This window comes from Phaseolus vulgaris, chromosome 6 (genome assembly GCF_051622355.1).
Source record: "Phaseolus vulgaris cultivar YP4 chromosome 6, ASM5162235v1, whole genome shotgun sequence".
NCBI lineage: Eukaryota > Viridiplantae > Streptophyta > Magnoliopsida > Fabales > Fabaceae > Phaseolus > Phaseolus vulgaris.
The window spans coordinates 15,045,149-15,115,799 of record NC_143503.1 but is presented as its reverse complement, the minus strand read 5'-3'; the positions used below and the strand labels follow the sequence as shown (position 1 = coordinate 15,115,799).

Below are 70,651 nucleotides of genomic sequence, written 5' to 3'. Positions count from 1 at the left end.
GGACAACATGGTGAGACCGGTGCGACAAAGAAGAAGGAAATTTAATGAAGAGAGGAGGCAGGCAATCAAGGACGAGACCCAGAAACTCCTCGCTGCAGGCCACATCAGGGAAGTCCAGTACCCTGAGTGGTTGGCGAATGTCGTGCTAGTAAAGAAGAGTAACGGGAAATGGCGCATGTGCGTCGATTTCACCGATCTGAACAAAGCTTGCCCAAAGGATTCGTATCCTTTACCAAGCATTGATGCCCTGGTCGATAGTGCTGCAGGGTGCAAGCTGCTGAGTTTCCTGGACGCCTTCTCGGGCTATAATCAGATCAAGATGCATCCCATGGATGAAGAAAAAACAGCCTTCATGACGGAGAGGTCGTGCTACTGCTATAAGGTGATGCCGTTTGGGCTGAAGAACGCGGGGGCCACGTACCAGAGGTTGATGGATCGCGTACTTGCACCGATGCTGGGAAGGAACGTGCAAGCCTACGTCGATGACATGGTCGTGACCTCGCAGGAGAAGAGCAAGCACGTAGCAGACTTGGAAGAATTGTTCACGACGATCGCCAAGTTTAAGTTGAAGCTCAACCCGGAGAAATGCATTTTCGGCGTGGAGGTTGGAAAGTTCTTGGGTTTTCTTTTGACTGAAAGGGGAATAGAGGCCAACCCGGACAAGTGTGCCGCCATCTTGGCGATGAGAAGCCCGGCTACAGTGAAAGAGGTCCAGCAGCTGACGGGTCGGATGGCGGCCCTATCTCGCTTCGTGTCAGCGAGCGGAGAAAAGGGACATCCCTATTTCCAATGCCTGCGGCGCAATAACAAGTTCGCTTGGACGAAAGAATGCGAGTAAGCTTTCGTCAAGCTGAAGGAATATCTGGCGAGCCCGCCGGTTCTGTGCAAACCACTGGCAGGAATCCCTCTTAGGTTGTATTTCGCTGTGACTGAGAGGGCGGTGAGTGCGGTGCTCGCCCAGGACCAGGATCAGGCTCAGAAGCCTATTTATTTTGTGAGCAAGGTGTTGCAGGGCCCAGAAACGAGATATCAGGCCCTTGAGAAGGCCGCGCTGGCTGTGGTGTTTTCGGCGAGGAGGTTGCGCCACTACTTCCACAGCTTCACAATTCTGGTGATGACTGACCTGCCCATCCAGAAGGTCTTGAAGAAACCTGACGTTGCAGGAAGAATGGTAAAGTGGGCAGTGGAGTTGTCAGAGTTTGACATTAAATATGAGCCTCGAGGCCCGATCAAGGGGCAAATCTTTGCAGATTTTATAGTCGAGCTCTCTTCAGAGGCGACGCGGGTTGAAGGAGACGACTTCCGTTGGGTACTCTCGGTGGATGGATCGTCAAACCAGCAGGGTAGCGGTGCTGGAGTCATATTGGAAGGACCCAACGGCGTGTTGATTGAACAATCTTTGAGGTTTGCCTTTAAAGCCAACAATAATCAAGCAGAGTATGAGGCGCTGATCGCCGGGATTTTGCTGGCCAAGGAAATGGGGGCTAGGGTGCTGATGGCTAAGAGTGACTCGCTGCTAGTCACAGGGCAAGTAACAGGCGAGTTCCAGGCTAAAGATCCACAAATGGCGGCTTACTTGGCGTATGTACAGGAATTGAAGAGTTCCTTTGCCTCTTTTGAAGTAGTGCATGTGCCCCGAGAGCAGAATGCCCGAGCTGACTTGCTTGCTAAGCTCGCCAGTTCAGGCAAGGGGGGTAGGCAGAGGACGGTGATTCAAGAAACTCTGAAGACGCCGAGGGCATTTGTAGCAGATCACCTGGTCCTTCAGATAAGCAAGTCGACGGAGAGGGCAGCGAGAAGCCATAAGTCTTTGACGCAAGAAACTCTGAGATCGCCAAGAATTAGAGCATGTCGAGAAGAGAAGGTGGACGTGATGCAGGTCTGCGCCACCCATGAGCCAGACACTTGGATAACACAGTACAAGCGGTGCTTGGCAGATGGTCTCCTCCCGCTGGATCCAACAGAAGCTAGGAAGGTAAAGAAAAATTCCAGCAAGTATACATTGATTGATGGCGATCTGTACAGATTTGGGTTCACTCACCCACTCCTGAAGTGCATACACGGCGAGAAGTGCACGAGAATTATGGCAGAGCTCCACGAAGGAATATGTGGAAGTCACGTCGGGGGTCGAGCTCTGGCCGCAAGGACTCTCCGTGCAGGCTACTATTGGCCATCCATGAGAGAAGATTGCAAGAAGTATGCCCAGTGCTGCAAACAATGCCAGCAGCACGCCGATTGGCACAAGGCATCTCCCGAGGAGTTGAAGTCGATCTATAGCCCTTGGCCGTTTCATACTTGGGGAATCGACATCCTGGGACCTTTTCCACTGGCGATCAGGCAGATGAAGTACTTGGTGGTGGCGATCGAGTATTTCACCAAGTGGATTGAAGCAGAACCAGTGGCCCAGATCACCGCGCACAAGATCGAAGGTTTTGTATGGAAGAACATCGTGTGCCGGTTTGGAGTGCCTAAGCGCCTGGTGTCAGATAATGGGATGCAGTTTGCAAGCCACCTGTTGAAGAAGCTTTGTGAAGGGGTGGGAATTCAGCAAGTGTTTGCATCCGTCGAGCACCCTCAAACAAATGGCCAGGTGGAATCGGCTAATCGGGTGTTGCTAAGAGGGTTGAAGAGAAGACTCGAGAGAGCCAAGGGAGGTTGGGCTGAGGAGGTACCTCGTATAGTTTGGGCGTACCACACCACCGAGCAGTCAGGAACCCACGAGACTCCGTTTAGTTTGGTCTACGGGTGTGACGCCATGATTCCAGTGGAGATCCAGGAGAGCTCGCCGAGATTCCAGAACTTTGTAGAGGAAGACTCGAATGAAGAGAGAAGGCTGAACCTGGATCTGCTGGATGAAGTCAGGGAGGAGGCAAGGCTGAAGGCTGAGGCGGTGAAGAGAAGGGTCGAGCGAAGGTACAATTCTAAGGTGATGCCAAGGCAGTTTAGAGAAGGCGATCTGGTGATGAGGAAGGCCCACCAGTACGAGATGGAGAATAAACTATCACCCAAGTGGACTGGACCGTTCAGAATAACCGAGGCACTCGGGAACGGAGCCTACCGCTTAGAGACGCTGGAAGGAGGGGCGATCCCTCGTACCTGGAACACCACACACCTGAAGTTGTACTATAGTTAAGAGCTTTGTAAGTAAAGACAAACACAAATGTTATATTGCAATGTCTCTGTTAAAACAGTTTCAAGGGGGCACTCTTTTTTCCCTAAGGAGGGTTTTTAACGAGGCCACCCAATAAAAGAAGAGTTTTCGAAGTATAAGGTGTTTCCAGATTGCATGTGTGCTATTTTCGAAAGTTTTGAAAAAAGACCTTGTCATTTGTACATGATTTGAGGCAAGAAAAGATATATCGCGTGCTTTCTAAAAAGTTTAAAGTCCTCATCGTCTTTCGACGATTGGAGGCACCAGTTAAGTTTTTGAGTCCTCATCGTCTTTCGGCGATCGGAGGCACCAGATGGAAGACCTCAACGCCCTCGCGCGTTTTGAGGCAAGTTAAAGACCTCCTCGCCGTTGAGCAAGTGCAGGCGAGAAAGAGAAAAGTCCTCCGTGTTTCTTGGAGCGAGAAGATGTAACTCCTGGGGCAATGTCGAGGCAAGTTAAAAAGACCTCCTCGCCGTTGAGCGAGTGCAGGCGAGAAAGAGAAAAAGTCCTCCGTGTTTCTGGGAGCGAGAAGATGTAACTCCTGGGGCAATGTCGAGGCAAGGTAAAGACCTCCTCGCCGTTGAGCGAGTGCAGGCGAGAAAGAGAAAAAGTCCTCCGTGTTTCTGGGAGCGAGAAGATGTAACTCCTGGGGCAATGTCGAGGCAAGGTAAAGACCTCCTCGCCGTTGAGCGAGTGCAGGCGAGAAAGAAGAGGTCCTCAGTGCATCCAGGGGGGAGGAGATGTACACCCTGGGCAAGTTGAGGCACCAGACAAAGTCCTTCTCGCCGTCGAGCGAGTTAAGGCCATTAAAAGTCCTTCTCGCCGATGAGCGAGTTCAGGCGAGTAAAAGTCCTTCTCGCTGATGAGCGAGTTCGGCGAGTTAAAAGACCTTCCCGCTTGTGTGCGAGTATAGGCAAGATAAAATCCTTCTCGTCTTGAACGAGTTCAGGTATGGCGAAGAGGGGGGAAGAAGCTTGAAAGGTGGCTAAGGTAGGTTCGAAGAGAACGCCTAGCCAGCCAGTCTTTAGCTCTGAAGTTCAGGGGGGTAAAAGAAGATCCCAAAGGGCATTTCTGCCCCAGATAAAGAAATGACTGCCAAAGCCTGAGGCTAAGAAAAGCTGGTGTTACCAAGAGGTCTTGGTGATCGCGTAAAGTTCAAACACGGCGAGAAGGTTGAAAGGCCTGTTTGATAAAGCAGGTCGAGTGGGACGTTGCTTGAACCAATGATTAAGTTACAGTTCGTTGCTTGGAAGCTTTTCTTATGATCAGGTTAGTGCTTCAAGAGTACACGTTGTTTAAAGCGATTATTGCTTAAGTATAAATTGGCTTGAGGCAGTTACGCCAAAGATTGTGTCTGCATAATCGCTAAGTTAAACTCGGCAAAGTTAAACATACAAAGAGGTTGGAAGCGCTCAAAAGGAGTCAGAAGGAAGAATATCCAAGTTTCGCTATTGAAATAAGTAGCTGTTCAAAACACATATGCAAGAGTTTTTACAAGGTAAATACAAGTGAATTTATAAAGAAGCAGATGGGGTGGAATCGGTTGAGCCTTCGGCGGGAACGACCTTTCCATCTACCACTTCGTTGTTTATCGACACCATGCTGAGGTCAAGATCAGGGAATAGGCATGCGAATTGTTCCCGAGCGGCATCAAATCCAGCAACCAGAATCTGAGCGGAGCTTAGTGATAAGTGTCTAATTTCAGTAATATTTCATATTAAAATATAGGCACTTATGAGGATTTATTGCTAATTTACATATAAAATAATCCCTAATTTATGAATTTATACCTTTTTACATTTTTTATGATCTTTATTTGAATAAGAGTATTTTATTCCCAAATTTGGTGTTAATTGCAGATTTCTAAGGAAGATTGGAGATTTGGATTAAAGATGAATGATTTGAGCTAAAAAGATAAAGATAGAAGGTCCCAGAATGGAAAAGATGCAAAGAAAGATTGGGCCTTTTTTTATGTTTTATCATTTAGCCCATTAGCGCGACACAATAAACAACCTAACCCTAGAAAACTAGGATAAATAGAGGGCTAGAGGCTCAACCTTAGTGTGCCAGATTGAGAGGAAAACACCATAGAGTGAATTGTAACCCAATTGGGAGAATGGAAGGTGATAGAAGTATGCGTGGCTAATTCTACCCTTTGGGATTGGGAGTAATCTGCTCAAACTCTTATGTATTGAGGTGATATTTTATATATTAATATTCAGTTCTTGATTGATTATTGGTATTGTTGTTTTACTTTTAATTCTCCGTGACAAATTGAGAATCTTAAATCTGACCGGGAGGTATTTTTAGGGTTCGGACCTAAACAACAATACTTAACATATTTGAGTGCTAGGAATAGACTTGAAATGTTAATTGCTATTAAACGTCTGAGCTTCGTTCTAAGTTGTTCTTATAAGTATGCGAGGGATCGATAGTTAGGGAACATTCTTAAGGATTTTATATGCGAGAAATCGGTATAAATGATTTTTATACGGGCATCAATTTCAATTAAAGAACTTAATATTAACATGCTAATCAAAATACATGAGAGTGAGAGAGATGAAACTTAATCCCAATTTTTCCAATTGAAGCAATTAATTCTTTGTTGTTTTCTTATTGATCAGTGCCAACATAATCACTTCACACTCTTTTTTATTGTTCTGTTGTTATATTTAGCGAATATTGTACTCGATGATTCACTGTTCTTTGTGGGATCGATATCCGTCCTTAGGGACAATTATTACTTCTGACAAACGCGGTGCACTTGCCGTAAAAAGTCATCAAGTTTTTGGCGCCGTTGCCGGGGACAGGTTTGATTTGTTGAGTATAATTTCCTAAATATTGTGAATATACTAACTATTTTTTTTTATGTGAATAATTTTTTTTTAGTTTTTATTTTTTTTAATTTGAATATTTTTGTAAATATTTTGTTTTTCTTTTTAGATGTGAATAATTTTGTTTTTTTGTTTTCTAGATTTTTTTATTATTTTGTAAAGATTTTGTTTTTTTCTCTAGTTTTGAATACGTACAAAGTTTTTTTTTAATGTGAATATGTTTTTTTGTTTTTTTTTAAAACTGTTATTTTTATGTTAATATTTTTTCTTTTAAGTTTTTTTTATTTGTTTACTTTATTTATTTTATTTGTATTTTGTTTTGTTATATTTTATTTTATTCTTTACTTTTTTGTTTTTATATTGTTTACGTAGTTTTTTTACTGTAATTATTTTATTTTGTTTTGATTATATTTTTATTTTATTTTGATTTGGATTTTGTTTTTGTTTGATCATATTTTATTTTTACGTTTAGCTTAAGTTGTTTATTTAGAGTTTACGTAGTTTTTATTTATTTATTATTTATTACTATTAGTTTCTGTTTTATTTTTGTTTCATTTTTTTTAATAGTTATTTATTTTATTTTATTTTTATTTTTAGTTTTATTATTTTCTTTGATTTCATTCTTAGTTTTTATTTTACGCAAGTTGTTTTTCTATCTATATATTCTGTTTTAGTTTTCTTAGTTAGTTATTTAATTTTGTTTATTTTGTATATTTTTAGTTTTTATATATTATTTTTGTTTTTATTTATTTTATTTTTCTTTTTGTTAAAAATTATAGTTTTATTATTTTATTTATTTTTTAGTTTTTATTTAAGTAAGTTTTTTGTTTTTTTTTTCTGTTTTTCATTTACTATTTATTTCTCTTTCTCTTGTTATTTTAAATTTTCTGTTTTCTTTATTTCATTTTTTTTTAAAAAAAAAAACTATTTACTTGTTATACTAATCTTTGCTTGAGTTGTCTTATGATATTAAGAAAACAAGTTTTTATACAATTGAGAAGACAACCCAGAAGAATAGAAGTTAAAAATAAAGAAAAAAGAAGCAAGGACAGAAGTTAGAAAAGACTGAGAGATGATGATGACGGTACCTATCACCAGTTGAGGGAGTTTAATAATGAAGTGGCTAGGAAATTCTGTCTAGCCAATAACTTCTATCAAATAAACCCAACTGGTAAACCATGGAGAATTTCAAGGGAAACCCAACCTATGTTATGTATTTTGACCTGGGGACAGGTTTTATTATTTAGGGGGCAGATTCAGCAAATGAAGCAAAGACTGTAGATAAAGATCTTAACAAAAAGCTGGATGATTTCTTAAGAAGAGAGGATTGAGCAAAAATATGGTTTTATCTTTCTAATTCTCTTTTCTTTTCAGTTATTTGAATTTTGTCTTATTTTATCTATTTTATTTTTCGGTTATTTTGTTTTCTGTTTATTTTCTTATTTGTTTAGTTTGTTTATATTGCTTATTTTGAATAAATTTCTTATTAGTTTGGTAATTTTAAGTCTTGAATTATCTTTCTTGACTAAATTTCTGTTTTAATTTGTTTGTTTTCTAGTTTATTTTTTTTTTCAAATAAAAAAGAACTAGAATATTAATTTTGAATTGTGGAAAAAAGAATTTGTGTTTAAATATTAAATAGTGAGATGAATTAGAAACATGTTAGAAAAGAAAATATGATTGAATCCCTATTCAAATGTAGTTAAAATATGATACATGAAAAGTTAACAGGATGATTGATTATGACAGATAATGACAAGACAAAAAGGAATGAGACCATTTAAACCAAGTGAGTGTGTGAACCTGAAACAGTTTTTGAGAGTTTTACTGATGAATTGACAGTTGTGGTTGCTTAATTTTTATTTTTGTTGCATCATAAAAGAGCATGAAGATGATTGAGGCATTTGTTTGTGTTAATTAGGAGCCAGGGCCAAAAAGCCAACCTTTATATTAGAATTCCATTTTTTTTATATCCCCTTTGGGCTAAGAATTTTTTTGTTAATATTGCACCTTAACCTTTATTGATATAATTTTTTACCCTTTAGCATGTCTAAGGAAGGAGAATATAAATGCAATACACATATAGAAAAGGGAATGGTTGGTTCTGATTTTGAAAGTTCAAAAAGTTGAAAATAGGAAGAATCTTTTCCTATTATTGAAAAAAAAAAGAGAAACAGAAGAAGAAAAAGAAATAAAAAAAAAGATCATGAAAATCATGAAAAGAAAGAAAATGAGGAAAAATGTGACATCGAAAGAAAGTGGTAATTAGATAACATATATGTTCTCTATAATTGAATTGTAGATATGTTCTTCTTCTTTAAGATGTGCATTTTGTTATCTAAGAAAAACCAATATTTTTTGGAAGCCCAGCCTCATTACAACCCTGGAAAAGACCTCAAGATTCATGTTTCTAATATGTTTGTGATTTGAAGATGAAATGAAAAGCAACTGTGATTTGTTATGATTCAGTGAAAATATAGAGAAACACTTACCCGTGAGCATATGAGAAGATATTCCTTGATGAATTGTCATTTATTTGTTTTGATTTGATCCTGGAAATTGATTGTGTCTATAATTTTCTATATTTGAATTTGGAAGCATCATAAGTTTCTAATTTGATCTGTTGTTTAGTGAATTAAGCTGTTTGATATTTAAATTTAAATATATTCATTTACTTTGCTTGAGGACAAGCAAGATTCTAAGTTGGGGAGAGTGATAAGTGTCTAATTTCAGTAATATTTCATATTAAAATATAGGCACTTATGAGGATTTATTGCTAATTTACATATAAAATAATCCCTAATTTATGAATTTATACCTTTTTACATTTTTTATGATCTTTATTTGAATAAGAGTATTTTATTCCCAAATTTGGTGTTAATTGCAGATTTCTAAGGAAGATTGGAGATTTGGATTAAAGATGAATGATTTGAGCTAAAAAGATAAAGATAGAAGGTCCCAGAATGGAAAAGATGCAAAGAAAGATTGGGCCTTTTTTTATGTTTTATCATTTAGCCCATTAGCGCGACACAATAAACAACCTAACCCTAGAAAACTAGGATAAATAGAGGGCTAGAGGCTCAACCTTAGTGTGCCAGATTGAGAGGAAAACACCATAGAGTGAATTGTAACCCAATTGGGAGAATGGAAGGTGATAGAAGTATGCGTGGCTAATTCTACCCTTTGGGATTGGGAGTAATCTGCTCAAACTCTTATGTATTGAGGTGATATTTTATATATTAATATTCAGTTCTTGATTGATTATTGGTATTGTTGTTTTACTTTTAATTCTCCGTGACAAATTGAGAATCTTAAATCTGACCGGGAGGTATTTTTAGGGTTCGGACCTAAACAACAATACTTAACATATTTGAGTGCTAGGAATAGACTTGAAATGTTAATTGCTATTAAACGTCTGAGCTTCGTTCTAAGTTGTTCTTATAAGTATGCGAGGGATCGATAGTTAGGGAACATTCTTAAGGATTTTATATGCGAGGAATCGGTATAAATGATTTTTATACGGGCATGAATTTCAATTAAAGAACTTAATATTAACATGCTAATCAAAATACATGAGAGTGAGAGAGATGAAACTTAATCCCAATTTTTCCAATTGAAGCAATTAATTCTTTGTTGTTTTCTTATTGATCAGTGCCAACATAATCACTTCACACTCTTTTTTATTGTTCTGTTGTTATATTTAGCGAATATTGTACTCGATGATTCACTGTTCTTTGTGGGATCGATATCCGTCCTTAGGGACAATTATTACTTCTGACAAACGCGGTGCACTTGCCGTAAAAAGTCATCACTTAGCTTAAGTTCTTCAATTTGCCTTTGAAATTCTTCAACCTGTTGCTTAAGCTCCTTGTTCTGCTGCTCCAGCTCTTCGACTTGTTTCCGCAGTTGTTTGTTAGTCTCTTGAGCGTGGAGAAGGTCGTCAGTAACCTTCTTGGATTCAGTTTGAGCTTGGGCCAACTCGGCAGCGATTTTCCCCTTCTCCTTGTTTGCCTCGGCGAGATCAGCCATGGCGTCGTCTCGTGCTTTCTCTACTTGCCCAAGTAGCTTCTCGCGGTCGATTGACCTTTGCTCCAGTTTTTGTACCTTATCGGCATTAGCTTGAATGTGAGCCTCCAGGTCGCTCGCCTTGGTGCGCAGAGGCACGATTTTGCTTTCAAGTTCAACTTTTTCTTGGGCAAGTTCATGGACTTTGCGGCGAAGGTCAGCAGCTTCCTTGCACGCTAGCCTAAGCTCGGTACTCAGGGCATCCTCTACTCGAGAATGTTCCATTTCCGCGAGTGTCAGGCTAAATGACACCTTCTCCACCTCGACCTTCATAGTGCTGTTTTCGGTCTTGAGGTTGTAGATATCATCCTGTAGCCGCCTGGTGGAGCTCTCCACAGCTCTCGTTATGATCGATGGGATATCCTCTGCAGTGGTTTTGAGTTTGGCGGTCAGAGGTTCCCACATCCTTGTGACTTCAAGGGAAAGGTTGGATGCCTGGAGAGGCGCCAGGGGGGCTTGTGGAGGGTTCTCGCCGCCACCTTCCTTAGCAGGGTTTTCAATGTTTGCTTCCTGGCGTGGCGACGCAACCGGGGATTCGGTGATTAGAATTGGGGAGGTGTGAGCAACCTCATCCCCGGTCGGAACGTTCTCTGCAGCTGAAGCATTTGAAGGAGGGCCCCTTCCAGCTGAGATATGGGGCGTAGAGGCACTTGGGGGGTCCTCCAGAAAGTTTGGCTCTTGAGCCTCGGCTGCTGGTGGCGCAGTGGCCAGTGGGGTTGCTTGGACTGGTGGTGAAGGGGCTCGTGGTGTTGGCGATGAGGGAGGAGGGGCAGGTGTTGATGGTGGTGTTGAAGCTGGAAGAGGGGGTGGGGCAGGTGGGGAAGGTGGTGCCACCCTTTTCCTCTTTGTAACGAGGCCATCCTCAGTGACCTCGTCGTCCTCTTCCTCATCCTCTTGGACAACTTGGGGGGCTTTTCGCTTTGGCCTTTTAAGGACCAGTTTCTTTCGTTGGGCGGGCTCCTTAGGCGGTGATCGCCCATGAATGATGGCCTTCTCGACCGCCGAGTTGGGCACCGTCTGGGAACCGGTCGCTAACCCGTGGTTGCGGGCGAGCGCCTTCAAGTCAGCGAGCATGTTCTTACCCAACATGGTATCTGCATGAAACGAAAGTGCATGAGTCAGCTCAAAGGGGAAAAAAGATTAGTGTACAAGGCAATGAAACAGCAAGAACAGGCATATGCAGAAAAGATAAAACCAAAGTCTTGTGCGTGTCGCACAAGACGCCCAGAAACAATATCAGAAGTAATGTCAAGATAAGAGTGTGGTGTCCTAACCTATTTGGAATTCCAACTGGTCCTCAAAGAACTCGAAGGAAATCAGGGTGGGGGTCAAGAATGTTATGTGGGCATCTGCCACCCTCTTCCAGAATAGGCAAAGGTCTCGATCCAAAGCTCCCATGCTATCAGGACTTCTGGGCCTCCTGAAGCAACTCTTGGACTCCTTTTTCCCCTTGTCCACCCAGTACAAGGGGAAACCGTCGAGAAGGGAAGTGTCTTTGTCATTTGCGCGAACCTGGATGAACTTCCCCTTCCAATCCTTGTACGACTGCTGGAAGATGGTGAAAATGGATCTCCCAGCAATGGCATTCAGGCTGACCCACAGGCGATCTCCTGGGTGCTTGGCCTCAAACAGGAATAAAAACACGTCCACCGACGCGGGCAGCCCCAGGTGGGCGCATGTTATCTCGAAAGCTCGGACAAACGCCCAGCTGTTGGGGTGAAGCTGGGCGGCAGCAATGTTGAGCTCGGTTAAGAGCTCCCTCTCAAATCGAGTAAGAGGGAACCTGAGTTTGACCTTCTTGAAGAAAGTGGTGTAGACAAAGCAGAAGGGCCCATCGGCGCTCACTTTGTCATCGGCGCACACTGGCAGAGCGGCGGGGCAAGGCAGCACCATCATTCTCTCATCATGCTCCTTGTGAAACGATTGGTGGACCTCGTCCCCATTGGTCAGTCGCAGAACCGCTCCCGCAGTGTTCACCGACGAGGTTTCCTTTAAGAGGGTTGGGTTAGCCCACGGGTATAAAGCCTTGAAGTCTGGCAGAGGGATGGGGGCTCCTCCAGCGTTTGGTGGAGTCGCCTGGGCCAGAGCAGTTTGAGAAGACGCAGGCCTCACAGCCTGCGAAGAGGTAGCACCACGAACTTGCGTTGAGTCGTGTGCTTGTGGAGGAGGGTTTGCGCTGATGGAGGGGGGTTCGGGGTGATCTTCGTGCGAGTCATGGTAGCAACTGCAAACGAAGAAGAAAGGAAAAACAATCAGGAGGGTTACAAAGGCTGACTCGATCATAGAAAGAAGGTGAAAGACGAACGAATGTGAGTTCGTTGCGACGATCGACAAAGCCCTAAGTTACGCAGAAGGAGAAATGGAAAAACAGCCCACAGCGTATGCACCAGACAGTTACAGGATGATGCAAATCGGTGAAAATGCAAGAAAACCCACCAGATGAAGGAAAGTAGTTACCTTTCGATGATCAGGAGAACGTTGAAGGGAGGTGGTGATCTGGAGCGTCGAGGAAGGTCGAGAGTTTACGCAGAAGGAAATAAGAGCGTATGCAAGTGTGAAGAAAGTGATGGAACAGTAGGAGCGTAAGGGGTTTAAGGGTTTTCGAAATAAGTTTGGAAGCGCTAACGACAGATGAAGGGAGCCGTTGATGAAGCCACGTGTCGAACGATGCGCGAAGGGTTTGGTGGAGCGTCAGAGCAGCAGAAAGTACTATCGCTTGGAATTTTGCGTCCATGCCACGTAGACCGGTGTTAACGAAGGCTTTTTCAGTCTTTTCGCTAGACCAGTCTTCGCTTAAGACTGGGGGGCTTGTGTACCGCCCTGGTGGTCGGGTGCGATGACGTGGCACCCTGCTACAGTGTAGGCGTGTTGACAAGGCGCCAGGTTGGCAGTTAGGAAGGAAGTCGGGAGGCACGTGTAGTCGCCGATTGTTAAGTTGGCGTGTTCCGATTTTCAGTTTACCAGAATAGGCGATCGCCAGGTTGAAGATGAAGTCGCCAGATGTAGACTCAGGCGACCAAGCAGTCGGAGATCGCCAGAACAAGCACATCGTCGAAGACGAAGGAGAAGCAGATTATGAAGGCGGCCGGCGAGACCACAGGGAAGGTGTATGAAGGCCCTAACTCGCCAGTTTCAGTAGAGATCGCACTCCTAAGTTAGCTATGCACTGGGCAGTACCATGCATAAGTAACTTAGCCCAAAATGAGAGTAGAAGCGGCGCCAAGTCAGGGAGCCTCCAGATGATGGCACGTGTACAGATGGATGCGAGCCACGTGTCCAGGTCTGTAACTGCCAGGAGAGAGAAAACCACCAGGTATATAAGAGTTCTTAACAGATTTTCTAAGGTACGCGCGTTCAGTTCATACACTTTACGCTTGCGAGTGACAGAGCTGTTTGTGAGAGAGAGTTTGCACGGTTCCAGTTCTTAGTATTTGGTGATACCGTCACTGACTTGAGCGTCGGAGTGCGATCGGCCACAGCGGCGCCGTATCGTTTCTTTGCAGGTTCTTGAGATAGATCCAGAGGAGGAGCGGAAAGTGAGAAGCGGCGCGCACGTCGATCCTTGACGAGGCATTCTCCAGCGCTCCGGTCAACAGGCAGGATCAAGTCTAATTTAGGATTTCAGTATTTTGTTACTTTTATTGATGATTATTCAAGATGTACTTGGGTATTTTTAATGAAAAACCGTTCTGAGTTGTTTTCTATATTTCAAATATTTTACAATGAAATTAAAAATCAATTTGGAATTTCCATCTGAATTTTGCGCAGTGATAATGGACGTGAGTATCTTTCTCATTCTTTTAAAAATTTTATGGCTTCTTATGGTATTCTTCATCAAACTTCATGTGCTTATACAACTCAACAAAATGGGGTAGCTGAGCGCAAGAATAGACATCTTGTTGAAACAACTCGTACTATTTTAATCCATGGTGATGTTCCTCAGTGTTTTTTGGGTGATGATGTTCTTAGTACATGTTATCTCATTAATCGCATGCCATCTTCTGTTTTAGATAACAAAATTCCTCATTCTATTTTATTTCCACATGACCCTCTCCACTCTTTACCTTCCAATGTTTTTGGGTCCACATGTTTTGTTCATAATTTTAGTCCTGGTCTTGATAAATTATCTCCTAAGTCACACAAATGTGTCTTTTTAGGGTTCACTAGATCACAAAAAGGATATAAGTGTTTCTCACCGTCTTTAAACCGTTATTTTATTTCATCAGATGTCACCTTTAGTGAATCTTCCCTTTACTTTAAGTCCTGTCTTTCTCCTTCAATTTCTTCATCTAATCAAGTTAATATTCCTCTTGTTGTGCCTAGTGCACCTAAAAATTCACCACCGCCACCAACTCTTCAGGTGTATAGTCGTCGTCAACCGTCTCATCGTCCATCAGCAGACTCTATTCCGGTGCCAGCACCTCATCCCCCTCCGGCTCCTATAGTTGAACCTCCGACTGTTGAACCTGATCTTCATATTGCTATCCATAAAGGTATACGTTCTACTCGTAATCCCTCTCCACATTATACTACTTTGAGTTACCATAGACTATCTCAACCCTTTTATACTTGCCTTTCGTCTATTTCTTCTGTATCCATTCCAAAATCTGTAGGTGATGCCTTAGCTCATCCTGGTTAGCGTCAGGCCATGCTTGATGAAATGAATGCGCTTCAGAATAATGGAACTTGGGAACTTGTTCCTTTACCATCTAGAAAATCTGTTATTGGTTGCAGGTGGATTTTTGCTATCAAAGTTGGTCCTGATGGTACTATTGATCGTCTCAAAGCTCGTCTTGTGGCTAAGGGTTATACCTAAATTTTTGGTTTAGACTATGGTGATACTTTTTCTCCATTAGCAAAGATGGCCTCTATTCGCTTATTCATAGCTATGGCTGCTCAACAATGGCCTCTTTATCAACTGGATGTTAAAAATGTTTTTCTTAATGGGGATTTGCAGGAAGAAATTTATATAGAGCAACATCCCGGTTTTGTTGCTCAGGGGGAGTCTTCTGGATTGGTATGTCGTTTTCGCAAATCCTTATATGGCCTCAAGCAGTCTCCTAGGGCTTGGTTTGGAAAATTTAGCAATGTTGTTCAACAATTTGGTATGACTCGCAGTGAAGGAGATCATTCTGTTTTTTATCGTCACTCGAGTGTTGGGTGTATCTATCTTGTAGTATATGTTGATGACATTGTTCTTACAGGCAGTGATCACCATGGCATCTCACAAGTAAAACAACACCTTTGTCAACACTTTCAGACCAAAGATCTTGGCAAACTCATATATTTCTTGGGGATTGAGGTAGCACAATCCAATACTGGTATTGTTATCTCTCAAAGAAAATATGCATTAGATATTTTGGAGGAAATTGGGTTGATGAATTCGAAATCTGTTGATACTCCCATGGATCCCAATGTCAAGCTTCTACCTAATCAGGGGGAGCCTCTTTCAGATCCTGAGAAGTACAGGAGATTAGTTGGAAAATTGAACTATCTCACTATTACTCGTCCTGATATTTCCTTTGCAGTCAGTGTGGTGAGTCAATTTCTTAATTCTCCATGTGAAGATCATTGGAATGCAGTCATTCGTATAGTGAAGTACATTAAAGGCTCTCCTGAAAAAGGTTTGTTATATGGTCATAATAACCATACTAGTCGTTTGTTATTCAGATGTTGATTGGGCAGGATCTCCATCTGATAGAAGATCAACTTCTGATTATTGTGTCTCCATTGGTGATAACTTGATCTCCTGGAAGAGCAAGAAACAAAGTGTTGTGGCAAGATCTAGTGCAGAAGCAGAATATAGAGCTATGGCCTCGACTACTTGTGAGCTTATTTGGCTTAAACAATTACTTAAAGAATTGCAATTTGGAGAGGTTACTCAAATGACACTTATACGTGATAATCAGGCTTAACTCAAATCCAGTTTTTCATGAAAGAACAAAACATATTGAGATTGATTGTTATTTCATTCAAGAAAAGATTATATCGGAAGATATCAAGACTGAGTTTGTTAATTCAAATAATCAATTAACAGATATTTTTACTAAACCCTTACGAGGGCCTAGGATTGATTACATTTGTAACAAGTTGGGTACATATGATCTATATGCACCAGCTTGAGGGGGAGTGTTAGATATTATTAGATATAATTAGATATTATTTGATATTATGAGATATTATAGATATTGTTAGATATCTCATATTTATGTAATGGGCTTAGCCCATATGTTTATTTTCCTATATAAACATAACCCTATGTGTTCAATATACACAAGGGATTTACCCTATTCTTTCTTTTCCTTTAATAAAAAGCATATAAAAGGGTCTCCTACATGAAAGTCCCTTTATGATTATTTTACCTGTATTGGTACTATTGCATTTCTAGGCTCTGAAAATGGCACAATCAAGCATATTTTTGTTTATTTAATTAACCTTAAACTTGAATCTTATGTAATCTTTAAGATGGTAAAATATATAAAAGGGAAGCACTCATGATAACAGAAGCACTCTGAGTATATTATTTCCTTTATTCGCAATTTCACCTTTATCTTTTTGAAAACATGTCACTCTTTATAGTACTGTTTGTTACTCATATTCTTTCCTTCGAGGGTATGCTATGAATTTTTCATGAGAGAAAACATATGGGCCACAAAAGCCACATGAATTTTGTACTATGTAATTCACTATCTTTCTTTATCTATACTGAATTTAGTTCATCACTATTTTGGCTTTGCATTTTAAATTGCAGTGCTTTTCCTCACTCTATAAATACACATTGTTGGCTTTCAAATATTTGTCTAAATACTTTGAACACCAACATGTCGTCTAAGCAAGTTTCCAGCAACACTGTTCATCAGGAGAAGCTCTTGCTTAACCCATTTGATGTCAATGACGATCAGATGTTGGAGAAAATCGACATGACTCATTTCCATTGTGTTGAGAAGTATGATGTTGGATCTCTTTATAGTATTGCTTCAAACGTTATCAACCACTCAATTGAAATTGCTGATTTGATCAAGGTAACTTCAACCACTTCACACTCTTCTATTTACAGTGCTGTGCACATCAAACACAATCATATATATTCTCATTGAATGCAAATGATTGTGCAAAGCATTTATTGATTCCAAGCTCAACTTATCTAGTGTATTGGAATGATCAATTTGTTATCTATGGATTGTATGTACAATTTTGGAGACAAAAAATCAGGATCTGAATTGCATTTTTTATCCCATTGTTGAGATATTTGTGTCTGTCCAACATCACTACATCTTGTAAAAGGGAGAAACTAAATCCAATGTTCCAATGTTCATTGCAAAGTATTTTTTAATAATGTCACACATGTCTACATATTCAACTAATCAGTAATGATTTGTATGTGACTTGCAAATGATTGTAAGTTCTTTTAAGTATTTTCAATTTTATGTACAGGAGAATGGCCAACAAATTGAACAAGTCAGAGAAGAAAAAGATCCATTAAACACTTTTCCTCGACTCCCTACCTTGAAGCGAATTTCTTGTCAGGTAAAGGCAGAATTAAATTTAAAATTTCTTTCAAAATAGTATGAAGTTACTTAACCATGAGTTAACTCTGATTTTTCAGAACAACTAATGATTTCTCTGAATTAAAAAGCATACATTTCTACAATACATAATAAATAAACTCATCAAAGTAGAAATACTCAAAATGAAGCATCAAATAATATATGGTAACAATTTTGGGTGTTGAAACTAGCACTTACAGAAAAAAACAGAACACAGTTTCTTGTTCAGATTGAAATTGATTAAGTTTATAAAAGAATGAGATTTAACACTTGGTAGCAGATGATTTGCACGGCTCGTGGAGAGCAATATGCTCATCAAACAACAATGTTGATCCTTAAACAGCTGAGAGATTATTCCTGGGATGCAAAAGCAGTGATAGCTCTTGCAGCTTTTGCCCTTGAGTATGGAAAGTTTTGGCAACTTGCCCCTATTCATCGAGACAAACTTGGAAAATCATTGGCAGAGTTGAATGGACTTCATAGCCTGATGGAAAACCTACAACAACTAGCTAACTTCAACAATTTGGTGAAGAAGGTGATGCAAGTAGTTAAATGCATCACTGATTGGAAGAAGCTCATTACTGGAGAGTATAACATAAAGGATGTGCCTTCTATAACCGACACTTTGCATGAGATTCCTGTTCTTGCCTACTGGACAATTAGTACCTTGGTCACTTGTACTAGCCACATTGATTTCTTGGGTGACAAGTAAGCTTCTTTTATTAACTCAAAATAATGTCATGCTATAAGACAGATCAACAACCAAATTTCATCTTGCCAAGCCAAATCAGTCACATAGATTGTATGATATCATTTGACACTATTAATTACAAAATAAAAAATCGAAATATTATATTTTGTGAGATTGAGAGCAAGCCATGATATAGAGTTGCGTCTTGATATTACAAATTGGTCGTGAGTTCGAATCCAGAACCAAGCTCTATGCAAGGTTCTTATTGTTAATGGTGAGATTTCTCTTTACAACTTCTTCCAAAATCCTTTTTAGTAACTCCCTTTATTATAGGATTAGAGAACATGAGCCACTTTCCAATCATTATTAAGAAGTGAACTTTAAGCCTAATTCAACCTTAGAAAATTAGCTTATAAGGTGAGGTTTGCATCCACTTATATACTATGAAAGATCTTTATCTCTAGTCGATATGGAATCTCTAACAATCATACCACTCCAAAATCTTCTTTGATACAAATCTCCATTCAATAAGGGAGAAAGACAAAAAGTGAAGTTAAGGGAACCAACAAAAAGAATGGCGTGTTAATTGTCGTGTTAATTATTGACATGAGAGGATCCAAATCTGCTATATGTATATTAAAATTTTGTATAATGACTCGTAATTGCAAATGCTTGGATTCAGGGGTTATAGATATGACTTATCCAAATTTGACTATAAGCTGGACTACATTCTCAAAAATTTCAAGGAGCATCAGGAGAAGTGCAACACACAGATAGGTTAAATGTGTTCAGTGCTTTTGCAAATCTTTTATATGAACATTAGAAGCATGTTTCCCTTAAATTCTCTGAACTATTAAAGGTGATAAATTGAACTACAATAGGGTATAGAGGTAAATGTTCTTTGTGTTGATCGCAGGGCGAATAGAAGATTACTCAAAGCGCAAGGATATTATATACAATTCCACTGAATCTGACTTTGTAAAACATTTGGAAGCTCTTATGATCCCTACTGATCCTCAGGATCCAAGACCTGTAGTGTATAATGTTCTTACTGCAAAAGAGGTATCAATTAAAGAAATGTCTTAAAATATTCTATCTTCACTGCTACTATTTTGTTATACTTTAGTATTAATCGAATGTATATAGAAACTAAAAAGATGATGTCTTTAAAAGTAAGAAATAAAAGTTAAAATAAAGATAATGAGTGATTAAACTCAGTGCAAACAAAGGGTTTAATCATTAAAGTATCACAGTTTTGAGTAAAATAACAAATTCATTGTGCATTATTATCTCCTTGACTTCTATACAGGTTGGAATTGGAGTGTTTAAGAACAAGCATGTCTTGTTGTTCATTTCGGGCATTGACAACATTGAATATGAGACTCAGGTTTTAATATCAATTGATGGTAAATTGAAGGAAGAGCCAAGAGAGGTAGAAGGTTACATGAAAGATGATTTCAGTATTTTGTGGATCCCCGTTGTGAGTGTTTGGGATGAAGAGCAAAGAAAAAAGGTAGAAAATATTACTGAGGTTGGGTGGTATGTGGTGAAGGAATTCAATTTCCAAACAGGTATTGATCTTATCAAAGAGGTATTCAACAACAAGGGTAACCCCATTATCTTGCTGATTAACCCCCGGGGTAAAGTGGAAAACTTTGATGCAAAACAAATTATTTCCATGTGGGGGATTGAGGGATTCCCTTTTAGAACCTCTGATCTCACCCGACTTACTCTGCAATGGAATTGGTTTTGGACTGAGATGATGAGCCTCAGTCCAACAATAAGGGAATTGGTAAGCTCTACAAACTAATGGTTGTTGTATTTGTTGCATGTATTAAGAAAGTGAATTTTAATCTTATAAAACTGGCTTATAAGGTGAGGTTTGCATCATACTATGAAATGTCTTTATCTCTAGTCGATGTTTGTTGAGCTGATCAGGCCACCTACTATCGAATCACCCATAAATATATAGTCTTACGCACGAGTTGACTGCCTCGGCGTGAGAGAATATGTTGGAGATCTCACACAGACCTGAGATATGAACTTCTTGTAGTATATAAGTGAATACAATCCTTACTTTATAAATAGGTTTTATAAAGTTGAGTTTGGCTTAAAATCCTCTTCTTAATAACATACATAATTCATTGATGGTTGTTTTCTCATTGTTGAATTATTCCAAATAATCTGCCACAATTGTAGCAGTGCAGTGCATCCAAACAAGTCATTTAAATTATTATATTACCTCTACATATAACACAAAATGGAATCATGTTATGATGCTTATTTACTAACTATATATTTAATTAACAGTTAAACTTCTATGGTAAATAATTTTATCTGTGTTTTTTATGTCCATAACTCAGAGCAATAGGGACTGTTACATCTTCATTTATGGAGGTAGCAACACCAAGTGGGTTGAAGATTTCACCACAGTTGTGGAGAAATTGAAAAATAATGGAACTTTCAACCTAGTGGAAACCACAATTGAGTCCTATAAACTGGGAAGCGAGAGCCCCAAGATCGTTCCACGCTTCTGGATCACCATTGACAACTTGCTTGCCAGCAGGAAACGAATAAAGAAGGGTGGTGAAGAAGTGAAAGACTCCACAACAAGAGAGATTCAGAAATTGTTGTTCCTCAAACAAGATCCAAATGGATGGGCCATTCTTACAAAAGGGTTTCACGTGAAGCTTCTAGGTCATGGTGAGGCTATGCTTAGAACTGTCATAGACTTTGAAGGTTGGAAAGAGAAATTGGACCATGAAGTGAGCTTTGATGTAGCTTTCAAGGACTACTATGAGAAATGCAAGGTAAGACTGTTCCTAAAAAATGTGAACATAGGGAGTTTGCTAATTACCCCACAGATATTCTAGCTCACTTACCATGTCCAAATAAGTGTGGACATGAAATGGAAGTAGCTTCTGTTAAATACCAATGTTTCCATGGTCATGAAACCAATGACATTGCCTAAGACAATATGCACGCATTAAACAACTCTCACATCCTCAGTGGCTTAAATTTGTTTTCATTTCATGCATTAGACTTCTTTAAGTTTGGTTTAAATTTGATTAGTACATAATGATTTTTATGCCTTTTGTCTTAGGTGGGTATTATTGAGTGAATTGTTTCGAAAGAGAATAAGGAAATGCTTGCGCCTGTATACGACCTTCTTACGTGGCAAATTTGATGACATGGCAAGGGCAATTTTGTCCTTTTCTTAAAAAAATAAAAATCAGTATATGTGTTTTTCCGAAAGCTTCTTTTCCTCATTTATCGACCGCTGTGGGTTTGGAGATTCTTGTGGGTTCGAAGATTCTTGCGCCTTCAATTCGGTGGTGGCTGTTGTTACCTAAGGGAGATTGCGCCTTCTGGCATTTGGTGGGCGTGCGATTTGGGGCTTCTTTGGAGGTTAGTTTTCGTTTAGGGTGTAGGATTGTAGTAGCTATGTAGGAGAGGTGCCCAGGTCCTTATGCCAATGAATTTTTTGAATTGTTCGTCAATTCATTCCGTTCCCCAATTTCACAATCATTGTTCTTTTCAATTTTAGTTTTCGTTGGCAACAATAGTTAATGTTTAGTACTTGTGTACATGGGTTGACCAAGAGTGACCGATTGTTGTGTTTCATCAGTGGTGTTAGGCTTATGTTTTTTGAATTTTGTGGAACTAGGATGATAGAACTTCATTTTTTAAACCTTAAGAATTGAAAGTTGATTTTGTTACATTTTTTTTTTAGTTTGGGAGAATGTTTGTGCTACTATTAAACTTAGATAAGATAGGGTTTGGTGCTGAATTTTGCCTCATCAGTAGGGTTTGACTGGAAATAGTCTTTATTGGAAATGCAAACACTTGATTCATTCATGGTGTTACTTGGAAAAAAAGTAGCTTAATGAAGTAGGCGTATGAAGAAAATCCTTGGTATTCTGTTCACATTTTGACACTGAAGATTGCTGTTAATTCTTCATTTAGTGAATTTTATCTGAACAATGACACCATCTTTCTAATTCAAGGGCATTTGGAATTGAAAAGGAAGAGGATGATTAAGGAGACTGTTGAATTTACATTTGGTGGTTGGATAATTCCTGAAATAAGATAATTCGACACAATGAACTTGGGTTTTTGTTATTTACTCTACCTATTGTTATGTAATTACCCACTGAATATTATCAATAACCAGGTAGCAGGTGAAATATAATTACCAGTGGCATGCTCTGCTAGAAGATATGAGCCTTGTCAGGTGTTGCATAGTATTGAGCCTGGTATGAGTTTTTCTTTGGCTTTTCATTCTTCAATTTATGAATTTAGCTTGTGTAGTTTCTATAACTTCCATTAAGAGCGTCTGGTATGAATTTCTCTATTAGTTTTTCTTTCTTGAATTTATGAATTCATGTTGTGTACTTTGTATAACTACTTTTAAGAGTAGCGCCTGGTATGACTTTCTTTAATTGTTGGGCTTTACAGCTAACACAAGCAATGAATGATTTGAGTAGTTTTGGACTTCATCACCAACCATATGGGTTGGAATGTGAACTGGTTTCTCTACTGTAATATTTGGAAGTGTTTCTTGTAATCTTTCGGTGTTGTGTCGAGCCTACGAGCGGGTCCCTTGGTTTTGAAAACTTTATATGTTCCTTTTTAATTTATTATGTGTGCATAGTGTACATAATGCAGGGGAAAGTTGAAAACATTTTTGTAGTCTTCCTTTGATGAAAACATTTTTGTTTTAACAACCTCTATTCATTACTTATAACCCATTGTGTTTATCTCTGAATACTCAAACAGATGTTGTACTTTATATATGTGCATTTTGTATATGTTATCTAGGTTTAGGGTTAAACTTAAAACACATTATTTCCTTGTAGTTTTGCTATTGTATACACTTAGGGTTTGAAATTGTTTACTTTGAGCCTTTATATTTCCTCGTCCATGATTGGTTCTAAATAAAACTACAAGAAACAAAATGTGTTTATTTGTGCTATCTCACTTGAAACTGGGAGATGGAAACAAAAAAATAAAACACATACATACAAAGAATAGCAGCAAATAGATAAATTATCTGAGCTTCGAATAACTATATATATATATATATTTACCTATAATTTCGGAGTTTGTCTTTGGTTATTCCTTTTACTATCCACAATTTCTGAACTCATCTTTAATCTGTAATAAACTAGCAGCACATAAATTCAAACATTTAGTGCAACTCTATATTCTTCTGTTTTTTTATATCCGTGCATAGTATTTTCTGCACCTATAAATAGAAACAACAGTGATCAGATTTATGGAATTCTTGGTGTTTCTGTGGATGTTATCTGTTGCCAGGAAGTTCATGAGATCCTAGAAATAATGCTGATTGCTGAAATGAACTGCTTTCATGTTTTTTGTACAACATTATCATTATTATCATCATATCAGTACAAGATAAATTAATTGAAAAAAAAAAAATTGTACCTAGGAAATTGTGGAACTCTCATATGATTAGGTTCCCTAATATATACAAGGGAAAGTAAAATAGCATATACTATTCGATGCATGTAAAGTATGGTAAAAATAAAACAAATAGAGAAGAAATAAATCCTGTTTCTTTAGGTGGATAAATAGTGAGGGCAGACAACACCTAGGCAGAAGTTATATATATAAAAAATCAATGTTTCTTTAGGTGGATAAATACATGTTTTTTTTTCTCAGGAGGGAGATGCAGGTGAAGTCGATGATTTGGTTATGCAGCACAAGGTCTGATTCAACAAAATCATAATTTGTGCACAACGCACACTGATTTTTGTTTTTGATGATTTTTTTTCTTCCATTTCATATGTAGGTGTTTCGACATTATTGTAGGACAACTTTTCTGGGTGTAGTGAATAAGAGGTTAACTGATGAACAAAAGAGTTTAATTCAATCAACCCCATTTGCATGGGTAACGTTGTTGGGTGACAAGGTAAAAATGAGTCGAACCCTACTTAGGGAGTTGTGTTCTAGGTGGGTGGAGAGAAGACAAAGTTTTCTCATAAGGTGTGAAGTTGTCCCATTGTCCTTGGTAGATGTTTGTTTAGGTTTGGGGTTGAGAGTTGTGGGAGAAAAAATAGACTTGCACAAAGCAGCAGACGAAAGTCATACTAAGACTTTATTTGAAAGTAATAATGTCAATGTCAAGATGATTTTTGATGAAATTATGAAGTTTGACAATGATGGTTGCATTGAGGACTTTTGTAGATTGTACATATTGTTAGGGCTTTCAGAGTTTTTACTACCAAATAGAATGGGTATTGTTCATTCTGGGTTGTTTAGCGTTTTGGATGATTTAGGGAAACTAAAAAAGTTTAATTGGGGTTTAGTAGTTTATGAGTACTTAGTAAATAGTTTGTGTTCAGCTTCAATGTCTATTACGAACGAATCAAGTCCATCACAAATCCACATTGTTGGATGTGTATACTTATTACAGGTACTTTGAAATATTTATGTTTATATAATTTAGTTCATATGCGTAATTTATTTCATATTTTATTGAGCATGATTGAGATTTTTAATATTCATGGTATATAGATATGGGCATTTGAGCATTTGTTCTCATACAAGACAAAAGTGCATCCCAGAAGAATAAAATTTCCTAGAATTTTGAATTGGATGGACTTTACATTGGGGGACCATGAAATTGCATATGCGTTGGAAAATAATTTGGTAAGGCATAATTTTAATTCAAATATGTAGGAAAATATTGTTGTTGATGATGTAATAATGCCTTGATTTATGTTTTCACTGTTATTTACATAATTAGGTTATTGTTCATTTGCCTGTGTCCAAGGAAGAGTTTGAGAATGTAATTGTAAAAGAAGCCTTTGAAGAAGGTCGACGTGCATGTAACATCCCCAAACCAACAAAAGATGATGTTGGTAAAATGCTTAAAGAAACTGCAGAAATGGTTCATCAAGCTAAGGAACAGGATTATTTGATTACCAATGTTGAGAATGTTGTGAAGCAATTAAAGCTATGCAAAAGTGAAATGCACAAGTCTGTTCCAGAAGATTGTCCCTCACTTGTACTTGAACCCTTGTCAGTGGATTATAAATATAGGGAAATGAAAGACTTGAATGATATTGATGCAAGACAACATGAACAAGAAGATGGGGGAAATGAAAAAGATGAAGAAAAGGTGCCAAATGAAGAAAGTAACATGATATCACGCATGAAACGTGAACCCAGAATTCGGGTCAAGGCTCGTATTTTGAAATCACCTTGGATGATGTATTCCAAGAAAAGAAGGAAGCGTTCGTAGTTGTATATGACTGATTGTGTTATTAATTTTAGTATGCTTTTGGGACATTGTACTATTACACATTAAATATTTTATGTTTTAACTGATATTCATAATTTGAACAAGTACACAATTTAGCAACATTACTGTCTTAGTCATTACAGATTGATTGTCTATTAATATTTATTTTGATGTTAATGTAAAATTGTATATTTATTTACATGTCATATGTTTATGTTGTTTTATTGGCTATGACAAAGTAATTGTATGCATCATTTTTAATTATGACAGTGGTCATAAAATGTGGTGATCCCTGTGTACATAAGTGGTGATCACAATATAACTTTGTGACCCATTAACGAATTGTGGAATTTTTTAACTGGGTATTTTGGAGAACTAAGATGAATTGATGGACATGTTAGAGGTGAGCGGATGGTCCTAAGGTTATTTTTGCATTCTCAGTTGGTCACGAGTGATATGGTGGTCATTGGGATTTCTTCCATAATAAGTGGGGATGGGGGAACCAATAAGTGGTGATATGAGTAATAGTTTTTGCACACACCACATAATGTTTCTGAATTTCACTTAATTTGGTCCAGGCTTTACCTTTTTAACTACGACAGTAGTCACAGTATGTGGTGATCCCTGTGTACATAAGAGGTGATCCCAGTATAACTTTCTACCCCATGCATGAATTGTGGAATTTTTTAATTGGGTATTTTGGAGAACCAGGATGAATTGATGGACATGTTGGAGGTGGGTGGATGGTTAACCTATGATAGTTGTTAAGGGAATTTGTTGTAAGAGTTAATAAAATAGCAAACGTCAAAATTCAAGCTTTAACTAACATAATTAATAAGCATCATGTTCATACAATGACTTTAAAAGTTACTAATACATTTTCATGTCATACAATGGAAAGCAGTCGTGGTCATAAACAACCTCTTCAGCTTTTGTTTTCGCGATTTTCTTCCTCATTCAAAAATCTTAAATACTTTGCATCTGATAATACACAAGGCAATGAAAATATAAATAACAATTGTGACATTATATACATAATGGCACATATGTAAACTTATCATGGTCTACATGTACCTAGAATGGGTGGAACGCGTATGACTGGCTTGGAAGCACGAATTAGTTCTTCAGTTGGTGGACATATGTCAAATTTGGAAACCTAATTATTGTCAATATGTTACTACAACAATGTAAGAAATTGTAAATTTATGTCATTTTAGTGAAATACCTTAACAATATTATTGACCATTATTTGAAGATAGAAGGCTCTTCGATCTGGAGAAAAAATCTTGACCTAAAAGCAGAAATGTTAGAAAATTAAAATACAATAAAATTGTGTTAAACAACATATGATTTAGATGACATACTTTTTTCAAGACTAATACTGATCCTACAACGATGTCAGCTCCAAATTTTGCATCAATTAACACTTTTTGGTGAACACTTGCGCTTGCTATCCCTTTTGGATCCTGTAATGCATATGTTTTGAACACAATTTTAGTCTGAAATGCATCAGTTTTACATGAAGAACAATAGTACATAACATACCTTTAAACTTATGGACATGCATCCTATTACGTTTCGGTGGCAAGATTTGACGACACAAGTCAACAATGGCAATATAGTTGATTGTTTGATGTCACTCAAGTATGAGAGTTGGCCACAATCATGTCCATCAATTACTCCTTCAAGGTAATCACGTAAAAATATAAGTATGGTTATAAGTGTAACACAAAATTTGCAAAGAAGATGAACATTACCATGAAATTGAAGAAATTGTTCTGCCCACCTCCATGGATTGGAGGTAAAATCACGCCGATGACTTTCGTCACCTATGCAATTTATAAATTCTTGTGTGTTCACAGGGCCTTCAGAGTTGCGGTTTAGAATAACAACTTGCACATGACCTGTAGGTCCAGGTATTACATTTGTGTTGGAATTGCATTGTCGTATAAATGATGCAATATCAGTTGTATCAATATCAAGACCCTCCCATTCTTCCATTACAAATTGTTTTCTCCAAGAATAATGAATGTTGTATGAAGTTGATGTTAGAAGATAGAAAAGTAGGAATTGCTTAAAATCTATGAACATGACACATGGTCATTAGTATCTATTGTCATCAATTCATATTAAATTATTATTATGGCAAATGAACTTTTTACGTAAAGTACTTTTGAATTCATATTACATTATTATTTTATTATTCTTTCATTATCAGTGAAGTTTTCCGTGAAGTGTTTATTAAATTTAATTTAATTATTATTATTTTATTAATAATGTATGATTTCTTTTCTTGAACTGTATTTGATTTCATATTATATTATTACTATTTTATTAACAATAATAAATGAAAGTTTGATGTGTAAAGTGTAATTACTATTAAATTAATATTAATTTATTTGTATCTGAATAATCTTTCCACCGAAGGTATTACCATTGGCTATGTGCACTTTTTTACTTTATGATTTGATTGATTGAAAAGGCAAAGACAAGTAAGGAAAAAAGTTTCTTTGGAATCACTACTGTACAATAACTACGTTACTATGACTCCATTAATTCCTTGAAGTGCTTCCATTTACTCCATTAACACTTTCTTTCAATACAAACCTACAAGAAGGTGCTTTTCAACCTTTGCATTCAATGTGAACCTCATTTTCAAATGCTGTATTCAATGGATTTGGATACTTCTTCACCTACACATTCAATACCTCCATCCAAAGTCATGGTTTTTCATATTTTTTTCCATTTATTACAGTTTTGATATGTGAGTAATACCTCATCCTTGTTTTATTATACGATGTGGGATAATGTTGTTTTATTTAGTAAAGAATGTAGTATATTAATACTTACATAGAAGAATGTTTTAAAGATTGTAGACTTTGAACAAAATGGAGAATATTTGTTTGTCTTCTTACTTGTTTTATTTTACTTTGAATAGCATACAAGGTGGAAAATTATTCTTTAATTTATTTTACAATGTAGTATATTAATACTTGCATCCAATAATGTATTTAACAATGCAGAACATTAACGAAATGGAGAATATTTGCCTTGATGAGATATCCTTGTTTGAAGAATGAGAGACTTCTAACACAGTTAATTGCAAAGGAATTAATAATGATGATGACTTGGTTCCTATAGTGGGCATGTGTTTTGATAGTGTTGATAGTGTTAAAAATTTTTATCGACAATATGTCATTTCAAAGGGTTTTGGCATCAGAACACGAAGTTCTAAGAAAGGACCGGACAAAGAGCTAAGGTACTTTAGGTTGATGTGTGCATGAGTCGGAAAATATGTGTCGCCTATTCCGACGGAAGTTAATATCCAACCAACTCAAACAATTGAATGTCCAGCTCGAATAATTGTTGGGATAAAAAATGGAAAGTGGTATATTATGTTTGTGCACGAAGAACATTCGCATGACCTTAGTCCAACAAAGTCACGATTGTTTCAGGGTAATAGAAGAATCAATTTACACACAAAGAGGGTGCTTGATATGAATGACGATGTTGGGTTACGAATTAATAAGAGTTTTTATTCGTTTGTTTCAGCAGCTGGTGATAATCTAGAATTTGTTGAACGAGATGTGCGAAACTATGTCGGGAAACAAAGGAGGGTTTTAGGAAAGGAAGGACATGGGAAAGCATTGTTAACTCATTTCTCTCATATGAGGGAGCTTAATCAGCACTTTTTCTTTGACATTGATTTTGACATTAATAACCGCATCCGTCACATTTTTTGGGCAGATGCACGAAGTCAGGCAACGTGGGAAAGCTTTGGGGATGTTCTATGTTTTGATACTACATATTTGACTAATAAATATGACATGTCATTTGCACCATTTGTGGGTGTTAATCATCATGGCCAATCTATTTTGTTGGGTTGTGGACTACTATCTTCAGAAGACACAAATGCTTTTGTTTGGCTATTTCAAACTTGGTTGCGATGTATGTCAAATAGGCCACCTAAAGGCATTGTGACTGACCAATGCAAGGCAATGCAGAATGCAATTGAATTTGTGTTTCCTAATGTAAGTCACAGGTGGTGCTTATGGCACATCATGAAGAAAATACCTAAGAAGCTACAAGGCTATGGTCAATATAAACAAATCAAACATGCAATGAAGACCATAGTGTATGAGTCCACCAATGTTGATGAATTTTTGTCGTCCTGGGAAAATTTCATTACTGCATATGATTTGAGTAACAATGTTTGGTTGACTACCCTATTCGAAGAACGACAACGTTGGGTGCCATGTTTTCTTAAGAATTTCTTTTGGGCAGGGATGTCAACAACACAAAGGAGTGAGAGCATGAACGCCTTTTTTCATGGCTATATCAATTCAATGACCACACTCCAACAATTTGTACATCAATATGACAATGCACTACAAAAAAAAGCACAATTAGAATGTCAAGCAGACTTTGCTTCATTGAACACCGTTATTCCTTCCACGTCCTAGTCTAGCATCGAAAGACAATTCTAAATGGAGTACACACATGCCAAATTCAATGAAGTGCAAGTAGAATTTAGATTGAAAATGAATTGTGTTTCTCATAATGTGTTTGTTGAGGGACAAAGTTCTCGGTTCGATGTTGTTGAAGAGTCCTTTTGTAATGAAAGAACTAAACACATGAACTTTGAAGTGTGTTTTAACCGGGATAACCTTGATATTTCCTGCACATGCTTGTTATTTGAGTTTAGGGGAATTTTGTGTCGACACTGCTTGGTTGTTCTTGCACAGGAAAAAGTGGCACAAGTACCAATGAAATATGTGTTGAGCAGATGGAGTAAAAATCTTCGTCGAAAACACACCTACATAAGAGCTTCATCTGGGATGAAAGACAATGATCCAAAAATTCATAGATATGACGGGTTGTGCAAGAAATTTTATGATATAGCTGAACTTGCAAGTGCCTCAATAAGTGCAACAAAACAATTACATAAGCGTCTTGATGATTTTCTGGCCAAAGACATGGATAATCAACAAACTTATACAATTGTGACCCAACCAGTGTTGTCTGGCATTCCTCCACCACCGATGTCACCTAATCGTATCACTTTGAATATGAACAGGGAAGTTCGTAGCCTCATTGTTGTTAAAAGAAAGGGACGTCCACGATCTACACGAAAGAAGTCATGGACTGAGAGAGGTCGAGTAAAAACTTCATCTAGTACACACCAAGTTGCCATTATGCGTAATTCGGTTAGTGCAATGCCAAACTTTGTCCACATTTGAATCTAAATTCTGAGTTGAAGTATCACATTTATGAATGCAATGGAATATCACATATATGAAACATATTATAGCCCAACTATTTTGGAATTAAATTTTTTCATTTCTCTTATAGGAGAGGCATGAACAAAGAAATTGTGTAGATGTTCCTTCTCGGGTGTGTGTTGAAAGTGAAGTGAATGTGAACACATGCATTGGGATAACACATGCAAGTGAAGGGGTTTCTGTAAGTTATTGTTGTTGTTATAAGTGTGAAAGTTTGTTTAATGTTTTCGCTTCCTTCTTTCAATTGTTTGCAATTGTAGGTTCCAATCGGAGCTTCAATAGGATTCCTTTCGCTTTTGACATCATTGGATAATAGTGTAAATAATTCACAGCATTCAAGTGCAGCAGAATTGAATAGGTTTGTACATTAAAAATTGTTCTTGTGTTATGTGGAACCTAGTACAATTATTTTACACTTAACTTACACTTCTAAGCATGTTGGTTTCCTTGTATGCCATAATTTAAATTGACATCACAACGTTACAAGTTCAAACTTTTGGAATGATATTAACAAAGGATTTGACATTGTGACCAATCTGTCATGCATTTTTATTTAGTTTGCAATTGTGGTGTCTTATTGTGTATCCCACCTTTTGAAATGGGATGTCAATGCTTACAACAATCTTGTTTGATATGAACTTTGTCAATGATAATATTTGTAAGAAAATTGTTATATTCGTGAATGGGGCAGAAAGTTATATTGTGATCACCACTTATGTAGACAAGGATCACCACATACTGTGAGCACTATGACAGTTAAAAAAGTATAGCCTGGACCAAAATTAAGTGAAATTCAGAAACAGTAGGTCTTTTGTACATAAACTGTTACTCATATCACCACTTATTGGTACCATCATCCCCACTTATTATGGAAGAAAACTCAATGACCACCACATCACCCGTGACCAACTGGGAATGCAAAAATAACCTTGGGACCATCCACCCACCTCCAACATGTCCATCAATTCATCTTGGTTCTCCAAAATACCCAGTTAATCCACAATTCATGAATGGGGCAGAAAGTTATACTAGGATCACCACTTATGTACACAGGGATCACCACATACTGTGACCACTGTCAGTTAAAAAAACTAAAGCCTGAACAAAATGATGTCAAATGCAAATACATTATCAGGTGTGTGCAGAAACTATTACTCATATCACCACTTATTTGTGCACTCATTCCCACTTATTATGGGAGAAAACCCAATGACCACGACATCACTTATCACCAACTACAAATACAAAATTAACCTTACAACCATCCACCTAAAACTTATGTTTATATATGTGTGTACACACTATTTTAATAAACCAAGGGCAACGTTCACAATATAAAATAAGTAGTCCATGAATCATAATGTACTTGTACATTTATCACAATAGTATGACGGTTAAATTAAAATAAAAGATGCATACTATTTTTTCTATTAATATTTATTTTGATGTTAATGTAAAAATTCTAAAAATTTATTTACATGTCATATGTTTATGTTCTTTTATTGGCTACGACAAAGGAATTGTATGCATCATTACATTTATACTAATAGGTTATTTCATTAATATCTACAAAACTAATGGCCTATTGTCAGTTCTTAGTTGGTCAAGGCTTGAAATGTTTACTGTGATAGTGGTATTCGTATGTGGTGATGGCTGTCTAAATAAGTGGTGATGAAAGTATAACTTTGTGCCCAGTTCACGAATTATGCATATTTTCAACTGACTTTTTATAAGAATGAGGATGGATATAAGGACATATTGGTGGTGGGTTTAGGGTTTCCCAGGGTAATTTTTCCATTCCAAGTTGATGAGGGTCATGTGGTGTAGTGGTGATGCCTGTCTAAATAAGTGGTGATTAAAGTATAACTTTCTGCCCAGTGGACAAATTATGCATGTTTTCAACTGACTTTTTGTAAGAATGAGGATGAATTGAGGGACATATTGGTGGTGGATTTCCCAGGGTAATTTTTGCATTCCCAGTTCATGAGGGTGATGTGGTGTGGTGGTCATTGGGTTATCTCACACAAAAAGTAGGGATGAGGGCATGGATAAGTGGTGATATGTGTAATACTTTCTGCACACAACACATAGTCTTTTGGGATTTAACTTGGTTGGTGAAGGATTCAATTTTTTACTATCACAGTGGTATTGGTAAGTGGTGATGCCTATCCAAATAAGTGGTGATTAAAGTATAACTTTTTGCCAAGTGGACGAATTATGCAATTGTGCCCAGTGGTCCTGCCTTCACGTTTTAAATGCCAAAGATTATACAGACACACACTTATATAACATCATTTTCGTGCAAATATTGTTGAACCAAGTGGTGTTCAATGTTTTTGAAGAATCGAAACCCTTTGAAGGATGATGAAGCCTCTGCTTTGCTTGATGTTGTTGTGCTGGTTTAAGCTTTGTTCTGGGGTAGTTTTTTGTTGTAATCAACCCTTAGATTAAATCTCAAAGCAATTAGCATCTCAATTTTAACAAAGCAAAATGTTTTTAAAACTAAGTTGAAACAACCGATTGTTTTGTCGAAACAATCGATTGTTTACACTTAGGTGTTTTGAGAAAGTTTAAAAACTGTTTTTGAATGGTGTATTTTGTTAAGTAACAAAACAACCGATTGATTCGAGGAAACAATCGATTGTTTGTTTTAAAACCATAACAGAAAAACTGTTTTCTTTGACTGAGCTTTAAATGCTTTAACTGAATACGCTCCAGTCATTAAATGCTTTGACCAATCTATTTTAAATGCAATTAAGAGTTTGTTAAGATTTGATAACAAACTATATTCTTTGTATAAATTCTGAAAAACTGTTTTTGATGAGTTAAGAAGAATCTTGAAACAAAGTTTTTCATCTAAGAGTTTTTCAAAGTATTTTGAGATTGCTAAAGAGTTGAGAGATTGATCAAGGTGTTGAATAAGATTCTACTTGTATTGATTTCAGATTTCCATCTGTAACAAGTGTAATCTTTGTAAACTGCTGAACAATTCGTTTGTGTGTGTTGCTGAGATTGGCTGTGTGTTCTTGAGGTGTTCAAGATCAGCAATCTTAGTGTTGGCCAAGGAGAGTGTGTTTCTTGAGGTTTTCAAGGTCATTCTCTTGGTTGTGGTGTAAGTGATCAAGGTGTGGTTGCTTAGTGGATATCCTCAGGGTTTCTGAGAAGACTGGATGTAGCTCTTGTTTGGAGTGAACCAGTATAAACAACTGTGTACAATCTTTCTATCCCTAACTCTTTAATTTCAGTTTGTTTGTTGTTTGCTGGTATAAACAACCGATTGTTTCGAAGAAACAACCGATTGTTTTTCCTAGTATTACAGTTTTGCTTGCTGTTTTGGCTAACTGAATTGCTGAATCAATTGGTTTCTGAAATAAGTTCATTCTAGCTTTGAAAAGTTTGCGAAAACCTCTTTTAAACAATTCACCACCCCTCTAGTTTAAAGCCATCTTTTCTAACAAATATTATGATTGACAAACTTCATATCAAAGAACATTGCTACAAGCATTGACATCCCTTTTCAAAAGGTGGGATACAGAAAAGGAGACCACAATTGCAATCAAAATAAAAGTGCATATGGGATAGGTCACAATGTGGAATGAAATACACTTCAAGAAAGAAAATAAAATATTATTAATAAAATAATAATAATTTAATATAAATGAAAAAAAGGCGACAAAAAAGTTCACTCTTAATGAACCAATAATAAACCAACGGCAACTTCAAGAATATAAAATAAGTACTCCATTAATGATCATGTACTTGTACATTTAATACAACGATATCACATTCAATTTAAAATAAAAGATGCACAAATTTCTTCAACTACAACTGTAACCTCTGTTACATGGTACATGTAACTTTAGAATTGCAAAGTTTCTAAAAAAATTCATATGAATAACTTATCATGAATGTTGACCATTCAAGTTGAAATCCGTCAAAATATTATCTCGATATAATTTCGAGAATCAAAAAGCCACTTGCACACCATTTATTGTCCCAAAACATGGAGATCCTCCTAAAATGTACATGTTTAATTCAGTATACCACAATGTCAATGTAAAAAATGAAATTGTGAAATCTATAAAATTAGTAACTACCGTAGTGTAATTTGGCATTGTCTTGCCATCAAAGTCATCTCTTCTATTCCATATATCCATATATTTGATTACTATAACCCCCACAATCATGCTTGCATACATAATACAAGAACACATGAATTAATACGATATACATATCAATCAACATAACAAGTACGGTTGTTTTATATATTTATGTGTTTGGTTGTGAAGGAAGATGTTCTTGTACAAGTTGAATAGGAGGACTGGTTGTTTGAGCAACATTGTTAACATAAAGAAACAACTGTTGAAGTTGATTGACCTACACATATGAACATTATCACAATCCTTCACATTCAACACAAATCAAACACAATTATCAATTCATTCATTCTTAAACATACTCCAAGTACATACCATTGCTTTGTCAATATCTTTACGTTCACTAATACATCCAGGAAGGGAATCCAAAACATATAGTTCCATAGTATCGCGATTAAGAACGTAGCACTGCCAATGCTATCTGTGAACAATGGGGAAAAACACCTACATGTGTGAATATAATTTAAATTTAACGTAACATGAAATTTTTTTTCATTAACATGTAATTAAGGATAAATAAATAAACCACTCACAAATTCACACTATGATAGCCCTTATAATTCAAAGAAACCCTTTTTATAAAACGACATGTAGTCCTTCTTTTGCCAAATTGTGGGACTCATGGTCATTTCTTTGATCACGTGATTCTATAACAAACAATAAGTACCGTTAACATCAACTTCATAAATAAAAAAACAAACAACAATAAATACACACAGTTGACTTACCGCAAAGAAAGAATTAAAGCAAAAGCGGTCAACCCCTCCAGTTCTATGATATTCATCAAGCATGAAGAAACCAGTTGCAAATAACATAACCTAAAAATACATTGCAACTATTTCAATTTGCAAACTATAATTCAATACAAATCAAAGGTTATACAAAGAAATGTACCATGTCGTTAACTCTTGACCTGGGACTTAATGAATGCAAGTCAGCCCCAGTCAATATCAGGTTTTTGATGTCAACAACAACACTGCAACAAGACAAAAAATAAATTGTCAAAGTAACTGACTTAAATAAGTTAATTAAGTAATGATAAGTATCACCAGTTCACTATATATTCACTTACCGGTTTAAGTACAGTCCTTACAATGAACACATTATTGTATATATCTTCATTCCATCAAGGGGTACGTCTTCAGCAACACTGGCTTTGTCTTCAGCACGAGCACTAGGTTGGTCTTTAGCAAAAGGAAGTATTACTGACCAATGATTTACTTTGTGCACTTATTCTTGCAGAATTCTAATTTCCTTCTGCAGATCACATAGCCTCTTGTCATTGGCTATAATTTTCTTTTGGGAAACTTCATGTTGTTGAAGAATTGTTTCCCATTCACTAAAAGAAGGGTCAGTACATTCATGTTTTTCATGTGAACTAACCCGTACAGCTTCAATAACAATATCCAGCCTTCGTTCTTCTTCAGTCAAGGGCCATTCTCATGAAATCTGAAATACAAAATTATTTATTATGATAAACAAATTAAGGCAAAACTATCAACCACAAAGTTAACAATATAATCTACCTCAGCTAATAAAAAAGCATCATGTATCTTTCTTGACCGAAGGTTTACGCACGACCATTGCAAAAATTGAGGAAAACGAAAATTTCCCGTTTTGCCAAGCCCAACATGTTCAACTGCCCACAACTATTGCACAAAAACATTAGTGAATAAAAACTTTCGTTTTAAGATTATGAACATTACATTATATCGTCCATTGTCCTGAATTGAACATACCTGCAATACAACAACACAACCAACTAAGTATATCTCACATGAATTCCTTTGTTGGTAATATACTTTGGAAGCTTGAGTTATACTGGAAACAACTGATTCATGAACTGCACCCCCAATTGTACATGTGGAGTGCATCTAAATTGTTTAAAAGTCTAAAAGGAAAGCTACAAAAATTCTTATAACTCCTAGGAAAATAAAAAACAACAAATGAAAGCAAAATGTATAACCTACAAAAATCATCAACATTTTCTCTAAGCCTAAATTTTTCATCAGTCATTTTCTTCATAATATTACATACATTAATGTCCTCTCCGTCAAACAACTGATTCACCAACCCTTCTGTATCATCCTGTAAATTTACAACTTCCCCTCAACACGCAATCCCAATCCCACACAGATATCCATAAGTGATAAAGGAACTAATTTTTCCCTAAACATAAAACTTTGTAGAGCTGCCAAATTGGCCGTTAGTAGAAGTTGCTTTAGGAAACATGCTGTAGAGCTGCCAAATGCAAATGCACCAATGAAAAGAAAATTTCCTAACTCACATCCCGTCATTTTGTCGAACATTTGGCGTGCACATCATGAGTACAAAGTTCAATCACAAACACAGACCCACACTCATTATAACAATATTACTAATAATGATATTTTATTATTTTGGCAAATTTCCTTCAGCAATTCCATCCACAACAATCTGAACGGAACATCATTAAAAAAAAATTACATTGCAAACATAACAAGTCCTTCCTCCAAACAAATATGTTAGATCTATATCAAGTATACAAATTCGCCAATGGATTCCGATTCCCTTTTTATATATCCATCAATCAAATGTGTTATTGTGCAAACACAACCTCACATCCTAAATTCAAACTTCTAACTAGTTAGTCATTAGTACCCAAACTTCAAACACATTCATAATTCGAATGTGTCAAACCTTCATCCAACAACTCCAATCTTTAGTTACAGATGCCAAGTTACTCACTGTATGAGTGTGTGAAAACAACAACCACAGTAAATTGCATGTTAGGAACCTTTTTCGAGTACCCATAATATCCTCTATCTTCCATTCTAGCTTGTCAAGAACTTCTCTGGGGACATTCAGAGAATCTTCCATCTTTGCACTGGAAATCATAGACTAATCTTCATCGGGTACTCAAATTTATTCAGGTAAAAGAAATTCATACTTGAGGTTCAAAATTTCAAATAAAGAGTTCATCCCCACCAGCATACCTTTCCAAACTTGAGGATCAAACTCTTGACTAAAGAGCTTATCTCTTTTTTTCATGTGTATAAGATCTCAAAGTTTTCCACTAATGCAGAGAGATTTATATAGTAGTTGAAATAATCATACTTAGTTTTCCAAAAAAACTCAAAAGCTCGAGATCAATTTAAACAACATATATGTTCTTCTATACACTCTCATAATATCCAATTTCGTTCTTCTTTTTTCTTCAACCTTTTTTAACCAAGAGGGAAGAAAAAAAAACCATCAAGTGTTTACTTTCTCCAAGCATAAACCACCAACGAAAAATCAAAAGGAACCACCAATTCATTCTCCTCCACCCTGGACCATTCCATGACAGAGGAACTCCCTCCAAAACACCCAACAGAAGAAGAAACCGACAGCGAAGAAGACAACCAACTCTTTCCATTCTTCCACTCCCCACTGGACCACACAACATCCACCTCCTTCCCATTCCCACTCCCACATCCTACCTCGTCATTCTCAAACTTAAACATGAAAACCACATGCCCCTCGTTTTTACCACCATCACTATTGCCATTCACATCACTATTTTTACCATACTTTACATGCATCGAATAGGATAACCCAAAACGAAACCCTAAAATCAAAATCCAAAACGGAACCCTAAATAACCCATAAAATTAAAATCCAAATAGGAATCCTACATAGCTACTATAATGCAATAAAATCCTAAACCCTAAACGAAAACTAACCTCCAAAGAAGCTTCCAAATCGCACGCACACCAAATGCCAACCCAGATTGAAGGCGCAATCTCCCTAGGTAACAACAGCCACCACCGAATTGAAGGCGCAACAATCTCCGAACCCAACAGCGCTAAGGAAAAGAAGCTTTCGGAAAAACGCATATACTGATTTTTATTTTTGTAGGAAAAGGAAAAAAATTGCCCTTGCCATGCCATCAAATTTGCCACGTGGAGAGGTTGTATACAAGCGTAACCAGCTATCAGTTGTTCACATATCACTGCTCTTAAATATAATTGTGTTCTTTTATTCAGTTAACTATTTGACTATTGATTCTAGACAAGATTTATATATTATCGAAACAAAAAATTCAATTAAAACAATTTTAAAACCTTTTCATCATATTTTAACCTTTTAAAAACAATTTTTATGGTTAAGGTATATTCTTGTGATTTCTTTGCGTGAAAGACTCACAAACACATGCAATATGCAATGAAAGTTATAACAATCAATACATCTTCAACATCATCTTCTTCAAACATAATCACCAAATAAGTTTTCAAATACTTGATATTACTCTTCAAGTCCAACATTTCGAAGCTAGCTTCTCTTAAAAACATTGCAAAAACCATGATTCTTCCTTCAAATTCCATTGCATCCAATCATCCTCCCCATGGAAGTTGCTTTTGTTCTTCATTTTCTACAAGGAACTTCATCAGGGTCATTGCCCATCAAAAAGTTACCACCCTTCAACTCATCTAACGTGGTAAACTAGTCCCTCCAATAACTTGTGTAAAAGGAGCATTTAGAATCCAACCCTAACCTATTAATTAATGGTTGTCTTGAGAGGATGGTTAACACCATGTCATTATTAGAGGACTCCGTCTTATGAACTATAGCTTCACCTAATGCTCCAGCTACTTTCAATATCCAGAAATGTCTTTAGAATTAACCTTCGTCTTTTTCAACTTTGTGACTTTATAACTCGGAAGATGATGCAACATTAATACCCTCATATGCTTTCTTTCAGAAGAATTTCTCTTGACTTAAGACTAGACTAACCTCTTCAAGCATAATGCAATCGTTCCCAATATTCAAAGAACTTACCAAGTTCTCATAGGATAAAAAGAGAAAGAAAGGATAACCAAATCATCGTCGCGTCTTCTTCTTCTACTTTGACGTTGATGTTTCAAAGATCCATCAATATTGAATTGAGTCCATCAAAATAAGCCTTGAGTGATCGTACCTTTCTTCGTATGCAACCTGAACAACCTCCTTTAGAATTGAAGCTTATTGCAAATAAACTTTGTTATGAACAACTTCTACAACTTTAGTCTACGTTGTTGGGGTTTTCTCATCTGCAATCTAATAAAGAACCTCATATAACAATGATATAAGGATCATAAAATTAGTCATTTTCCTTTATAAGCTTTAGAACCTTCCTCTTTGTGTGAATGATTTCGAAAAGCGGTGTCTACGCCCATTTCTCCTTAAGCAAGCCTTTGATCTTGACCCATAGTTTGAAATTGTTATTCTTGTTGAACTTTTCGATCTTGGATATGGTACTCCTCTCCTTAAAAAATTATTAAAAACACAAAACAAGATTGAATCCAGCTCTAATACTAGTATTGTGCACTTAGTGCTGAAATGAGCCCAAAAACAATGAAAGAAATAGAACAATATTGACTGTTAATCACACCAAAAGAAACTACAAACAAAAAAAATATAAAACAAGATAAATATGAATAATAATATCTTATTAATAAGTGTTACAAAAGGTACGTTGTTGTTCGTTCTTGGTTTCCTTTTTGCAGTATTAGTTTCCCCAAAATAAATCACTGAAAAAGTGATCAAGACAAGCAACATTTGAACTTTCACTAAGAGAATCCGTAAGATATTCACCACTCATTCACCCCAATTAAAAATTTGAAATCTCAGTTTAATATGTATTTTTATTTTATTATTGGTGATTTTAAATTATTTTTTAATCTCTTTTTCTTATTTTGCATCATGCGAAAGGAAAAGGATTTGGTATAGTCCACATGCCTTCTGCAGAATATGTGGAAGACAACAATGAAGCTCTCCTTAACTTGATTGACTCAATTGGACTTTTAAAGAAAACCTAAAAAAATTCTATTTCAAAATGGCTGAAATAAGATATGTGCAATACTATTTTGGAAGTTTCATTTTTTTTCATTGGGCTTAGTTGTATTTTATTCTTTCCTCTATATTTTTTTTTTTATAGAAGATAAACATTTACATCATATTTCAAAATATGCATATACCAGTTAGCATATTCTCATATTTTCTATGTTTAAAGTTTTGGTCCTGCTGCTTCCTATTATATTGATTAGATATTTGTTTTCTACTCTTTATACAGGAGTGAATGGAAGAATATATTAGTAATTTCCATAAGCTTTGTGCATTCCCCTAAGAAATTGGTAACTTGGAGAATTTGAAACTTCTGAGGCTAAGCTCTTGTATTGATTTGGAAGGGATGCATGCTTTCATATCTAAGACATATGAACATCTCAAACTGCATAAACATTCCTAATTTACCAGAGAAATTTGGTAATCTTTGTAATCTAAGAATTCTCTTTATGACAAGTCGTGCAAGGTGTGAATTGTCATCGCTCTTTCTTCTCTCAAAGTCACCACTCTTTTAGGTTTTGCCGTATTATTTGTGCTAATGTTTTTGCTACAAATGTCTACACCGTATCTTCACTACGTCGAGGAAAGATCTTTGCCTTTTTCTGTGCGCTTTGCAAAGGAACACTACATCTTCTAATGCGTCTTTTACCGAAAGTGTACTACATAGTTTCTAGGTTTTTCTTCTATGTTGGTCTTTGTTCAATGGTTCTCCATATTCGCGATAAGATCTTTCCTTATTAGCGTATGGAAATTTTTTGGTCGCATACGAGGTTTTTAACCCATTTTTGGTTCCATGAACTTTCATTTTTTTCAGTTTTTGTGGATCATAACATGTTTTGCAAGTCTTAATAAGGATTTTAATCATATTTCGAAGTGATTAACTTTAATTTTTCATGTTTTGTATTAGGGTTTTTAACTCCATTTGTGTATGATCTAGGTTCAGGACATGATTATAGGGTTTTCGTATTCTTATTGCTATTCCTAGTTCCTAATACATACATTCTTAATCGACCTTTTCATATTAGGGTTTAGGGTTTTCTTAAAGCTTTTGTTCTAAAATGTTATATTTAGGTTATGGTTGCATTGACGATTACTTATGAATTTGAATTTTGAAATGTGAAATGCTGAAGATATATATTCATTAGTTTTTTTAGTACTTATTTTCCAAAATATATATATATATGTATGGATACTTCTTTGGTTTTCCATCTTCGCATTTGATTTTTTTTTGTTTGAAAACTATAAGTTATAATGTCACACTTGCACAAATATACTAATTCCATCAAGGATGTCCAAAGATACTTATTTGGTTTCAAGTTTAATGCCTCACTACACCCCACTGTCTGAGGTGACTTCATCTGGGTTTGATATTAATTACTTAGTTGGTGAGCTCAATTATTATGCTTTAAGCTCAATATAATTGTCTTTGTCATGTGCTAAAGTAATTCGTTTGTCCATATGTTATTGGAGTTCTCACTGGTGTGGGCGCTTATCAGAGCTTCATGAGCTAACTTACAAAAGTCTTCTCTATTCTTATATATGAAATGTGTTGGCTCTCAATATGAACAATTTTGATTTTGTTATTTTTATGTTCAGGATTACTCTTGATGACAATAGAAAAAAAAAACTCCATTGTTCAGTATTTCCAAAAAAAATATAATATTTCTTTGTAATATACAAAGCTTTCAACTGGTAGTGACACTAAACCAATCCTTTTTTTACCTATAATTGTTCATTCTTGTTTTGCCTTTTGTAGTATTAGTTTTCCCAAAAAAAAAATCACTGAAGTAGTGACCTAGACAGACAAGATTTGAACTTTCACTTAGAGAATTGCTAAAATTTGCACCACTCATTCATCCCCAATTAAAAACTTAAAATATAAGTTTAATATGTATTTTTATTTTATTATTGGTGATTCTTTAACCTTTTTTTTCTTATTTTGCATCATGCGAAAAGGAAAACGATTAGGCATAGCCCACATGCCTTTTGTAGAATACGTGGAAGATAACAATGAAGGTCACATTAACTTGACTGACTCAACTGAACTTTTGACGAAAACCTGAAAATATTCTTTTTCAAAATGGTTCAAATTTGATGTGCAATAATATTTTGGGAGTTGCATGTTTTTGTTCATTGGGCTCAGTTGTATTTTATTCTTTCCTCTATATTTATTTTAGAAGATAAACATTTATATTATATTTCAAAATATGCATATATCAATTAGTAGATTCTCATATAGTTTAAAGTGTTGGTCATGTTGCTTCCTATTATATTGACTAGCTATTTGTTTTCTACTCTTATGGAAGAATATATTAATAATTGCCATAAGCTTGCTGCATTGCCCAAAGAAATTGGAAACTTGGAGAATTTGAAACTTCTGAGGCTAAGCTCTTGTATTGATTTGAAAGGGATTCCACATTTGATTGAAAGGCTTTCAAATCTAAGACATACGGATATCTCAAACTGCATAAATCTTAATTTACCATAGGACTTTGGTAATCTTTGTAATCTAAGAATTTTCTGTTAGAATTAAAGGCTTTAAACAAGAGGGAGGTGAATTGTTTAATGAAATATTTTTGAAAATACTGGACAAGAATGAAGATTAATGAAGAAGCAATTAGGTCAGCCAAGAAACAAAATTGTTTTAAATTGATTCTAGAAAATCAATCGATTGTTTATGCGAATCAACCGATTGCTTTTATTAGCAGTTTATAAAGGCACAATTCAAACAGATTTAAGGAGTGGGGGATAGAAAGATTCACACACAATGTTTATACTGGTTCACTCTTACACCAAGAGCTACATCCAATCCCCTTAAACCACTAGGTATTCCACTAAGTACTCAACCACAGATTACAAAACACAAACACCAAAGAGGTGATCTTGAACCCTTCAAAACACTCACCCTCTTTGATACACAAACACTACAAGTCAGAACACCCTCTGACTGTAGACACCAGTACCTTACAAGTTTTACAAATATGAAACAAATACAAGTAAGAACATGAAAGATCACACCTGATACAAAAGGATTACAACAGTTTCCTATTCCACTCTTAACCAAAGCAAAGCCTTAAAAGCAATCTTAAAAAACGTTAATCTTTTTGGTAATCTGATCTCTCTCTCAATTCAGAGATGTAAACACCAGTTATATAGTCTAAAAAATAGCCATTTAAGACTTTTAATCAAGGGCCAAAACAGTTTAAAATCATGGAAAACAGATTTACCAGACTTAACAAATTTTGTTAAGCTTTTTTCTAAAAACAATCGATTGAAAACACTATTCAACCGATTGAATTGGCCTTGACTGTTAGGTCAGCCAATTTCAGCTATTTCAAAACCACTAAGTGTAAAACAACCAATTGAAACGATAAATCAACAAGTTGTTTTTCACTACTTTGAAAAACACTTTTCTTTTGAAAGAACTTGATTGATTCAGTTTTGGATTAAGCTAATAGTGGATTGACAAATTCTAATCTACCCAAAACCCATGCCCACAAGTGGCAACCCATCCTTGAAGCAAACTTCATGGATTTGGCGACATCCAAGCTTTAAGTTCAATATTTTCTACATGACAAGTTACGCAAGGTGTGAATTGTCATCCTCAATCATCAACCATAAGAATTTAAAGGAGGTTGTATGTGATGAAGAGACGTCTATTTCTTGAGAAAATTTTAAACATTTACTTCCCGAAATACTTCAATGTTGAAACTGGTCTAACTTTACTCAATTTTAAAATATTCTCAATTATCAGATGGGGTCTATAATTTTGTAGTGTATGTATTTCAAAAAGATTTCTCTAAATTTGTTTATTTTCAATATTAAAACTGATTTAACTTTACTTAATTTGAAATATTCCCAATTATCAGATGTGTATAATTTTGTAGTATATGTATTTCAAAAAGATTTCTCTAAATTTGTTCAAGAAAAATTATCTTAGTTTTTTTAAACATTTTCCTTCTTTGATAATATCTAACACACTTTTAATTATTATGCTTCTGATATTTGTTCATCATTGCAAATGAATATAAAGGTGCGTTATGTTAGAATTATAGGCCTTAAACAAGAGGGGGTGAATTGTTTTCGAAAGATTTTCACAAGTATTGAAGGTAGAGTGAAAGAAAATGAAGAATGAATCAATTAGAAAACTCTAGCAATTAAAAAACTGTATTTAGTTTGATTCCAGAAAATCAACCAGTTGTTTTTGCGAATCAACCGGTTGTTTATACTAGCAGTTTATAAAATCAAAGCTAAAGCCGTTTAAAGAGTGTAAGGATAAAGAGATTCACACAAGATGTTTATATTGGTTCACTCTTTACCAAGAGCTACATCCAGTCCTCTGCTAACCACTGAGAATTCACTAAGTAATCAAACCTTGATTACAAACAACATACCAAAGTGATGATCTTGAACCCTTCAAGAACACACACCACCTTTGGCAACAACACACAGTTTTCAGAACAACCTTCTGAAACTGCACAACACCAAGTCACATAGAAATACAATGATTAAGGATGAAAGGAATAGAATACATCTGGATACAATCAAAGATTAAAGTACAGAGAATACATGGCAATCCTATTCCACACTTGAAAATGATCCAAAAGTTCTTTGAAATATTGAAAATTAATTTTGATTAAACTTTCTTCTAAGTTAATGACCAAGAATGTAAAACAACTTTTTTATACTCCAATCAGATGGTCAAAGCATTTAATTCAAGAACCAAAGACAGTTTGAATCATTTAAAATAGATTGGTACAACTTAACAGAATTCTGTTAAGGTTTCCCGAAAAACAACTAGTTGAATTTTCGAAACAGGTTGAATTGGCTTGACAGAAAGTCAACCAAAGTCAAGCTTTTGAAATCCTTTTCAAAAACCACTAAGTGTAAAACAACCAGTTGAATCGAATTTTCAACAGGTTGAATTTTCACTTTCTTTATAAAACACTTTTTTTTCAAAAGGATTAAGATTCAATTAACCTTGGATCACCACAAAGAGTAGAATAACAAATTCAAATACTTCTAGACACACACACACAACCAACAGCAAGGTCCTCAAGCAATCTTCTTGGATTTGTAGACATCAAAGAACCTTGTTCAACAATTTCCCCCTATTTGATGAAGACAAATCCTTGGTTTGCTTGTGTTGTCATATTTTGAATTTGATAGATCCTGCAAAACAAAAATTGTGCATATACAAGCCATACATAGCAGGAAGATAACCCGGGTTTAATAATTTAAGCAAAAAAAAACTAGTAAAATAGAGTGTAAAATCAGTGCAAATCAGTGCGTAAAATGTTGAAGACTGAAAACTCTTCACATCTTGGCAAAGAGTGTGTTTGATGAAGTAAATTGTTTTGAAGATTGTTGTATTGTAATTCATGGTTTCTTGTAAATTACAGGTTGTTTAAATATGCCTTTTGCACTCTGATTTACCTCATATCTCAGAACCAAGGTGATGAGTTTAAGCACAAGGATCTCTTACAAGGTTTTCTCAAAATCTATTTTAAGTTTTTCTAAACTAGTTCACTGCACGAAAAATAAATCTGTTGTTTTACAAAACAATAGATTCTTTTTGTACTGGTGCATATCTGATAAGCCTTTTCAAAATTCTTTTTTGGGACCAAAATCAGTTGAACTCTTTGTTACTATTATAAACTGGTCTGAAAGTGGTTATGTAACCACCAGCTGTATTTTCAAAAAACAATCTGTTTATTTAGACTTTCATATGTTATTTTTATAACAACTTTTAACTGTTTTTTGAAAACTGTTTTGATCTAAAAGCTATAAAAGGATAAGTGTATTTCATATCAGATAACACTTAGAAATTATATTTTTGAATACAAATTAAGTTCTTTCAGTGATAGTTTGAAATCTTTTTTTTTTTTTGGTTATTTTAACTTTCTCTAAAAAACTACAAGTGTTCGTTTGCTAACAACTCTTGGCTTGAGATTCCAGGTTTTGTCACAGTGGTGTTGCAGAAAGCCAGTATGTTTTGGTTTCTTGTATCTGCAAATCAGGTGTTTTCATTCTTATAATTTTCTTTTATAAGGGTGTTTGTAATTGCACTTCTTGATAGGGTTTCTTGAAGTGTGGGTGTTACTGAAATAAAGTTTTTCAACATTGTGTTCTTTGTTCTTGGAGGGTTCAAGAACCAAGAAGGTTTTGTAAAAGATTGATTTTTTTTAGTAAAAAATTCACCTTGGGATAAGGTGAAACTGGATGTAGTTCTTGTTGAGTAAACCAATATAAAAACTGTGTGTGCTTTTCTCTCCTTAATCTCTGCAAGTAATTATGGAAAATCTGATATACTGCAATTTAATAAATTTGTTGAATTAAAATTGATTTTTTTGTTTCTGGGCTGACTCATACTCTGTTGTTCAAGATTCCGGAAGAATTCTTACTTGTATATCACTGAATTTGCATGTATTGGCTGGATGAAACAAGTAATAAGGGCTTCTAAATTATTTTGTCAGGTTTTATGAAAAACAGTATTCTTTGCGAAAATTTTATAAGCTCAATTCACCCCCCTCTTGAACTTAGACACTAATAAACCCAACATAAACCAACGACGAATTAAAGTGCAAATCAGAGTTATATAAGAGATATAACAACAACTATAGCAAAATAAGGAACACAAGAGTGTAGCAGCAGAGTACAACACCAGAAACCACTAATTCTCTCCCTATTTGTCTTCACAAATAGAATAAGAGAAAGGATAAAAACTGAGTTAAGAAAAAATTTGAGAATCAAGAATACCCAACTCATTTCTTAAGAAGAAAAACCTTTCCTTAGGTAGTGGCTCAGTGAAGATATCTGCAAGTTGGTTTGGACCATCATCAGAATATAGTTTTCACAAGGAAGTTGGTATAATGTTTTCTCCTGCAGAAACTGAATTCTATAGAGCCACATATATTCGATTGCAGTTACAGTAACTATATTGGACCAAAGCGCTTAGAACTCAGCACTCGGTGGTCGGACCTCGGCACATGGTGCAAATAGGTCAGCTCAGCTCTTGGGCCAGAATAGCGGGCCATGTAATTGGGTCCCAGTTGTATGAGTAAGTCCATTTTTGTATAATTAAGGTAGTCCTCCCCACGTAAAACCTAAGCGGCTAGCGAAGGGTAATTGTGGACCTAGGGGTGCGCTTAGTGCGTATGGGGTCTAGATCAAGTAAGTATTTTTCTTTTAAACCCAAGCCCATGTGTTTTAAGGCACGTAGAGGTTAGGTTGCATGTATAATGAAAAGTAGCGTAGCACCACGGAGAGGGTACCTACGTAAATAGACTAGACCCCTGATATTGGTACATGAGTTGGTACCCTGGTGGTTATTCTGTTATTATTTTATGCACTCCCTGGAGGAAAGATTCAGTTCTGTTGTAGCATCGTAAGGGTATGCCCTTGAACAGAATATTTTCCTGTTGAGTATGCTTTCAGTTAGGATTAAATTCTCGTGATGGAAAGCTGTTACAAGAGGTAAGTTATAGAAGGGGCTTGAGACCCCAGGTAAAGGTATGTTGTTTCTAAGATTGAAACTTACTACTTCTTAAATTCTTATAAGCCTTGTACTGACTTGATCGTCGGTGTGCAATCAACAGGTAAGGCTCCCTCTGTTTCAACGGAGCTACGTTCTAGAGCAGCAAGAGATAAGACAGGTTCGTGAAGAAACAGACGGAGTTAGAGCATGTCATCAAATTCAACCGGCGAACAAGTCAACCGGAGAGAACAGTAACAAAACCACTTATCCTTGGGCAACTCTTCCAACTCACACAACCCAAAGTCCCGCAAGCAGCCAACATAATAAACCCAAGCAGGCTATACCAAGCAACATTATCTCCCATGGTAAGGTTTTGACCAGTTACCAATGAGAGAGCTATATCATGAAGTGTTAACCCATTAGAAGTATATATATGTGTCGAGAAGGTTAACTCCTGCTTTGCTTAAGGGACCATGTATGAGGACCCTTATTGATGGAGATCAAGCTCAAGAGGACATGGAGGCCAATCAACAAGATCAAGAAGAGGTGGAGGCACAAATGGAGGACGCCCATGGAGGTCAAAGTCCACCTCAAAGGATTACAAGAAGCATGTTCAAAGCTTTGGGAGCTAGAGGACATTTATTTTCTCTTTTTGTAATTTCTTTAGTTGAAGGTGCTTAGAGGGAAACATTAGAAACCTCTTTTGTTTTAGCATCTTTTAGGCTTTAGTTAGGAGCTTTAGGAGGGGGGGTGTATTAGTAGATAGGTGTAGGAGTAGAATAGGAGGTGCCAAAGTGAAGGAAAGAGTCACACCTTCCTCATGCATGGTTTAGGCGCCGGTTTTAGCTAGTTTTAGGAGGGAATTTTTGAAATGTTTAGCTTGCATTTTCAGCACCTTAGGCTATAAATAGAGGTGCTCTCTTTGTAAAATTCAGATTGGAATTAATCTAAGAAAACTCTACTCAAATTTTGAGTGAACTTTGGAGAGCTTTGAGCCTTCTTCTCTAGTCTTATCTTGATGGATCATTGGAGTCCTCAAGTGGCGGCATCACTCTCATCTAGGAGCATTCCACACTTCTAGTGGCGAGATCATCCAACATTCTTCCATCTTCATGAGCACTCTCTTCTCCTTCCTTTCTTCTCTTTCTATTGTTTTTGTTAGCTTGTGTTCTTGAGTTTTTGTTTGGTGTTCTTGCTGTTTTTTTATGAGTTTTGGTTCGGCAGTTTTATATTTCAGTCCATTCATCTTGTTCCTTTGCTTTTCTTACTCTTTTGTTCAGTTCAATTTGACTAAAATTGGTTCATCCAAATGAGTTTGGGATTTGGTACTAGTTTTTGGTGAGTTCTTGTCTTAGAACAATGATCCAACTCTAAGAAAAGTGCCTCTATAATGTCCAACTCAAGGTGATTCCTAAGAAGGTCAAGAACCTTTCTCTATATGGCTATTGGAATCATATCACTTATAAGGTTCAAAATGACACAATAGTTACCCATACTAAGTGTCGTTTCGTTGGAAGCTCGAGAAGGTAAGTTCTCTTTAATCACTGCAGAGTCATCTTGACAATACATATGGGAGGACTAGATCAAAACCCATATGTTAACAAAAAAAATATATAGGTAGACTACACTTAATCAAAAAGAATTCTAAGAACATACTAGATGGAAGCCTATTATACCAATGAAATTATTCTTTATGAATAAATCCTAAATTAGCCAACTTACCAGCACATGCATTCCCTTCACAAAAAATATGAGTAACCCTAAACCTGATTTTCCCAAAGTAATTAAGACAAGTATTCCATCGATTACGAAGCATCCACGGAACATTAGTCCTAGCAGTAAAAGCAGCACAAACCAAGGCAAAATCACATTCAAGCCAGACATTGGTAAGCCACATCTTTTGAGCATCCTACATAGTATGTATAATTCCTTAAAACTCAGCAACCATAGAAGTTTGAACTTCAAGAAACGCAAAGAAAACGCCAATAAACTCCCCCATACTCCCACGAAAAATACCTCCACAAGTAGCAAGACCAAGATATCCCCTAGCAGCCCCATCAGTGTTAATTTTAACCCAACCTGGTGAAGGAAACTCCGATCTAATAGGAAGAGGACGAAGAACTTTACCAGTACGAGTATTAATACCAAAAAACTTCATCATGTTGAAATCCAACATATCATTCTTCATTGAAGCTTTAGATGAATTTTCCACTAGACAAGTTAAATATTTAATTATTGAAATAGCCATTGAAACATCAATCTTATCCTGAAATCTAGCATAATTCCTCATATGCCATATCATCCAAATAGAAAAAGTTATCACAATTTAACCAAAGGACTACCATCACAAGAAAGAAGATCATTCTTATTAGATAAATGAGAAGTAAGAAAAATTTGTCGAACCCAATTCCAAATATGAAAAGCATTAGAACATTCAAAAAAGAAATGATGAATAGATTTCTCATGCTTTTCACAAAGTGTACACATAGAACATATATGCACACCTTTATTCTGAATAGGTTGATCTGTAGGAAGCCACCCATGAAAAACTTTCTAGAGTACTAAAGTTTTGGAAGGAGAAATAGATGAAGACCAAATGAATTTATCCCAATCATAGGGAACTTCTAGTTCTAAGAAATAATTCCTAGCTGATTTAAGAGTGAAATGACCAGACTCAACTAGAATCCAATTAGGAATATCCTGTTCCTCCTTAACCATGATATGATTAAAAAAAATGAGGCATCTGCTGTAAAGACAAGGGAATATTCCAATCACAACCTGTTCAAAACCGAGAGACTGTATCCGGAATGCTAGCACCATCAGATAACCTGCAATATTTGTTAAAGAAGTAGTAGAATACAATTTATCATTCTAGAAATTAATAAAAGTACTTGTACCAATATTCCAAGAAGTATAATCAAGTATAATAGCATAAAGCTGCTTAATTCCAGGCCAAAGAGATAAGGATCTATAAATCATTCTAAACTTGTATTTTGATTTAAGAACCCGGACTTTCAGGAGAAAAGACCAAGGCCTGTTGCTATAAGCAAAGTTCCAAGCAAACTTAAGAAGATATGCCATATTTTCATGACGAAGATTAATAATCTTCAAACCTCCATTCTCAAGAGAAGAATAAATCGTATCCCAATTAACGGTAACTATGCCTTTTTTTTTCAAAATATCACCAGTCCAAATAAAATTTCGAAACCACTGCTCCACTTACTTAATAACTGAAACCAGCCATTTATACATATTAAAGCTATTAGCTAGAAATCCATAAATCACCATATTGATTAACTGAATCCGATCCATCATGTTAAGAGATTTGTAGAACATGGGAGCTTTAATGTTTCAAATTCATGATGAAGGTTGAAGTTGTGCTGCTTTTAGTTTGGGCTTAGTCTAGGTTGTTTAGAATCCTTGTAAAGATCTTTCCTAATACCTTACACAAGCTTGCTCAATCTGTTTTCAAAGACAAAAGTTTTTTTCTAAGCAAAGAGAAAAACAACTGGTTGAAACCTCGAAATAATCGATTGTTTGTCACTTGGCTTCTTTAAAGGTTTTAAAATTGTTTTTGACATGGTTAAATAACTGCCTAACCAATTCAACCGGTTAAAACGAATTTTCAATCGGTTGATTTTGACATTTCATAACACCTTTTTGAAAACCTGTTAATCTGTTTTGGAAGTGAATCAAAATTGTTTTGGCTCATAAATGTTGCATGGAACGACTAGTTTTAAGTGCTATAAATATGGCTTTTCTTTTAAAACAAAATATATAAGTTTGATATCAAATACAGTGAGATATAGATTGATTTTGAAAGAAGTTTTTCAAAAGTTTGCAAGATTGTTGAATAGTTGTGCACTGGTTCAAGGTCTGATCATAGGAGCTTTCTGATTCCTGTAAACTCAGGTGTAATTTGTTCCTTTCATGATTCTTATAATTGTTCTTTCATAAACTTGTAAAGTGTGTGAGGAAATCCTGTAAAGTTAGAGGGTGTTCTGACTAAAGGTGTGTGTAGCAAAGAGGGTGAGTGGTTCTTATGGTTTCAAGATCACCTCTTTGTAGTTGTGAAAATTGTAATTTGTTATTGGTTACCAGTGGAACCCAGTGTTTTTTTTGGGAACTGGATGTAGCTCAAGGATTGAGTGAACCAGTATAAAATTGGATAAGTAAATCTCTCTCTCTCACTGCTTATAAAATGTTTGTTTTAATTCTGCTTTTGTTGCTGCTATAAACAACCGGTTAAAACGAAGTTTAAATCGGTTGAAATTCTTCAAACAGTTTCTTTTACATTGTTTGATTGTTTTCCTTGATTGCTTAATCTATGATTTGTGTTAAAGCTTCATTCTTATTCAATCTTTGCGAAAATCTTTTTACAAACCATTCACCACCCCCCCCCCCCCTCTTGTTTAAGCCATTAATTCTAACAATTCATATGAAGAGTTAGGTTCTTGAAAAATATTCAAGTTCTGTTTTTTTTTCTGAAAACTGTTTTAATGGCTAGCAAGTTTTCCTTTGGGGAAGGTGCCTCTTTAAATAAACCACCTTTGTTTTGTGGTGAAAATTATCACCTTTGGTGAAAAAGAATGAAATTCTTTGTTGACTCATTAGATAGAAAAATCTGGAATGTTATTTTAAACAATGCTTTAGTACATCTGTCTAAAAATATTTCTGCATCATCTAATAATGAAAAAGATCATCTTGATTGCGTAGCTAAGAACATTATTGTTTATTCCCTTGATTCTGATGAACTTCTCAAAGTTTCAGAGTGTATCTCAACCAAAGAAATGTGGGATACTCTTGAGAGAATTCACAAGAACTCAAGAAGTGTTTGGCTAGACAAGGATAAGTCCTCTGCTGGATCATCTTCTTCAGATTTCAAGATGGATGTTTGTCATATGTCAAGAGAAAAATATGAATCAAACCAAGTAAGTACATCTTCCACCAATAAATGTGATAGTTGTTACCAACTTCTTGAGGCTTTCCAAGAGACTCGTAAAGAAGCTAATAGATTAACCCTTTCAAATAATCAGTTGAAAAGTGAAAACATCTGGTTGAAAGAGAAAATCAAAGTTCTGGAAAAAGATTTGAACAATTCAAATGCTGATTTCCAAAATCTAGAAATGATTTATCAAAACTCCTTTTACAAGTGTGATTCTAGTATTTGCAAAAATTGTGAATCTCTTCAAAAGAAAGTTTTGTATCTTGTGAAAGCAGTTGACACAATTTCAAAAGGCAAATCAAATCTTGAGAATCTTTTAGCATCTCAAAAGTGTGTTTTTGGAAAATCTGGTTTGGGTTTTAACCCATAAAGCAAAAATAGTGGTTGTTTAAAACCTTTTACAACCATTACAAAAAGTCAACCGATTAAAAGGTCGAAATAACCGGTTATTTGTTGTTTCTACTGTATGAGAAAGGGTCAGTTTGTTAGATTCTGTAAGATTAGAAAGTTTTGTGTTCCCAAAGGTATCCTAAAGTGGGTTCCCAAGAATCATAAGGTTCTTTGTAATCATATTTGTTGAAGATGGTTGTTGCCCCTTCAAGATTGTGTTTGATGAAGACTTATATATACATTTCATTTGTATTTTGCTTTGCTTTAAGTGTGTCTTAGGTAGTGCTTAGAGGTTGTCTAAGAGTGGGCTTTTTGCTAAGTAACTCACCTCATAACCACTGGCCATGTGATAACAACAAGCATAAGTTTCCTTAAACTGTTTTTCACATGTTTTACAAAAAACACGTTTACTGCATAAAAATAAATCTGTTCTTTCCTAAATAAACAGATTCTTTTTTACACTGATGCCTTGGCTAAGTCTTGTGAAAATTAGATTTTGTGCATCATGTATTTTGACTAAGTCTTCTATCTTTCAAAACAACTGAGTTTTTTAAATTTTCTCTGTTTTCTTTTTGAAAAATAAATCTATTCATCTGTAAATGAATAGATTCTTTTTGTCTCTGGTGCCATGTCAAGCTTAAACGTTTTTCAGTTTTATCTCAGCACCAGAATGGTTGACTAAGTCTCCTCACTTAACAAATTCTCTAACTGTTTTTGAAAATAAATCTGTTCATTTTATAACAGCTTTAACTGTTTTTTAAAGTTCTGTTATAAGTTGGTTTTCTATAAAATGCAAACTTGTTTCTGAGGTTAACAGTCGTTCATACATTTGCGAAAACAAGTTTTGACAACAGAGAATTAAGAGTTTACAAAGGATTAGCATTTGTTCTTCAAAGATTTCAAAAATCAAAAAGTGCTTGTTCTTGGTTTGGTTCCAAAAGCTTGGTGTGAGGTGCTGCTACTGTTCTAGCAATCTTGCCTACTGGTTTAAGGCAGATCTTTGTATCCTCAATCAGGTGTAGTCGTTTCACTTCTCATTTCTTGTAATAGTTTGGTTGAACACTCTTCTTGATAGGTTTTCTTGAAGAGTGGGTGTGTGCTGAAATAGGTTTTTTCAGCAAGAGTACCTAAGTTCTTGTAGGTTTCAAAAGCAGTGGGAATTGTACTTGGTTGTACTGTGTTTTAGTGATTTCCACCTGGTTTTGGTGAAGACTGGATGTAGCTCAGTTGAGTGAACCAGTATAACTGCTTGTGTTCATTCTCTCTCACTCTCTGCAATTAAGTTTCTGCATAATTGTTAAAACAACAAAGAAATAAATTTGTTCAATCAATAATAAATCCGTTCTTTTTGGGCTCAGTTCATACTGTTCTTAATTTCTGAAAAACTTGTTTGATTCTGATAAGAACATATAAAATGTGTTAAAAGCCACTGAAACAGATTGATTGTGATAGGTTGCTCAAGAAATTGTCAAAGCTATTAATTGAACCTTAAACAATTGCTTAAAATTGAAGCTTGCTGTTCTGTGATTCATTGTTCTTAATTTCTGGAAAACTGTGTGTTTCAAGAAGAACACTTATAATTTGTTAAAAGTTACTGGAACTGGTTGATTGTGAAGGTTGCTCAATTAATTGGCATACTATCAATTGAACCTTAATCACTTGCTTGAAATTGAGGTTTGCTGTTTTGTGGTTCACTGGTTTTCGTTCTAATATCAGTGTGTGTGCATCTGGAAAATCTATCTGCATAATCTTGTGATTAACCTTGTTGTATAAACGCTTTTCAAATAAAAATAGTGCTGAAATAAATCTGTTCATTTTCACATAAATCGATTTATTTTCTGTAAACTGTGTTAAACACTGTTTCTGCGAGAATGTTTTAAAAGGTCAATTCACCCCCCCTCTTGAACTTTGGCACTATTAAACCCAACATGAATGACCATAGGTTGCATGTTAGGCAAGTTTTAGAAACCCTTAGGAAGGAACATTTGTATGCTAACCTTGCTAAATGTATGTTTGCTCTTGATCATATAGAATTCCTAGGGTTTGTTGTGAGTTGTAAAGGGGTCCATGTGGACAAAACAAAGGTGGCCATTCAAAATTGGCCTACACCGAAATCTTTGAATGAGGTCCGAAGTTTTCATGGACTTGCTTCTTTCTATAGAAGATTTGTCCCAAATTTTGGTACCATTGCCGCACCACTCAATGACATAGTGAAAAAGGATGTGGTCTTTCATTGGGGAGAAGCACAACAAAATGCTTTTGACACTTTGAAAGAAAAATTGACTAATGCTCCCATCTTGGCCCTTCCTAATTTCACTAAGACATTTGAGATTGAGTGTGATGCTTCAAGCATAGGTATTGGGTCTGTTCTCTTTCAAGAGGGCAACCCCATAGCCTATTTTAGTGAGAAATTGAAGGGAAGTCATCTCAATTATTCCACCTATGATAAGGAATTATATGCACTTGTTAGGGCTTTGTTTACTTGGCAACACTATCTTTTTCCCAAAGAGTTTGTCATACATAGTGATCATGAATCTCTTAAATATTTGAAAAGCCAAAACAAACTTAACAAGAGGCATGCTAAGTGGGTGGAATTCATTGAGCAATTTCCTTATGTGATCAAACACAAGCAAGGCAAAATAAATATTGTGGCGGATGCTCTTTCTAGAAGATACACCTTGCTAAATCTTTTAACCTCTCAATATCTTGGTTTTGATCACATTAAGGAACTTTATCATGATGACCTTGATTTTTCTCCCATCTATCAAGAGTGTCTTAAGGAAGGACACAAATATTTTTTTATACAAGATGGCTTTCTTTTTAAAGGAAAACGTCTTTGTGTTCGTCAATGCTCTATTAGATTATCTCTTGTTAGATAAGCTCATGAGGGGGGTTTAATGGGACATTTTGGGATTGCTAAAACTTTGGATGTGTTGCATGAACATTTCTTTTGGCCTCATATGCATAAACATGTTCATAGTTTGTGTGATAAATGCATAGCTTGCCACAAAGCTAAGTCTAAGATGCATCCCCATGGTCTATATACTCCTCTTCCTATCCCTTCAATGCCTTGGGTAGATATATCTATGGACTTCAGCTTAGGCTTACCCAAGACATCAAAGGGAAAGGACTCCATTTTTGTGGTAGTGGATCGTTTTTCAAAAATGGCTCACTTTATTCCTTGCCACAAAGTGGATGATGCATGCCACATTGCAAACCTCTTCTTCCAAGAAGTGGTTCGCTTGCATGGGATTCCTAGGTCTATAGTGTCCGATAGAGATCCTAAGTTCTTGAGTCACTTTTGGAAGACCTTGTGGGGCAAGCTTGGGACTAAGCTTTTATTTTCTACCACTTGCCACCCACAAACTGATGGTCAAACCGAAGTGGTGAATAGAACTTTGGGACAACTATTGAGATGTTTTATTTCGGGGAATCCTAGAGTGTTGGAGAATTTACTACCCCATGTTGAGTTTGCATATAATCGTGTAGTAAATTCTACCACCTCACATTCTCCTTTTGAGGTTGTCTATGGGTTTAACCCCCTAACACCTCTTGATCTTCTTCCTATTCCCCTTCTTGGAGATGTCTTGTGCAAAGATGGGGATGAAAAAGCTTCTTTTGTGAAAACTTTGCATAAAGACATCAAGAGGAGAATTGAGAAGAAGGTTGGCAAGTATGCTGGACTTGCCAATAAAAAGAAAGAATACTTCCCTCCACCAATCTGCTCTTGAGGTTTTGGTAACTCTCAAATGAAATATGTCAAAGCAAACCACTCTTTCTTAAAGCCAATACACCATAAAAACTTAAAGAACAATAAAAGACAATCAAGAAAAGGTGTAAACAAGAAAGGCTATAGCAAAAGGAACACAAGATATATGAAAAACTCAAAGAATATTGAAGAAAAGACAATTAAGAAAAATAAGGTACTCAATTAAAAGAAGGCACACAAAAGAAACCTAAAGAAAAGTACTAGAATAGATGAAGAAAACAAAAAGAGAACTACTAGAAATTTTTTTGCAAACTGTGCGTGACTTTACAGATTTATCTGGAATGAAAGAAAGCAAACTGGATTATGAAATTTAAACCAATGAAAGTGAAAGATCTTATCTCAACAATTGCACTGGAATCACACAAAAATATTTCACCAATTAATTGTGATAAATTTTGCAAAATTACTGTCACTCTTTCGTATTTTTTTGGCCAGAATTACACACTGGACGTATTTTATTTATCATTTTTTCTGTATTTGGAATTTTGATATACTTCTTTTTTCTATTTTTTTAACACTCTAAAGAACTCAAATCCAGAATTTCATAATTTTCCAGTAATCACAGCAATTGCAATATATCGAAACAGTCAGCACATTTTCAAGAAAACAGAGAAAACCTAACTGGAATGAAAAACATAATTAAGAACTTCAAAAGACATAATAGAATTGATGTTTCAAGAACTTGTATAGATCTAAAATACAAGTAAGAAATCAAATCTAAAAAGAAAAAACACCAAAGGATCAAGAAAACAAACACATAAAACTGTACTCAATTAAAAATCAAGAAACCAAAATTATCAACAAAAGGACTACATAGAATTGATAACATTTTTGGAGAAACATGACTTTGACAAAACTTATTAGGATTCAAAAATCAAAATGACACAAACACAATGTAATAAGAACAAGAAAACAACAAGAAATACCCAAAAATAAACCTAAAACAGAAAGGTAAAGACAAGAATGTAGAGTTCTTGAATTAAAAGTGCAAGAATCAACTCAAACACACAAGAACAAACCTAAGACTCATGATACCACATGATGTGATTACAAGAACATGATAGGGATATGATATGAACATGTTATGGATTCAATAATAGTTGAAATATGATTAGGCACTTTTTTAAGAATTGGATCAATGTTCTTAAACATTCAAGAACTCACCAAAACACAAGTAACCAAGCCAAACTCACATAGAAACTCAAGAACACAACATATAGCATTTATACCCATGGATGACGTGACCAAAACAACAAGAACAACCAATTTGCATCGATTAAAATTGAATATAAGTGCAGCAAATGAAAGAGGACATCATAAGGAAGAGATTGCACCGATTGAAAGTGAAAACAAACAAGTAGAACAAAACTGGGTAATTTGGAATGAAGGTAAAATGGACTTATGTGGATGAAGCTCTTGGAATGTGCACGCCACTTGAAAGATGGTTGGCTTCAAGATGAGTGTTGTTGCCGCCACTTGAGAGCCTAAGAATTCACTCAAGATAAGACTAGAAGAGAAGAAGACACAAGTCTCTCTCAATCACTCACCAATTTGGTATAGGTTCAATACTCACAAAATCAATCTTATTATTTCAAAGACCTAGGCACCTCTTTTATAATAGAGAGGGCTGGTCACAAAGTACAAGAGAAGCTTACAAGAGAAGCTTTTGAAAGGTCACCTTCTAACTCCTTCTATTCTAGCGCCTAAAGGAGTGTGAAAAGACAACTTTCTAGTTTCTTCCTAAAACCTACCGCCTAAGGTACTTACAAAAGAGGTGTCATTTTGGTTTCCCTCTTAGTACCTTCCTAAACACTAATCCTATATGTTTTAAAAATTTATACAAAAGAAATTACAAAGAAATATATTAATTGGAGCCCGTTCTTGAATGCTTGTAGTCTTCTTGTTGGCTTTGGGCTTGATTCTCTCTTTATTTAATTCTTCTTTAATTTTTTAGAAGACTAGAAGGAAGAACTTTAAATGTTTGGGTGGATGGCCTCTTCCTCCATTAGTGAATTCCTCTTCTTTTTTATCTCCATCTTCTTTGTTGGTGCTCCAAAGTGTCGATTACTTCAACCTTTGGCTGACAAATTCAAATTGAAGCAAGCATCTTAGAAAGGTAAATGTTGTTAGAATTAATGGCTTAAACAAGAAGGGGGTGAATTGTTTGTCAAAAGATTTTCGTAAAGATTGAATAAGAATGAATCTTTAACACAAATCACAAATTAAGCAATCAAGGAAGACAATCAAACAATGTAAAAGAAACTATTTGCAGAATTTAAATCGGTTGAAACTTCGTTTTAACAGGTTGTTTATAGCAGCAACAAAAGCAGAATTAAAACAAACAGTTTATAAAGATTGTGAGAGAGAGAGATTTACTCTGCCAATTTTATACTGGTTCACTCAATCCTTGAGCTACATCCAGTTCCCAGAACAACCACTGGGTTCCAGTAGTAACCAATCACACATTACAATTTACACAACTGCAAAGAGGTGATCTTGAAACCACAAGAACCACTCACACCCTCTTTGCTACACACACCTTTAGTCAGAGCACCCTCTGACTTTACAGGATTTCCACACACACTTTACAAGTTTAAGAAAGAAAAAATTACAATAATCATGAAAGGAACAAATTACACTTGAGTTTACAGGAATCAGAAAACTCCTATGATTAGACCTTGAACCAGTGCACAACTATTTAATAATCTTGCAAACTTTTGAAAAAATTCTTTCAAAATCAATCTCAATCTCAATCTCACTGTATTTGATATCAAACTTCTATATTTTGTTTTAAAAGAAAAGCCATATTTATAGGACTCAAAAATAGCCGTTCTAGGCAGCATTTATGAGCCAAAACAGTTTTGATTCACTTCCAAAACAAATTAACAGGTTTTCAAAAAGCTGTTATGAAATGTCACAATCAACCGATTGAAAAGTCATTTTAATTGGTTGAATTGCTTAGGCGATTATTTAACCAAGTCAAAAACAATTTTAAAACCTTCAAAAAAGCCAAGTGACAAACAACTGATTATTTCGAGGTTTCAAACAGGTGTTTTTCTCTTTGCTTAGAAAAACACTTTTATCTTTTAAAACAGATTGAGCAAGCTTGTGCAAGGGATTAGGAAAGATCTTTACGAGGATTCTAAACAAACTAACCCAAACTAAAAGCAGCACAACTTCAACCTTCATCATGGATTTGAAACATCAAAGCTCCCATGTTCTACAATCTCCCCCTATTTGATGGAGACAAATCCTTGGGATGTTTTTTGGGATGATCTTGTTTAGAATCCGTGTAACCTGCATTCATAAGAAAACATAGTCATACAAGATTATCTATTGCAATCAAACAGGCACCACAAACCATTTTCCACTAGGTGATTTACAAAGAGGAACATCAACCAAATCAATGTGAGAAACCAGTCAAACATACAAAGGTGCAACACAGATAAACAATCGGTTATTTTGCAGGAATAACCGATTGAAATTTTGTATCAGAGTTTCAAATGAGTTTCAAATTTCAAACATAAACCAGTTATAGCAGTTTAAGCAGTTATAACAATGTTCAAAAGTAGAAATAAGTGCAAATATTAGAAAATTACATATCCCAGACACTTATCTCCCTATTTGTCTTCACAAATAGACAAAAAGAAGGATAAAAAAACCTAAGATAAAGCATGCATATCAATTATGCCCAACTCATTTCTTAGAGAATAAAACTTGTCCTTGGATTAGGGTTTTGTGAAAATGTTTGCAAGCTGGCTTTCTGTGGCTACAAACTGAATCTCACAATCTCCATTGCTGACATGGTCACGAATGAAGTGATGTCTAATCTCAATATGCTTGGTTCTGGAGTGTTGAACTTGATTTTTTGTGAGACTTATTGCACTTGTGTTGTCACACAATAAATGGACCTTGCTTATCTTCAACCCAAAGTCTTCAAGCTGTTGCTTGATCCACAAGATTGGTGCACAACAACTCCCTGCAACTATATATTCGGCTTCAGCTGTTGATAGTGTTATACATCCTTGCTTTTTCCTGTGCCATGATATAAGGCTTGATCCAAGTAGATGGCATGTCCCACTTGTGCTCTTCCTATCTAATTTACATCCTGCAAAATCAGAGTCAGAATATCCCACTAGATGAATAAAAGAGTGAGAAGGATATCATAAACCCACTGATGTTGTGCCTTTAAGATACTTTAGGATCCTTTTGGCAACTTTAAGATGAGATTCCTTAGAGCTGGATTGGAACCTTGTATAGAGGCAAACAACAAAAATAATATCAGGTCTACTTGCAGTAAGATATAGTAAAGAACCTATCAACCCCCTGTATTTCGTTTGGTCAACTACTGTTCCAACTTCATCAGCACTTATGTAACAATTTGTAGACATAGGTGTTGTTGCATCTTTATAGCTCTCTATCTCAAATTTTTTGAGAATGTCATTGCAATACTTGGATTGACACAAGAAGATGCCTTCTTTGGATTGCTTGATTTGCAGCCCAAGAAAGAAAGAGAGCTCCCCTATCATTGACATATCAAATTCTCCCTGCATAGCTTTTACAAAATCTTCACATAATTTTTCATTAGAAGATCCAAAGATAATGTCATCTACATATATTTGGACTAAGATTACAGTAGAATCAGATTCCTTAATGAAAAGGGTCTTATAAATTTTCCCTCTTTCATATTGATGACATAGAAGAAAACAACTTAACCTTTCATACCATTGCCTTTTTGCTTGCTTAAGACCATACAAGGCTTTCTTTAACTTGTATACATGATTAGGATATTGGTGATCTTCAAATCCAGGTGGTTGTGATACAAAGATCTCTTCATTCACAATTCCATTTAGGGAAGTGCTCTTCACGTCCATATGAAATAATCTGAATCCATTCATGCATGCAAAGGATAATAAGAGTCTTATAGCTTCTAACCTTGCTATTGGTGCAAAGGTCTCATCATAGTCAATCCCTTCTTCTTGGTTGTAACCCTTAGCAACAAGCATTGCCTTGTTTCTTGTGATAACATCTAAATCATCTGACTTGTTCCTGAAAATCATTTTGTTCCTATGACATTCATTTGAGTTGTTTTAGGAACTAGGAACCACACATCATTCCTTACAAACTGGTTGAGCTCCTCATGCATAGCTTCTGTCCAGTGCTCATCCTTGAGTGCATTACTGATTGTCTTTGGTTCAATCTTTGAACAAATGTTGTATGGTTGCAGAAGTTTGCCACACTCCTTTTAGTAGACACACCCTTGTTGATGGAGATCAAGATCAAGAAGAAATAGAGGCCAATAATCAAGGACAAGAAGAGGTAGAGGCCCAAGTTGTAGACGCTCAAGAAGTCAATAGCCCACCTCATAGGCTTACAAGGAGCAAGTTCAAGGAATTAGGAAATAGGGGAAGGTTGTTTTCTCTTTTTATAATATCTTTTGTTTTAAAAGGTGCTTAGAGGGAAACATTAGACACCTCTTGTGTAAAAGCATCTTTAGGCTTTAGTTTAGGAAATTCTAGAAGCTTGGGGAGTGAGCTTAGTAGGGGGCGTGAGCTTAGGGAGTGAGCTTAGTAGGGGGCGTGAGCTTAGGGAGTGAGCTTAGTAGGGGGGCGTAAGCATAGGAGTATTTTTGGGTAGCTTATAGAATAAGCTTTGTAAATGACCGACCCTTGCTCCTATAAAAGGAGGGCTTAGGTCCTTCATAATTCATATTTTGAGAATTGATATAGCAAAACTCTCCCAAATTGGTGATTGAGTGTGTGAGATGTTGTCTTCTCCCCTACCTTGTCTCATCTTGAGTGCCTTGGTTCTCTCAAGTGGCGGCATTTGCTCACTTATCTTGGAGCCTTCACACTTCAAGTGGCGTGACCATCAACCAAGCTCTTCATTCTCATAAGTTCTTCTCTCCTCCATCTTTTCATTTCATCTCCATGTTCTTATGAAGCTAAAACATGTCTTAGGTTCCTTCTCTAGCATTTTCATTCGGTATTTTAGTTTATTTCTTAATATGCTTTGGTTCATCTTCTCCTTGGCTAGTTCCATTTGATTCTTCTTCATTTCTTATTGATTTGTTCGGTTCATTTACATTTGTGCACCTTTTAATCGGTTCAATTGGCAAGAAATGGGTCTTCCATGTGAGTTTGGTGTTTGGTGCAAGTTTTGGTGAGTTCTTGAAACATAGAACATTGATCCAATTCTATTAAAAGTGCCTATTCATTCTCCAACTCAAGTTGATTCCATAAAATGTCAAAGAATCATCTATATCTTGCAATTGGAATCATATCAAGTAGACACACCCTTGTTGATCTGCCCAATGTTGTTGTCAACAGAGAGATCTCTTGGAATCCTCCACTCTTTTGGAAGATCACACTACTGCAGATTTTCAATCGGTTGTTTCGTATAATCAATTAGTTGAATTTCTGTACTGTTTTCCAAATTCTTCAGGAAGATATTCTGCTCATCTTCTTCTGTACTTATCTTTGCTAAACCTTGCTCAGATTTGTTAGTTTCATAAAAAACAACATGCATAGATTCTTCAACAATCATAAGCTTCTTATTGTAAACCCTATATGCATGGCTAGATAGGGAGTATCCAAGAAAAATACCTTTGTTAGCTTTAGCATCAAACTTACCCAGATTTTCTATCCCATTATTTAGGATGTAGACCTTTAGGTGGCCTATGTGAGCCTTTCTTCCATTTAGCAACTCATAAGAGGTCTTCTTCAAGATTGGTTTGATAAGCACACGATTCATCATATAACATGTCGTACTTATCGCATCAGCTCAAAAGCATTTATTCTTCAAGTGATCTATTCTTTCTCTCCACCACTCCATTTTGTTGAGGTGTTCTTGGTGCAGAGAAGTTGTGGAAGATACCTAGCTTGTTGCAAAAGTTGTTGAATATCTCATTATGAAATTCTCCACCATGGTCACTTCTAATTGCTCCAATGTTGCTGCAGTAGGTGTTTTGCAACCTTTTTGCTAACTTCTTGAATTCAGGATATGCCTCATTCTTTGAGTGTAGGAATATGGTCCAAGTAAACCTGGAAAAATCATCTACAACCACAAGAGCATACAAATTTCCTCAAAGGCTCATAGTTCTAGAAGGACCAAAAATATCCATGTGTAATAGCTCAAGAGGTTTTGAAGTGGAAACAAAAATTTTCAATTTAAAAGATTTTCTTGTTTGTTTCCCTTTTTGACAAGCCTCACACACACGTTTCTTCTCAAACTTGATTTTGGGTAAGCCAATAACAAGATCATTTGAAATCAGTTTATTCAAGTGATTCATATGTATATGATCAAACCTTCTCTGCCAAAGCCAAGATTCCTCATGCTTTGTTAAGAGACAACCAAAAAATGTAGAGTAAGAAATATCAAGCAAATAAAAATTCTTTAATCTCTTACCAACTAGTAGAACTTCCTTTGAGTTTGGCAACCATATCTCACAAGAATTAGATCTGAAAGTGACTTGGTACCCTCTGTGACAGAGTTAGCTAATGCTGAGCAGGCTGTGTTTAAGTCCTTCTACATAGAGCACATCATGGATTAGAAAGCTGTTTTCATTGCCTATGGTACCTTTACCAAGGATTTTTCCTTTGTTGTTGTCTCCATAGTGTTGAAGATGGGAAACTTTGATGTATCAAATCCTCATGGAACTTAAAGCTATGTTGCTTTTTAGGTTTGGGTTTAGTTAAGGGGGTTTAGAATCTTTGTATGATCAGTCTTGATTCTCACACAAAGCTTGTTTCAATCTGTTTTAAAGAACTAAGTGTTTTTCCATGCAAAGAGAAAAACAACCGATAAATTTTCGTGACAATCGGTTGTTTGTCACTTAGCTGGCAAAGGAATTTTGAAACTATTTTTTGAATCAGTTGTATAACTATTGAAACCATTCAACCGATTAAACCGCAGTTTCAACCGATTAAATGTGAGTTTTCATAACAGCTTTTTGAAAACTTGTTTTAACTGTTTCCGTTGTTTAAATCTGCCTTCAACGGTAGTTTTTCAAAGGTTATAAATATAGCCTTCTTTCAAATGTTTAACACACGAATGAAAGAGAAAAGTTTTACACTCTGATTCGAGATCAAAAAGAGAGATTAACAACTGTTCGTGAAAAGGTGTTTTTCCAAGTTTAGCAAGATTACTTTTGGGCTTTGCTGTGATTCAAGAACTGATCAATAGGGTTTCTGGTATACTTTAATTCCAGATGTTTTCTACCCTTTCTTAGGTTCTTGTAATTGTTCAAATTACACTCTGTAAAACTGTTTGTAAAATCCTGTAAAGTCAGTGTGATTCTGGCTTGAGGTGTTTGCTGTGTGCAAAAAGGGTGAGTAGGCTTTCTGGGATTCAAAGTCACCTCTTTGTGGTGTGTGTTTGTAATAGGTGATTGGTTACATAGTTGAATACTCAGTGGTTTGACTGAGGACTGGATGTAGCTCAGGGATTGAGTGAACCGGTATAAACCTTGTGTGTAAATCTCTTTATCTCTCTTCTCCATATTTGTTTGATATTTCCGCTGTCATAAACAACCGGTTAAATCGTGCTTTTAACAAATTGAAATTCTGATATCAGTTTTTGTTTGACTATTTGATTGGCTTTCTGAATTGCTTATCTGAATTGATTGTTAAAGATTCATTCTAAAGAAAGTATTTTTGAAAATCTTTTATAAACAATTCACCCCCTTCTTGTTTTAGCCATCAATCCTTACAATTGGCATTAAGAGTTAGGTTCTTGAAAGTTAGTCAAGCCTTTATTTTCTGAAAATCTTTTGATGGCTGATAGAGGTTTTTTGGGGAAGGCGCCTCTTTGAATAAACCACCTCTGTTTTGTGGTCAAAATTATCCAATTTGGTGTATAAGAATGAAGTTCTTTATTCAATCCTTAGATAAGAATATTTGGAATGTTATTTCAAATAATTCCTATGTGCATATGCCTGAAATTAATTCTGCATCATCTAAAGAACATCTTGATTGTATGGCACAACATATTATTGTGTCCACTTTAGACTCTGATAAATTATTCAAGATTTCAGAATACACCTCAGCTAAGGAAATGTTGGATACACTTGAGAAATGGAAAAAGAATCCAAGGAGTGACTTGATGGATAAAGAAGAGTCTTCTGCTGATTCAATCTCTTCTGAAAACAAGTTAAAAGTCTGCTTAATGACCAAGGGAGAATCATAATCAAGTCAAGTAAGTACAACCTCTTCTAATAAGTGTGAAAGTTATTTTCAATATTACTTGATGCTTTCCAAGAAATCCATGAAGAAGCTAAGAGATTAACTTTTTCAAATAACCGATTGAAATGTGAAAACAACAACTTGAAAATGAGAATCACAGTTCTGGAAAAAGATTTGAATCAATCAAAAACTGATTTAGAAAATTATGAACTGATGAAAAATCCTCTTGCAAATGTGATTCAAGTTTCTGCAAAAACTGTGAGTCTTTTCAAGAGAAAGTTTTATATCTTGTAAAAACAATTGATATAATTTCGGAAGGAAAATCAAATTTTGAAGATGTGTTAGCATCCCAAACATGTGTTTTTGTAAAATCTGGCTTGGGTTTTAACCCTCAAAGCAAACAAAGTGGGTGCACAAAACCTTTTTCAACTTTCACAAAAAAAAAAATCGGTTAAAAAGGTGAAACAACCGGTTGTTTATTATTTCTACTGCATGAAAAAGGGACACTCTGTTAGGTTCTACAGGATCAAAAGGTTTTCTGTTCCTAAGGGTATTCTGAAATGGGTTCCTAAGGATTCTAATGTTCCTTGCAAACACATTAACACTTATGGACCCAAATTCGTAAGGGGACCAGATCTAGCAACTTGATTTTGTTTCTTTTGTAGGGTTGTTTGGAGAGAAAACAACACCTATGGTATCTAGATAGTGGTTGTTTAAAACATATGACAGGTGATGCATCCAAGTTCATCAGCATCTCTCTCAAACAAGATGGGAATGTAACCTATGGTGACAACAACAAGGGAAAAATCCTTGGCAAAGGTACAATAGGTAATGAAAATAGCTTGCTTATTCATGATGTGCTCTATGTTGAAGGTTTGAAGCATAGCTTGCTCAGCATTAGTCAGCTATGTGACAGAGGTTACCAAGTTACTTTTAGGACTAATTCATGTGAGATTCGCTTGCTTAATTCAAAGGATGTTCTGCTCATTGGTAAGAGGTCTAAAAACATCTATTTGCTTGATATATCTAGTCCTACTTCAATAAGTTGTCTTCTATCAAAACATGAGGAATAATGGCTTTGGCATAAAAGGATTGCTCATATTCATGTGAATCATTTAAATAAGCTTGTTTCAAATGAACTTGTCCATGGCTTATCCAAACTCAAATTCAAAAAAGAACATGTATGTGAAGCATGTCAAAGGGGGAAACAAACTAGAAAATCTTTTAATTTGAAAAATCGTGTTTCAACTTCAAAACCCCTTGAACTTTTACACATGGATCTTTTTGGTCCTTCTAGGACTATGAGTCTTGGAGGAAATCTGTATGCTTGTGGTTGTAGATGATTTTTCCAGGTACACTTGGACTCTTTTCCTATACTCAAAGAAGGAAGCATATCTAGAATTTAAAAGGCTTGCAAGAAAACTTCAGAACACATGCTGCAGCAACATAGGAGCAATAAGAAGTGATTATGGAGGGGAGTTTCAGAATGAAAAGTTCATCAGCTTTTGCAACAAGTTAGGAATCTCTCATAACTTCTCTGCACCAAGAACACCCCAACAGAATGGAGTGGTGGAGAGAAAGAACAGATCTCTAGAAGAACTTGCAAGAACCATTCTAAATGACTCTGCCCTACCAAAATGCTTATGGGCTGATGCTGTGAGCACTGCCTGCTACGTGATGAATCGTGTGTTGATTCAGCCTATTCTAAAGAAAACTCCTTATGAGTTGCTGAATGGAAGAAAGCCAAACGTGAGCCATCTGAAAGTCTTTGGTTGTAAGTGTTATATTCTAAACAATGACAAAGAAAGCTTAGATAAGTTTGATGCTAAATCTGACAAAGGTATCTTTCTTGGTTACTCTCTCAATAGCCATGCTTATAGAGTCTATAATAAAAAGATTATGACTGTTAACGAATCTATTCATGTTGTTTTTTATGAGACTAACAAGTGTGAACAAGGCACAGGAAAGATCAACACAGATGAAGATGATTGAAACATCTTTTTAAAGAATCTTGACAACAGCACAGAAATTCAATCGGTTGAACCCTCGAGACAACCGATTGAAAATTTGCAGCAGGAGAATCTTCCAAAAGATTGGAAGATTCTAAAGGATCTATCTATTGATAACATCATTGGTCAAATCCACAAAGGAGTATCCACCAGAAGGAGTATGGAAAATTTCTACGATCATACAACATTCGTCTCAAAGTTTGAACCTCAATTAGTTTCTGAAGCTCTCAAGGATGAGTACTGGACAACAACAATGCATGAAGAGCTCAATTAGTTTGTGAGAAACGATGTATGGACTCTTATTCCAAAAACCACTCAAATGAATGTGATAGGTACCAAGTGGGTGTTTAGAAACAAATCAGATGACTCAAGCATCATTACAAGAAACAAAGCTAGACTCGTTGCCAAAGGATACAACCAAGCTTAAGGAATCGATTATTATGAAACCTTCGCACCTGTGACAAGGTTAGAAGCGGTAAGACTGTTATTAGCTTTTCCTAGTATGAGGGGTTTCAAATTGTTTCAGATGGACGTAAAAAGCGCATTTCTCAATGGAATCGTGAATGAAGAGATCTATGTCTCACAACCACCTAGCTTTGAAAATCACAACTATCCAGAGTATGTATACAAGCTGAAGAAAGCCTTGTATGGCCTCAAACAAGCTCCACGTCAATGGTATGAAAGGCTAAGTCATTTCCTTTTATCCCATGAATATGAAAGAGGAAAGGTAGATAAAACTTTGTTCATTAAGAAAGCTGGATCTAATATTATCTTAGTGCAAATATATGTAGATGACATTATATTTGGCTCTTCTAATGCAAAACTTTGTGAAGATTTTGTCAAAGCTATGCAGGGGGAGTTCGAAATGTCAATGACGGGAGAGCTTTTATTCTTCCTCAGTCTACAAATTAAACAATCCAAAGAAGGAATCTTTGTATGTCAATCCAAGTATTGCAAGGACATTCTTAAAAAGTTTGAGATGGAAGCATGTAAAGCAGCAACAACACCTATGTCAACAAACTGTTATTTAGGTGCTGATGAAGCTGGACAAGAAGTTGATCAAACCATATGCAGGGGTTTAATAGGTTCTCTTCTTTATCTAACTGCAAGCAGACCAGATATTATGTTTGTTGTTTTTCTTTGTGCTAGATTCTTATCCTGCCCTAAGGAATCACATCTCAAAGCTGCAAAGAGGATCCTAAAATATCTAAAAGGCACAATATCCATGGGTTCATGGTATCCCTCACACTCTTCTATTCATTTAGTAGGTTATTCTGACTCTGATTTTGCAGGTTGCAAATTAGATAGAAAGAGTACAAGTGGGACATGCCACTTACTTGGATCAAGCCTCATTTCATGGCACAGTAAAAAGCAAGCATGTGTAGCTATATCAACTGCTGAAGTTGAATATATAACTGCTGGTAGCTGCTGTGCACAAATTTTGTGGATCAAACAACATCTTGAAGACTTTGGATTAAAGATTAACAAAGTACCTCTTTTGTGTGACAACACAAGTGATGTGATTCCAATAGCCACATAGAACAAGATTCTTGACACTTTGAGGAATCACCTTGAGCTGGAAAATGTAGAGGCACTTTCTTAGAAGTTGGATCATGGTTCTAAGATCAAGAACTCACCAATAACAAGTACCAAATCCCAAACTCATTTGGATGAACCAAATATTGTCAAATTGAATCAACAAAGGAATATAAACTAGATTAACCGAACAGAATTAAGCTACTAAACAAAAGAACCGAACAGAATTAAAAACAAAACAGAATATAGGTGCTGAAAATAGAAAAACCGAAAGCTAGACAACTCAAAACACAAGGCAACATGAACAATTGAAGAAGAAGAAAGGAAGAGTGCTTACTGTTTTTCCTTATTGCAACTGATTTACGTACTTTAAAATTCTGAAATTCTGGATTTGAGATATTCAAAGTGTTAGAAAAGAATAGAAAAAAGAATCATTCAAAAATATGAAGTACACAAAAAATGATAAATAAAATAAAAAAAGTGTACATTCCTGCCGAAAAAA

General features: G+C 35.8%; 3 protein-coding genes and 1 pseudogene across 4 annotated transcripts; 3 read left to right on the top strand and 1 right to left on the bottom strand.

The window, feature by feature from the left end:
• Positions 1-16,815: 16,815 nt before the first annotated feature.
• LOC137831048 (protein SIEVE ELEMENT OCCLUSION B) lies at positions 16,816-21,379 on the top strand. The gene is given in 8 exon segments (XM_068638555.2): positions 16,816-17,072; positions 17,485-17,577; positions 17,878-18,305; positions 18,971-19,065; positions 19,205-19,350; positions 19,598-20,080; positions 20,652-21,096; positions 21,099-21,379. Coding segments are annotated over 8 exon segments (2,052 nt in total). The 5' UTR covers positions 16,816-16,871; the 3' UTR covers positions 21,260-21,379.
• On the top strand, positions 20,962-25,670 carry LOC150027184 (uncharacterized). Of its 2 annotated transcripts, none has more exons than XM_090304037.1 (6): positions 20,962-21,098; positions 21,392-21,696; positions 23,974-24,018; positions 24,104-24,727; positions 24,829-24,963; positions 25,061-25,670. In XM_090304037.1, the coding sequence occupies exons 2-6, from the start codon at positions 21,475-21,477 to the stop codon at positions 25,556-25,558; spliced, it is 1,524 nt and encodes a 507-aa protein (XP_090160163.1). In that variant the 5' UTR covers positions 20,962-21,098; positions 21,392-21,474; the 3' UTR covers positions 25,559-25,670. The 2 variants fall into 2 exon arrangements, with proteins under 2 accessions (XP_090160163.1, XP_090160164.1); XM_090304038.1 differs by lacking the exon at positions 20,962-21,098 and adding an exon at positions 22,463-22,544 and having other exon boundaries at positions 21,561-21,696.
• An 813-nt stretch (positions 25,671-26,483) lies between these two features.
• Positions 26,484-27,559, bottom strand: LOC137833323 (uncharacterized). The gene is made up of 6 exons (XM_090303852.1): positions 27,316-27,559; positions 27,104-27,240; positions 26,941-27,024; positions 26,784-26,849; positions 26,633-26,714; positions 26,484-26,539 (listed from the first exon to the last, which is right to left on the bottom strand). Exons 1-6 carry the CDS (start codon positions 27,557-27,559, stop codon positions 26,484-26,486), a joined length of 669 nt encoding a protein of 222 aa, XP_090159978.1.
• A 1,496-nt stretch (positions 27,560-29,055) lies between these two features.
• Positions 29,056-30,021, top strand: LOC137833322 (protein FAR-RED IMPAIRED RESPONSE 1 pseudogene; annotated as a pseudogene).
• The last annotated feature ends 40,630 nt before the right edge of the window (positions 30,022-70,651 follow it).

Coding starts and splice junctions, on each gene's coding strand:
- LOC150027184 (XM_090304037.1), top strand. CDS start 21,475: ATGACATGGCAAGGGCAATTTTGTCCTTTTCTTAAAAAAATAAAAATC. Junction 21,697..23,973: donor GATTTGGGGCTTCTTTGGAG/GTTAGTTTTCGT, acceptor TTTTTTTCTCAG/GAGGGAGATGCAGGTGAAGT. Junction 24,964..25,060: donor ATGCGTTGGAAAATAATTTG/GTAAGGCATAAT, acceptor TTACATAATTAG/GTTATTGTTCATTTGCCTGT.
- LOC137833323 (XM_090303852.1), bottom strand. CDS start 27,559: ATGGAAGAATGGGAGGGTCTTGATATTGATACAACTGATATTGCATCA. Junction 27,241..27,315: donor ACAATTTCTTCAATTTCATG/GTAATGTTCATC, acceptor ATTACCTTGAAG/GAGTAATTGATGGACATGAT. Junction 26,540..26,632: donor ACGCGTTCCACCCATTCTAG/GTACATGTAGAC, acceptor GTGTATTATCAG/ATGCAAAGTATTTAAGATTT.